Below are 72,089 nucleotides of genomic sequence, written 5' to 3'. Positions count from 1 at the left end.
CGGAGCGACACGATCGGGGACTTAGAATTTTTTCGCTCGAACTCCGGAGCGACACGATCGCTCCGATATTCTACGTTCTCTCGGTCCACGGGCATCGGAGAGCAAAACAGCCTAATAGTTTTAGAGTGCCTCAACGACCAGGAATAAGGATCTAACGTTCTCGTTTCGAACCGACGGCTTTCGGTTCCGGAGCGACACGAACGCTCCATGATTCTCGATTTTCTCGACACAGGTAAGAGACAGAGGACAACAAGTGTATGGTTTTAGAGAGCCGCGAGCACCAGGAATAAGGATCTACCGTTGTCTCTTCGTTCCGTCGACATTCGGTTCCGGAGCGACACGAACGGGGACTTAGAATTTTTTCGCTCGGGCTCCGGAGCGACACGAACGGGGACTTAGAATTGTTTCGCTCGAACTCCGGAGCGACACGATCGCTCCGATATTCTACGTTCTGTCGGTCCACGGGCATCAGAGAGCAAAACAGCCTAATAGTTTTAGAGTGCCTCAACGATCAGGAATAAGGATCTAACGTTCTCGTTTCGAACCGACGACTTTCGGTTCCGGAGCGACACGAACGCTCCATGATTCTCGATTATCTCGACACAGGTAAGAGACAGAGGACAACAAGTGTATGGTTTTAGAGAGCCACGAGCACCAGGAATAAGGATCTACCGTTGTCTCTTCGTTCCGTCGACATTCGGTTCCGGAGCGACACGACCGGGGACTTAGAATTTTCTCGCTCGAACTCCGGAGCGACACGATCGTTCCGACATTCTACGTTCTCTCGGTCCACGGGCATCAGAGAGCAAAACAGCCTAATAGTTTTAGAGTGCCTCAACGATCAGGAATAAGGATCTAACGTTCTCGTTTCGAACCGACGACTTTCGGTTCCGGAGCGACACGAACGCTCCATGATTCTCGATTATCTCGACACAGGTAAGAGACAGAGGACAACAAGTGTTTGGTTTTAGAGAGCCACGAGCACCAGGAATAAGGATCTACCGTTGTCTCTTCGTTCCGTCGACATTCGGTTCCGGAGCGACACGAAGGGGGACTTAGAATTTTTTCGCTCGAACTCCGGAGCGACACGATCGCTCCGTTATTCTACGTTCTCTCGGTCCACGGGCATCAGAGAGTAAAACAGCCTAATAGTTTTAGAGTGCCTCAACGATCAGGAATAAGGATCTAACGTTCTCGTTTCGAACCGACGACTTTCGGTTCCGGAGCGACACGAACGCTCCATGATTCTCGATTATCTCGACACAGGTAAGAGACAGAGGACAAGAAGTGTATGGATTTAGAGAGCCACGAGCACCAGGAATAAGGATCTACCGTTGTCCCTTCGTTCCGTCGACATTCGGTTCCGGAGCGACACGAACGGGGACTTAGAATTTTTTCGCTCGGGCTCCGGAGCGACACGATCGGGGACTTAGAATTTTTTCGCTCGGGCTCCGGAGCGACACGAACGGGGACTTAGAATATTTTCGCTCGGACTCCGGAGCGACACGATCGCTCCGATATGCAACGTTCTCACGGTCCACGGGCATCAGAGAGCAAAACAGCCTAATTGTTTTAGAGTGCCTCGACGATCAGGAATATGGATCTAACGTTCTCGTTTCGAACCGACGACTTTCGGTTCCGGAGCGACACGAACGCTCCATGATTCTCGATTATCTCGACACAGGTAAGAGACAGAGGACAACAAGTGTATGGTTTTCGAGAGCCACGAGCACCAGGAATAAGGATCTACCGTTGTCCCTTCGTTCCGTCGACATTCGGTTCCGGAGCGACACGAACGGGGACTTAGAATTTTTTCGCTCGGGCTCCGGAGCGACACGAACGGGGACTTAGAATTTTTTCGCTCGAACTCCGGAGCGACACGATCGCTCCGTTATTCAACGTTCTCTCGGTCCACGGGCATCAGAGAGCAAAACAGCCTAATAGTTTTAGAGTGCCTCAACGATCAGGAATAAGGATCTAACGTTCTCGTTTCGAACCGACGACTTTCGGTTCCGGAGCGACACGAACGGGGACTTAGAATTTTTTCGCTCGAACTCCGAAGCGACACGATCGCTCCGTTATTCTACGTTCTCTCGGTCCACGGGCATCAGAGAGCAAAACAGCCTTATAGTTTTAGAGTGCCTCAACGATCAGGAATAAGGATCTAACGTTCTCGTTTCGAACCGACGACTTTCGGTACCGGAGCGACACGAACGCTCCATGATTCTCGATTATCTCGACACAGGTAAGAGACAGAGGACAACAAGTGTATGGTTTTCGAGAGCCACGAGCACCAGGAATAAGGATCTACCGTTGTCCCTTCGTTCCGTCGACATTCGGTTCCGGAGCGACACTAACGGGGACTTGGAATTTTTTCGCTCGAACTCCGGAGCGACACGATCGCTCCGATATTCTACGTTCTCTCTGGTCCACGGGCATCAGAGAGCAAAACAGCCTAATAGTTTTAGAGTGCCTCAACGATCAGGAATAAGGATCTGACGTTCTCGTTTCGAACCGACGACTTTCGTTTCCGGAGCAACACGAACGCTCCATGATTCTCGATTATCTCGACACAGGTAAGAGACAGAGGACAACAAGTGTATGGTTTCAGAGAGCCACGAGCACCAGGAATAAGGATCTACCGTTGTCCCTTCGTTCCGTCGACATTCGGTTCCGGAGCGACACGAACGGGGACTTAGAATTTTTTCGCTCGAACTCCGGAGCGACACGATCGCTCCGTTATTCTACGTTCTCTCGGTCCACGGGCATCAGAGAGTAAAACAGCCTAATAGTTTTAGAGTGCCTCAACGATCAGGAATAAGGATCTAACGTTCTCGTTTCGAACCGACGACTTTCGGTTCCGGAGCGACACGAACGCTCCATGATTCTCGATTATCTCGACACAGGTAAGAGACAGAGGACAACAAGTGTATGGTTTTAGAGAGCCACGAGCACCAGGAATAAGGATCTACCGTTGTCCCTTCGTTCCATCGACATTCGGTTCCGGAGCGACACGAACGGGGACTTAGAATTTTTTCGCTCGGTCTCCGGAGCGACACGAACGGGGACTTAGAATGTTTTCGCTCGAACTCCGGAGCGACACGAACGGGGACTTAGAATTGTTTCGCTCGAACTCCGGAGCGACACGATCGCTCCGATATTCTACGTTCTCTCGGCCCACGGGCATCAGAGAGCAAAACAGCCTAATAGTTTTAGAGTGCCTCAACGATCAGGAATAAGGATCTAACGTTCTCGTTTCGAACCGACGACTTTCGGTTGTCCCTTCGTTCCGTCGACATTCGGTTCCGGAGCGACACGAACGGGGACTTAGAATGTTTTCGCTCGAACTCCGGAGCGACACTATCGCTCCGATATTCTACGTTCTCTCGGCCCACGGGCATCAGAGAGCAAAACAGCCTAATAGTTTTAGAGTGCCTCAACGATCAGGAATAAGTATCCAACGTTCTCGTTTCGAACCGATGACTTTCGGTTCCAGAGCGACACGAACGCTCCATGATTCTCGATTATCTCGACACAGGTAAGAGACAGAGGGCAACAAGTGTATGGTTTTATAGAGCCACGAGCACCAGGAATAAGGATCTACCGTTGTCTCTTCGTTCCGTCGACTTTCGGTTCCGGAGCGACACGAACGGGGACTTAGAATTTTTTCGCTCGAACTCCGGAGCGACACGATCGCTCCGTTATTCTACGTTCTCTCGGTCCACGGGCATCAGAGAGTAAAACAGCCTAATAGTTTTAGAGTGCCTCAACGATCAGGAATAAGGATCTAACGTTCTCGTTTCGAACCGACGACTTTCGGTTCCGGAGCGACACGAACGCTCCATGATTCTCGATTATCTCGACACAGGTAAGAGACAGAGGACAAGAAGTGTATGGATTTAGAGAGCCACGAGCACCAGGAATAAGGATCTACCGTTGTCCCTTCGTTCCGTCGACATTCGGTTCCGGAGCGACACGAACGGGGACGTAGAATTTTTTCGCTCGGTCTCCGGAGCGACACGAACGGGGACTTAGAATGTTTTCGCTCGAACTCCGGAGCGACACGAACGGGGACTTAGAATTGTTTCGCTCGAACTCCGGAGCGACACGATCGCTCCGATATTCTACGTTCTCTCGGCCCACGGGCATCAGAGAGCAAAACAGCCTAATAGTTTTAGAGTGCCTCAACGATCAGGAATAAGGATCTAACGTTCTCGTTTCGAACCGACGACTGTCGGTTGTCCCTTCGTTCCGTCGGCATTCGGTTCCGGAGCGACACGAACGGGGACTTAGAATGTTTTCGCTCGAACTCCGGAGCGACACTATCGCTCCGATATTCTACGTTCTCTCGGCCCACGGGCATCAGAGAGCAAAACAGCCTAATAGTTTTAGAGTGCCTCAACGATCAGGAATAAGTATCCAACGTTCTCGTTTCGAACAGATGACTTTCGGTTCCGGAGCGACACGAACGCTCCATGATTCTCGATTATCTCGACACAGGTAAGAGACAGAGGGCAACAAGTGTATGGTTTTATAGAGCCACGAGCACCAGGAATAAGGATCTACCGTTGTCTCTTCGTTCCGTCGACTTTCGGTTCCGGAGCGACACGAACGGGGACTTAGAATTTTTTCGCTCGAACTCCGGAGCGACACGATCGCTCCGTTATTCTACGTTCTCTCGGTCCACGGGCATCAGAGAGTAAAACAGCCTAATAGTTTTAGAGTGCCTCAACGATCAGGAATAAGGATCTAACGTTCTCGTTTCGAACCGACGACTTTCGGTTCCGGAGCGACACGAACGCTCCATGATTCTCGATTATCTCGACACAGGTAAGAGACAGAGGACAAGAAGTGTATGGATTTAGAGAGCCACGAGCACCAGGAATAAGGATCTACCGTTGTCCCTTCGTTCCGTCGACATTCGGTTCCGGAGCGACACGAACGGGGACGTAGAATTTTTTCGCTCGGGCTCCGGAGCGACACGATCGGGGACTTAGAATTTTTTCGCTCGAACTCCGGAGCGACACGATCGCTCCGATATTCTACGTTCTCTCGGTCCACGGGCATCGGAGAGCAAAACAGCCTAATAGTTTTAGAGTGCCTCAACGACCAGGAATAAGGATCTAACGTTCTCGTTTCGAACCGACGGCTTTCGGTTCCGGAGCGACACGAACGCTCCATGATTCTCGATTTTCTCGACACAGGTAAGAGACAGAGGACAACAAGTGTATGGTTTTAGAGAGCCGCGAGCACCAGGAATAAGGATCTACCGTTGTCTCTTCGTTCCGTCGACATTCGGTTCCGGAGCGACACGAACGGGGACTTAGAATTTTTTCGCTCGGGCTCCGGAGCGACACGAACGGGGACTTAGAATTGTTTCGCTCGAACTCCGGAGCGACACGATCGCTCCGATATTCTACGTTCTGTCGGTCCACGGGCATCAGAGAGCAAAACAGCCTAATAGTTTTAGAGTGCCTCAACGATCAGGAATAAGGATCTAACGTTCTCGTTTCGAACCGACGACTTTCGGTTCCGGAGCGACACGAACGCTCCATGATTCTCGATTATCTCGACACAGGTAAGAGACAGAGGACAACAAGTGTATGGTTTTAGAGAGCCACGAGCACCAGGAATAAGGATCTACCGTTGTCTCTTCGTTCCGTCGACATTCGGTTCCGGAGCGACACGACCGGGGACTTAGAATTTTCTCGCTCGAACTCCGGAGCGACACGATCGTTCCGACATTCTACGTTCTCTCGGTCCACGGGCATCAGAGAGCAAAACAGCCTAATAGTTTTAGAGTGCCTCAACGATCAGGAATAAGGATCTAACGTTCTCGTTTCGAACCGACGACTTTCGGTTCCGGAGCGACACGAACGCTCCATGATTCTCGATTATCTCGACACAGGTAAGAGACAGAGGACAACAAGTGTTTGGTTTTAGAGAGCCACGAGCACCAGGAATAAGGATCTACCGTTGTCTCTTCGTTCCGTCGACATTCGGTTCCGGAGCGACACGAAGGGGGACTTAGAATTTTTTCGCTCGAACTCCGGAGCGACACGATCGCTCCGTTATTCTACGTTCTCTCGGTCCACGGGCATCAGAGAGTAAAACAGCCTAATAGTTTTAGAGTGCCTCAACGATCAGGAATAAGGATCTAACGTTCTCGTTTCGAACCGACGACTTTCGGTTCCGGAGCGACACGAACGCTCCATGATTCTCGATTATCTCGACACAGGTAAGAGACAGAGGACAAGAAGTGTATGGATTTAGAGAGCCACGAGCACCAGGAATAAGGATCTACCGTTGTCCCTTCGTTCCGTCGACATTCGGTTCCGGAGCGACACGAACGGGGACTTAGAATTTTTTCGCTCGGGCTCCGGAGCGACACGATCGGGGACTTAGAATTTTTTCGCTCGGGCTCCGGAGCGACACGAACGGGGACTTAGAATATTTTCGCTCGGACTCCGGAGCGACACGATCGCTCCGATATGCAACGTTCTCACGGTCCACGGGCATCAGAGAGCAAAACAGCCTAATTGTTTTAGAGTGCCTCGACGATCAGGAATATGGATCTAACGTTCTCGTTTCGAACCGACGACTTTCGGTTCCGGAGCGACACGAACGCTCCATGATTCTCGATTATCTCGACACAGGTAAGAGACAGAGGACAACAAGTGTATGGTTTTCGAGAGCCACGAGCACCAGGAATAAGGATCTACCGTTGTCCCTTCGTTCCGTCGACATTCGGTTCCGGAGCGACACGAACGGGGACTTAGAATTTTTTCGCTCGGGCTCCGGAGCGACACGAACGGGGACTTAGAATTTTTTCGCTCGAACTCCGGAGCGACACGATCGCTCCGTTATTCAACGTTCTCTCGGTCCACGGGCATCAGAGAGCAAAACAGCCTAATAGTTTTAGAGTGCCTCAACGATCAGGAATAAGGATCTAACGTTCTCGTTTCGAACCGACGACTTTCGGTTCCGGAGCGACACGAACGGGGACTTAGAATTTTTTCGCTCGAACTCCGAAGCGACACGATCGCTCCGTTATTCTACGTTCTCTCGGTCCACGGGCATCAGAGAGCAAAACAGCCTAATAGTTTTAGAGTGCCTCAACGATCAGGAATAAGGATCTAACGTTCTCGTTTCGAACCGACGACTTTCGGTTCCGGAGCGACACGAACGCTCCATGATTCTCGATTATCTCGACACAGGTAAGAGACAGAGGACAACAAGTGTATGGTTTTAGAGAGCCACGAGCACCAGGAATAAGGATCTACCGTTGTCTCTTCGTTCCGTCGACATTCGGTTCCGGAGCGACACGACCGGGGACTTAGAATTTTCTCGCTCGAACTCCGGAGCGACACGATCGTTCCGACATTCTACGTTCTCTCGGTCCACGGGCATCAGAGAGCAAAACAGCCTAATAGTTTTAGAGTGCCTCAACGATCAGGAATAAGGATCTAACGTTCTCGTTTCGAACCGACGACTTTCGGTTCCGGAGCGACACGAACGCTCCATGATTCTCGATTATCTCGACACAGGTAAGAGACAGAGGACAACAAGTGTTTGGTTTTAGAGAGCCACGAGCACCAGGAATAAGGATCTACCGTTGTCTCTTCGTTCCGTCGACATTCGGTTCCGGAGCGACACGAAGGGGGACTTAGAATTTTTTCGCTCGAACTCCGGAGCGACACGATCGCTCCGTTATTCTACGTTCTCTCGGTCCACGGGCATCAGAGAGTAAAACAGCCTAATAGTTTTAGAGTGCCTCAACGATCAGGAATAAGGATCTAACGTTCTCGTTTCGAACCGACGACTTTCGGTTCCGGAGCGACACGAACGCTCCATGATTCTCGATTATCTCGACACAGGTAAGAGACAGAGGACAAGAAGTGTATGGATTTAGAGAGCCACGAGCACCAGGAATAAGGATCTACCGTTGTCCCTTCGTTCCGTCGACATTCGGTTCCGGAGCGACACGAACGGGGACTTAGAATTTTTTCGCTCGGGCTCCGGAGCGACACGATCGGGGACTTAGAATTTTTTCGCTCGGGCTCCGGAGCGACACGAACGGGGACTTAGAATATTTTCGCTCGGACTCCGGAGCGACACGATCGCTCCGATATGCAACGTTCTCACGGTCCACGGGCATCAGAGAGCAAAACAGCCTAATTGTTTTAGAGTGCCTCGACGATCAGGAATATGGATCTAACGTTCTCGTTTCGAACCGACGACTTTCGGTTCCGGAGCGACACGAACGCTCCATGATTCTCGATTATCTCGACACAGGTAAGAGACAGAGGACAACAAGTGTATGGTTTTCGAGAGCCACGAGCACCAGGAATAAGGATCTACCGTTGTCCCTTCGTTCCGTCGACATTCGGTTCCGGAGCGACACGAACGGGGACTTAGAATTTTTTCGCTCGGGCTCCGGAGCGACACGAACGGGGACTTAGAATTTTTTCGCTCGAACTCCGGAGCGACACGATCGCTCCGTTATTCAACGTTCTCTCGGTCCACGGGCATCAGAGAGCAAAACAGCCTAATAGTTTTAGAGTGCCTCAACGATCAGGAATAAGGATCTAACGTTCTCGTTTCGAACCGACGACTTTCGGTTCCGGAGCGACACGAACGGGGACTTAGAATTTTTTCGCTCGAACTCCGAAGCGACACGATCGCTCCGTTATTCTACGTTCTCTCGGTCCACGGGCATCAGAGAGCAAAACAGCCTAATAGTTTTAGAGTGCCTCAACGATCAGGAATAAGGATCTAACGTTCTCGTTTCGAACCGACGACTTTCGGTTCCGGAGCGACACGAACGCTCCATGATTCTCGATTATCTCGACACAGGTAAGAGACAGAGGACAACAAGTGTATGGTTTTAGAGAGCCACGAGCACCAGGAATAAGGATCTACCGTTGTCTCTTCGTTCCGTCGACATTCGGTTCCGGAGCGACACGAACGGGGACTTAGAATTTTTTCGCTCGGGCTCCGGAGCGACACGATCGCTCCGATATTCTACGCCCTCTCGGTCCACGGGCATCAGAGAGCAAAACAGCCTAATAGTTTTAGAGTGCCTCAACGATCAGGAATAAGGATCTAACGTTCTCGTTTCGAGCCGACGTCTTTCGGTTCCGGAGCGACACGAACGCTCCATGATTCACGATTATCTCGACACAGCTAAGAGACAGCGGACAACAAGTGTATGGATTTAGAGAGCCACGAGCACCAGGAATAAGGATCTACCGTTGTCCCTTCGTTCCGTCCACATTCGGTTCCGGAGCGACACGAACGGGGACTTAGAATTTTTTCGCTCGGGCTCCGGAGCGACACGAACGGGGACTTAGAATTTTTTCGCTCGAACTCCGGAGCGACACGATCGCTCCGTTATTCTACGTTCTCTCGGTCCACGGGCATCAGAGAGCAAAACAGCCTAATAGTTTTAGAGTGCCTCAACGATCAGGAATAAGGATCTAACGTTCTCGTTTCGAACCGACGACTTTCGGTTCCGGAGCGACACGAACGGGGACTTGGAATTTTTTCGCTCGAACTCCGGAGCGACACGATCGCTCCGTTATTCTACGTTCTCTCGGTCCACGGGCATCAGAGAGCAAAACAGCCTAATAGTTTTAGAGTGCCTCAACGATCAGGAATAAGGATCTAACGTTCTCGTTTCGAACCGACGACTTTCGGTTCCGGAGCGACACGAACGCTCCATGATTCTCGATTATCTCGACACAGGTAAGAGACAGAGGACAACAAGTGTACGGTTTTAGAGAGCCACGAGCACCAGGAATAAGGATCTACCGTTGTCCCTTCGTTCCGTCGACATTCGGTTCCGGAGCGACACGAACGGGGACTTAGAATTTTTTCGCTCGAACTCCGGAGCGACACGATCGCTCCGATATTCTACGCCCTCTCGGTCCACGGGCATCAGAGAGCAAAACAGCCTAATAGTTTTAGAGTGCCTCAACGATCAGGAATAAGGATCTAACGTTCTCGTTTCGAACCGACGACTTTCGGTTCCGGAGCGACACGAACGCTCCATGATTCTCGATTATCTCGACACAGGTAAGAGACAGAGGACAAGAAGTGTATGGATTTAGAGAGCCACGAGCACCAGGAATTAGGATCTACCGTTGTCCCTTCGTTCCGTCGACACTCGGTTCCGGAGCGACACGAACGGGGACTTAGAATTTTTTCGCTCGGGCTCCGGAGCGACACGAACGGAGACTTAGAATTTTTTCGCTCGAACTCCGGAGCGACACGATCGCTCCGATATTCTACGTTCTCTCGGTCCACGGCATCAGAGAGCAAAACAGCCTAATAGTTTTAGAGTGCCTCAACGATCAGGAATAAGGATCTAACGTCCTCGTTTCGAACCGACGACTTTCGTTTCCGGAGCGACACGAACGCTCCATGATTCTCGATTTTCTCGACACAGGTAAGAGACAGAGGACAACAAGTGTATGGTTTTAGAGAGCCGCGAGCACCAGGAATAAGGATCTACCGTTATCCCTTCGTTCCGTCGACATTCGGTTCCGGAGCGACACGAACGGGGACTTAGAATTTTTTCGCTCGGGCTCCGGAGCGACACGAACGGGGACTTAGAATTGTTTCGCTCGAACTCCGGAGCGACACGATCGCTCCGATATGCAACGTTCTCACGGTCCACGGGCATCAGAGAGCAAAACAGCCTAATTGTTTTAGAGTGCCTCGACGATCAGGAATATGGATCTAACGTTCTCGTTTCGAACCGACGACTTTCGGTTCCGGAGCGACACGAACGCTCCATGATTCTCGATTATCTCGACACAGGTAAGAGACAGAGGACAACAAGTGTATGGTTTTCGAGAGCCACGAGCACCAGGAATAAGGATCTACCGTTGTCCCTTCGTTCCGTCGACATTCGGTTCCGGAGCGACACGAACGGGGACTTAGAATTTTTTCGCTCGGGCTCCGGAGCGACACGATCGCTCCGTTATTATACGTTCTCTCGGTCCACGGGCATCAGAGAGCAAAACAGCCTAATAGTTTTAGAGTGCCTCAACGATCAGGAATAAGGATCTAACGTTCTCGTTTCGAACCGACGACTTTCGGTTCCGGAGCGACACGAACGCTCCATGATTCTCGATTATCTCGACACAGGTAAGAGACAGAGGACAACAAGTGTTTGGTTTTAGAGAGCCACGAGCACCAGGAATAAGGATCTACCGTTGTCTCTTCGTTCCGTCGACATTCGGTTCCGGAGCGACACGAACGGGGACTTAGAATTTTTTCGCTCGAACTCCGGAGCGACACGATCGCTCCGTTATTCTACGTTCTCTCGGTCCACGGGCATCAGAGAGTAAAACAGCCTAATAGTTTTAGAGTGCCTCAACGATCAGGAATAAGGATCTAACGCTCTCGTTTCGAACCGACGACTTTCGTTTCCGGAGCGACACGTACGGGGACTTAGAATTTTTTCGCTCGAACTCCGAAGCGACACGATCGCTCCGTTATTCTACGTTCTCTCGGTCCACGGGCATCAGAGAGCAAAACAGCCTTATAGTTTTAGAGTGCCTCAACGATCAGGAATAAGGATCTAACGTTCTCGTTTCGAACCGACGACTTTCGGTTCCGGAGCGACACGAACGCTCCATGATTCTCGATTATCTCGACACAGGTAAGAGACAGAGGACAACAAGTGTTTGGTTTTAGAGAGCCACGAGCACCAGGAATAAGGATCTACCGTTGTCTCTTCGTTCCGTCGACATTCGGTTCCGGAGCGACACGAACGGGGACTTAGAATTTTTTCGCTCGAACTCCGGAGCGACACGATCGCTCCGTTATTCTACGTTCTCTCGGTCCACGGGCATCAGAGAGTAAAACAGCCTAATAGTTTTAGAGTGCCTCAACGATCAGGAATAAGGATCTAACGTTCTCGTTTCGAACCGACGACTTTCGGTTCCGGAGCGACACGAACGCTCCATGATTCTCGATTATCTCGACACAGGTAAGAGACAGAGGACAAGAAGTGTATGGATTTAGAGAGCCACGAGCACCAGGAATAAGGATCTACCGTTGTCCCTTCGTTCCGTCGACACTCGGTTCCGGAGCGACACGAACGGGGACTTAGAATTTTTTCGCTCGGGCTCCGGAGCGACACGATCGGGGACTTAGAATATTTTCGCTCGGACTCCGGAGCGACACGATCGCTCCGATATGCACCGTTCTCACGGTCCACGGGCATCAGAGAGCAAAACAGCCTAATTGTTTTAGAGTGCCTCGACGATCAGGAATATGGATCTAACGTTCTCGTTTCGAACCGACGACTTTCGGTTCCGGAGCGACACGAACGCTCCATGATTCTCGATTATCTCGACACAGGTAAGAGACAGAGGACAACAAGTGTTTGGTTTTAGAGAGCCACGAGCACCAGGAATAAGGATCTACCGTTGTCTCTTCGTTCCGTCGACATTCGGTTCCGGAGCGACACGAACGGGGACTTAGAATTTTTTCGCTCGAACTCCGGAGCGACACGATCGCTCCGTTATTCTACGTTCTCTCGGTCCACGGGCATCAGAGAGTAAAACAGCCTAATAGTTTTAGAGTGCCTCAACGATCAGGAATAAGGATCTAACGTTCTCGTTTCGAACCGACGACTTTCGGTTCCGGAGCGACACGAACGCTCCATGATTCTCGATTATCTCGACACAGGTAAGAGACAGAGGACAAGAAGTGTATGGATTTAGAGAGCCACGAGCACCAGGAATAAGGATCTACCGTTGTCCCTTCGTTCCGTCGACACTCGGTTCCGGAGCGACACGAACGGGGACTTAGAATTTTTTCGCTCGGGCTCCGGAGCGACACGATCGGGGACTTAGAATATTTTCGCTCGGACTCCGGAGCGACACGATCGCTCCGATATGCACCGTTCTCACGGTCCACGGGCATCAGAGAGCAAAACAGCCTAATTGTTTTAGAGTGCCTCGACGATCAGGAATATGGATCTAACGTTCTCGTTTCGAACCGACGACTTTCGGTTCCGGAGCGACACGAACGCTCCATGATTCTCGATTATCTCGACACAGGTAAGAGACAGAGGACAACAAGTGTATGGTTTTCGATAGCCACGAGCACCAGGAATAAGGATCTACCGTTGTCCCTTCGTTCCGTCGACATTCGGTTCCGGAGCGACACGAGCGGGGACTTAGAATTTTTTCGCTCGGGCTCCGGAGCGACACGAACGGGGACTTAGAATTTTCTCGCTCGAACTCCGGAGCGACACGATCGCTCAGATATTCTACGTTCTCTCGGTCCACGGGCATCAGAGAGCAAAACAGCCTAATAGCTTTAGAGTGCCTCAACGATCAGGAATAAGGATCTAACGTTCTCGTTTCGAACCGACGACTTTCGATTCCGGAGCGACACGAACGCTCCGTGATTCTCGATTATCTCGGCACAGGTAAGAGACAGAGGACAACAAGTGTATGGTTTTAGAGAGCCACGAGCACCAGGAATAAGGATCTACCGTTGTCCCTTCGTTCCGTCGACATTCGGTTCCGGAGCGACACGAACGGGGACTTAGAATTTTTTCGCTCGAACTCCGGAGAGGCACGATCGCTCCGATATTCTACGTCCTCTCGGTCCACGGGCATCAGAGAGCAAAACAGCCTAATAGTTTTAGAGTGCCTCAACGATCAGGAATAAGGATCTAACGTTCTCGTTTCGAGCCGACGTCTTTCGGTTCCGGAGCGACACGAACGCTCCATGATTCTCGATTATCTCGACACAGCTAAGAGAAAGAGGACAATAAGTGTATGGATTTAGAGAGCCACGAGCACCAGGAATAAGGATCTACCGTTATCCCTTCGTTCCGTCGACATTCGGTTCCGGAGCGACATGAACGGGGACTTAGAATGTTTTCGCTCGAACTCCGGAGCGACACGATCGCTCCGATATTCTACGTTTTCTCGGTCCACGGGCATCAGAGAGCAAAACAGCCTAATAGTTTTAGAGTGCCTCAACGATCAGGAATAAGGATCTAACGTTCTCGTTTCGAACCGACGACTTTCGGTTCCGGAGCGACACGAACGCTCCATGATTCTCGATTATCTCGACACAGGTAAGAGACAGAGGACAACAAGTGTATGGATTTAGAGAGCCACGAGCACCAGGAATTAGGATCTACCGTTGTCCCTTCGTTCCGTCGACACTCGGTTCCGGAGCGACACGAACGGGGACTTAGAATTTTTTCGCTCGGGCTCCGGAGCGACACGAACGGAGACTTAGAATTTTTTCGCTCGAACTCCGGAGCGACACGATCGCTCCGATATTCTACGTTCTCTCGGTCCACGGCATCAGAGAGCAAAACAGCCTAATAGTTTTAGAGTGCCTCAACGATCAGGAATAAGGATCTAACGTCCTCGTTTCGAACCGACGACTTTCGTTTCCGGAGCGACACGAACGCTCCATGATTCTCGATTTTCTCGACACAGGTAAGAGACAGAGGACAACAAGTGTATGGTTTTAGAGAGCCGCGAGCACCAGGAATAAGGATCTACCGTTATCCCTTCGTTCCGTCGACATTCGGTTCCGGAGCGACACGAACGGGGACTTAGAATTTTTTCGCTCGGGCTCCGGAGCGACACGAACGGGGACTTAGAATTGTTTCGCTCGAACTCCGGAGCGACACGATCGCTCCGATATTCTACGTTCTGTCGGTCCACGGGCATCAGAGAGCAAAACAGCCTAATAGTTTTAGAGTGCCTCAACGATCAGGAATAAGGATCTAACGTTCTCGTTTCGAACCGACGACTTTCGGTTCCGGAGCGACACGAACGCTCCATGATTCTCGATTATCTCGACACAGGTAAGAGACAGAGGACAACAAGTGTATGGTTTTAGAGAGCCACGAGCACCAGGAATAAGGATCTACCGTTGTCTCTTCGTTCCGTCGACATTCGGTTCCTGAGCGACACGAACGGGGACTTAGAATTTTTTCGCTCGGGCTCCGGAGCGACACGATCGCTCCGTTATTATACGTTCTCTCGGTCCACGGGCATCAGAGAGCAAAACAGCCTAATAGTTTTAGAGTGCCTCAACGATCAGGAATAAGGATCTAACGTTCTCGTTTCGAACCGACGACTTTCGGTTCCGGAGCGACACGAACGCTCCATGATTCTCGATTATCTCGACACAGGTAAGAGACAGAGGACAACAAGTGTATGGTTTTAGAGAGCCACGAGCACCAGGAATAAGGATCTACCGTTGTCCCTTCCTTCCGTCGACATTCGGTTCCGGAGCGACACGAACGGGGACTTAGAATTTTTTCGCTCGAACTCCGGAGCGACACGATCGCTCCGTTATTCTACGTTCTCTCGGTCCACGGGCATCAGAGAGCTAAACAGCCTAATAGTTTTAGAGTGCCTCAACGATCAGGAATAAGGATCTAACGTTCTCGTTTCGAACCGACGACTTTCGGTTCCGGAGCGACACGAACGCTCCATGATTCTCGATTATCTCGACACAGGTAAGAGACAGAGGACAACAAGTGTATGGTTTTAGAGAGCCACGAGCACCAGGAATAAGGATCTACCGTTGTCCCTTCGTTCCGTCGACATTCGGTTCCGGAGCGACACGAGCGGGGACTTAGAATTTTTTCGCTCGGGCTCCGGAGCAACACGAACGGGGACTTAGAATTTTCTCGCTCGAACTCCGGAGCGACACGATCGCTCAGATATTCTACGTTCTCTCGGTCCACGGGCATCAGAGAGCAAAACAGCCTAATAGCTTTAGAGTGCCTCAACGATCAGGAATAAGGATCTAACGTTCTCGTTTCGAACCGACGACTTTCGATTCCGGAGCGACACGAACGCTCCGTGATTCTCGATTATCTCGGCACAGGTAAGAGACAGAGGACAACAAGTGTATGGTTTTAGAGAGCCACGAGCACCAGGAATAAGGATCTACCGTTGTCCCTTCGTTCCGTCGACATTCGGTTCCGGAGCGACACGAACGGGGACTTAGAATTTTTTCGCTCGAACTCCGGAGAGACACGATCGCTCCGATATTCTACGTCCTCTCGGTCCACGGGCATCAGAGAGCAAAACAGCCTAATAGTTTTAGAGTGCCTCAACGATCAGGAATAAGGATCTAACGTTCTCGTTTCGAGCCGACGTCTTTCGGTTCCGGAGCGACACGAACGCTCCATGATTCTCGATTATCTCGACACAGCTAAGAGAAAGAGGACAATAAGTGTATGCTTTTAGAGAGCCACGAGCACCGGGAATAAGGATCTACCCTTGTCCCTTCGTTCCGTCGACATTCGGTTCCGGAGCGACACGAACGGGGACTTAGAATTTTTTCGCTCGAACTCCGGAGCGACACGATCGCTCCGATATTCTACGCCCTCTCGGTCCACGGGCATCAGAGAGCAAAACAGCCTAATAGTTTTAGAGTGCCTCAACGATCAGGAATAAGGATCTAACGTTCTCGTTTCGAGCCGACGTCTTTCGGTTCCGGAGCGACACGAACGCTCCATGATTCACGATTATCTCGACACAGCTAAGAGACAGAGGACAACAAGTGTTTGGTTTTAGAGAGCCACGAGCACCAGGAATAAGGATCTACCGTTGTCTCTTCGTTCCGTCGACATTCGGTTCCGGAGCGACACGAACGGGGACTTAGAATTTTTTCGCTCGAACTCCGGAGCGACACGATCGCTCCGTTATTCTACGTTCTCTCGGTCCACGGGCATCAGAGAGTAAAACAGCCTAATAGTTTTAGAGTGCCTCAACGATCAGGAATAAGGATCTAACGTTCTCGTTTCGAACCGACGACTTTCGGTTCCGGAGCGACACGAACGCTCCATGATTCTCGATTATCTCGACACAGGTAAGAGACAGAGGACAAGAAGTGTATGGATTTAGAGAGCCACGAGCACCAGGAATAAGGATCTACCGTTGTCCCTTCGTTCCGTCGACACTCGGTTCCGGAGCGACACGAACGGGGACTTAGAATTTTTTCGCTCGGGCTCCGGAGCGACACGAACGGAGACTTAGAATTTTTTCGCTCGAACTCCGGAGCGACACGATCGCTCCGATATTCTACGTTCTCTCGGTCCACGGCATCAGAGAGCAAAACAGCCTAATAGTTTTAGAGTGCCTCAACGATCAGGAATAAGGATCTAACGTCCTCGTTTCGAACCGACGACTTTCGTTTCCGGAGCGACACGAACGCTCCATGATTCTCGATTTTCTCGACACAGGTAAGAGACAGAGGACAACAAGTGTATGGTTTTAGAGAGCCGCGAGCACCAGGAATAAGGATCTACCGTTATCCCTTCGTTCCGTCGACATTCGGTTCCGGAGCGACACGAACGGGGACTTAGAATTTTTTCGCTCGGGCTCCGGAGCGACACGAACGGGGACTTAGAATTGTTTCGCTCGAACTCCGGAGCGACACGATCGCTCCGATATTCTACGTTCTGTCGGTCCACGGGCATCAGAGAGCAAAACAGCCTAATAGTTTTAGAGTGCCTCAACGATCAGGAATAAGGATCTAACGTTCTCGATTCGAACCGACGACTTTCGGTTCCGGAGCGACACGAACGCTCCATGATTCTCGATTATCTCGACACAGGTAAGAGACAGAGGACAACAAGTGTATGGTTTTAGAGAGCCACGAGTACCAGGAATAAGGATCTACCGTTGTCTGTTCGTTCCGTCGACATTCGGTTCCGGAGCGACACGAACGGGGACTTAGAATTTTTTCGCTCGGGCTCCGGAGCGACACGATCGCTCCGTTATTATACGTTCTCTCGGTCCACGGGCATCAGAGAGCAAAACAGCCTAATAGTTTTAGAGTGCCTCAACGATCAGGAATAAGGATCTAACGTTCTCGTTTCGAACCGACGACTTTCGGTTCCGGAGCGACACGAACGCTCCATGATTCTCGATTATCTCGACACAGGTAAGAGACAGAGGACAACAAGTGTATGGTTTTAGAGAGCCACGAGCACCAGGAATAAGGATCTACCGTTGTCCCTTCCTTCCGTCGACATTCGGTTCCGGAGCGACACGAACGGGGACTTAGAATTTTTTCGCTCGAACTCCGGAGCGACACGATCGCTCCGTTATTCTACGTTCTCTCGGTCCACGGGCATCAGAGAGCTAAACAGCCTAATAGTTTTAGAGTGCCTCAACGATCAGGAATAAGGATCTAACGTTCTCGTTTCGAACCGACGACTTTCGGTTCCGGAGCGACACGAACGCTCCATGATTCTCGATTATCTCGACACAGGTAAGAGACAGAGGACAACAAGTGTACGGTTTTAGAGAGCCACGAGCACCAGGAATAAGGATCTACCGTTGTCCCTTCGTTCCGTCGACATTCGGTTCCGGAGCGACACGAACGGGGACTTAGAATTTTTTCGCTCGAACTCCGGAGCGACACGATCGCTCCGATATTCTACGCCCTCTCGGTCCACGGGCATCAGAGAGCAAAACAGCCTAATAGTTTTAGAGTGCCTCAACGATCAGGAATAAGGATCTAACGTTCTCGTTTCGAGCCGACGTCTTTCGGTTCCGGAGCGACACGAACGCTCCATGATTCTCGATTATCTCGACACAGCTAAGAGACAGAGGACAACAAGTGTTTGGTTTTAGAGAGCCACGAGCACCAGGAATAAGGATCTACCGTTGTCTCTTCGTTCCGTCGACATTCGGTTCCGGAGCGACACGAACGGGGACTTAGAATTTTTTCGCTCGAACTCCGGAGCGACACGATCGCTCCGATATTCTACGCCCTCTCGGTCCACGGGCATCAGAGAGCAAAACAGCCTAATAGTTTTAGAGTGCCTCAACGATCAGGAATAAGGATCTAACGTTCTCGTTTCGAGCCGACGTCTTTCGGTTCCGGAGCGACACGAACGCTCCATGATTCTCGATTATCTCGACACAGCTAAGAGACAGAGGACAACAAGTGTTTGGTTTTAGAGAGCCACGAGCACCAGGAATAAGGATCTACCGTTGTCTCTTCGTTCCGTCGACATTCGGTTCCGGAGCGACACGAACGGGGACTTAGAATTTTTTCGCTCGAACTCCGGAGCGACACGATCGCTCCGTTATTCTACGTTCTCTCGGTCCACGGGCATCAGAGAGTAAAACAGCCTAATAGTTTTAGAGTGCCTCAACGATCAGGAATAAGGATCTAACGTTCTCGTTTCGAACCGACGACTTTCGGTTCCGGAGCGACACGAACGCTCCATGATTCTCGATTATCTCGACACAGGTAAGAGACAGAGGACAAGAAGTGTATGGATTTAGAGAGCCACGAGCACCAGGAATAAGGATCTACCGTTGTCCCTTCGTTCCGTCGACATTCGGTTCCGGAGCGACACGAACGGGGACTTAGAATTTTTTCGCTCGGGCTCCGGAGCGACACGATCGGGGACTTAGAATTTTTTCGCTCGGGCTCCGGAGCGACACGAACGGGGACTTAGAATATTTTCGCTCGGACTCCGGAGCGACACGATCGCTCCGATATGCAACGTTCTCACGGTCCACGGGCATCAGAGAGCAAAACAGCCTAATTGTTTTAGAGTGCCTCGACGATCAGGAATATGGATCTAACGTTCTCGTTTCGAACCGACGACTTTCGGTTCCGGAGCGACACGAACGCTCCATGATTCTCGATTATCTCGACACAGGTAAGAGACAGAGGACAACAAGTGTATGGTTTTCGAGAGCCACGAGCACCAGGAATAAGGATCTACCGTTGTCCCTTCGTTCCGTCGACATTCGGTTCCGGAGCGACACGAACGGGGACTTAGAATTTTTTCGCTCGGGCTCCGGCGCGACACGAACGGGGACTTAGAATTTTTTCGCTCGAACTCCGGAGCGACACGATCGCTCCGTTATTCTACGTTCTCTCGGTCCACGGGCATCAGAGAGTAAAACAGCCTAATAGTTTTAGAGTGCCTCAACGATCAGGAATAAGGATCTAACGTTCTCGTTTCGAACCGACGACTTTCGGTTCCGGAGCGACACGAACGCTCCATGATTCTCGATTATCTCGACACAGGTAAGAGACAGAGGACAAGAAGTGTATGGATTTAGAGAGCCACGAGCACCAGGAATAAGGATCTACCGTTGTCCCTTCGTTCCGTCGACACTCGGTTCCGGAGCGACACGAACGGGGACTTAGAATTTTTTCGCTCGGGCTCCGGAGCGACACGAACGGAGACTTAGAATTTTTTCGCTCGAACTCCGGAGCGACACGATCGCTCCGATATTCTACGTTCTCTCGGTCCACGGCATCAGAGAGCAAAACAGCCTAATAGTTTTAGAGTGCCTCAACGATCAGGAATAAGGATCTAACGTCCTCGTTTCGAACCGACGACTTTCGTTTCCGGAGCGACACGAACGCTCCATGATTCTCGATTTTCTCGACACAGGTAAGAGACAGAGGACAACAAGTGTATGGTTTTAGAGAGCCGCGAGCACCAGGAATAAGGATCTACCGTTATCCCTTCGTTCCGTCGACATTCGGTTCCGGAGCGACACGAACGGGGACTTAGAATTTTTTCGCTCGGGCTCCGGAGCGACACGAACGGGGACTTAGAATTGTTTCGCTCGAACTCCGGAGCGACACGATCGCTCCGATATTCTACGTTCTGTCGGTCCACGGGCATCAGAGAGCAAAACAGCCTAATAGTTTTAGAGTGCCTCAACGATCAGGAATAAGGATCTAACGTTCTCGTTTCGAACCGACGACTTTCGGTTCCGGAGCGACACGAACGCTCCATGATTCTCGATTATCTCGACACAGGTAAGAGACAGAGGACAACAAGTGTATGGTTTTAGAGAGCCACGAGCACCAGGAATAAGGATCTACCGTTGTCTCTTCGTTCCGTCGACATTCGGTTCCGGAGCGACACGAACGGGGACTTAGAATTTTTTCGCTCGGGCTCCGGAGCGACACGATCGCTCCGTTATTATACGTTCTCTCGGTCCACGGGCATCAGAGAGCAAAACAGCCTAATAGTTTTAGAGTGCCTCAACGATCAGGAATAAGGATCTAACGTTCTCGTTTCGAACCGACGACTTTCGGTTCCGGAGCGACACGAACGCTCCATGATTCTCGATTATCTCGACACAGGTAAGAGACAGAGGACAACAAGTGTACGGTTTTAGAGAGCCACGAGCACCAGGAATAAGGATCTACCGTTGTCCCTTCGTTCCGTCGACATTCGGTTCCGGAGCGACACGAACGGGGACTTAGAATTTTTTCGCTCGAACTCCGGAGCGACACGATCGCTCCGATATTCTACGCCCTCTCGGTCCACGGGCATCAGAGAGCAAAACAGCCTAATAGTTTTAGAGTGCCTCAACGATCAGGAATAAGGATCTAACGTTCTCGTTTCGAGCCGACGTCTTTCGGTTCCGGAGCGACACGAACGCTCCATGATTCTCGATTATCTCGACACAGCTAAGAGACAGAGGACAACAAGTGTTTGGTTTTAGAGAGCCACGAGCACCAGGAATAAGGATCTACCGTTGTCTCTTCGTTCCGTCGACATTCGGTTCCGGAGCGACACGAACGGGGACTTAGAATTTTTTCGCTCGAACTCCGGAGCGACACGATCGCTCCGTTATTCTACGTTCTCTCGGTCCACGGGCATCAGAGAGTAAAACAGCCTAATAGTTTTAGAGTGCCTCAACGATCAGGAATAAGGATCTAACGTTCTCGTTTCGAACCGACGACTTTCGGTTCCGGAGCGACACGAACGCTCCATGATTCTCGATTATCTCGACACAGGTAAGAGACAGAGGACAAGAAGTGTATGGATTTAGAGAGCCACGAGCACCAGGAATAAGGATCTACCGTTGTCCCTTCGTTCCGTCGACATTCGGTTCCGGAGCGACACGAACGGGGACTTAGAATTTTTTCGCTCGGGCTCCGGAGCGACACGATCGGGGACTTAGAATTTTTTCGCTCGGGCTCCGGAGCGACACGAACGGGGACTTAGAATATTTTCGCTCGGACTCCGGAGCGACACGATCGCTCCGATATGCAACGTTCTCACGGTCCACGGGCATCAGAGAGCAAAACAGCCTAATTGTTTTAGAGTGCCTCGACGATCAGGAATATGGATCTAACGTTCTCGTTTCGAACCGACGACTTTCGGTTCCGGAGCGACACGAACGCTCCATGATTCTCGATTATCTCGACACAGGTAAGAGACAGAGGACAACAAGTGTATGGTTTTCGAGAGCCACGAGCACCAGGAATAAGGATCTACCGTTGTCCCTTCGTTCCGTCGACATTCGGTTCCGGAGCGACACGAACGGGGACTTAGAATTTTTTCGCTCGAACTCCGGAGCGACACGATCGCTCCGATATTCTACGCCCTCTCGGTCCACGGGCATCAGAGAGCAAAACAGCCTAATAGTTTTAGAGTGCCTCAACGATCAGGAATAAGGATCTAACGTTCTCGTTTCGAGCCGACGTCTTTCGGTTCCGGAGCGACACGAACGCTCCATGATTCTCGATTATCTCGACACAGCTAAGAGACAGAGGACAACAAGTGTTTGGTTTTAGAGAGCCACGAGCACCAGGAATAAGGATCTACCGTTGTCTCTTCGTTCCGTCGACATTCGGTTCCGGAGCGACACGAACGGGGACTTAGAATTTTTTCGCTCGAACTCCGGAGCGACACGATCGCTCCGTTATTCTACGTTCTCTCGGTCCACGGGCATCAGAGAGTAAAACAGCCTAATAGTTTTAGAGTGCCTCAACGATCAGGAATAAGGATCTAACGTTCTCGTTTCGAACCGACGACTTTCGGTTCCGGAGCGACACGAACGCTCCATGATTCTCGATTATCTCGACACAGGTAAGAGACAGAGGACAAGAAGTGTATGGATTTAGAGAGCCACGAGCACCAGGAATAAGGATCTACCGTTGTCCCTTCGTTCCGTCGACATTCGGTTCCGGAGCGACACGAACGGGGACTTAGAATTTTTTCGCTCGGGCTCCGGAGCGACACGATCGGGGACTTAGAATTTTTTCGCTCGGGCTCCGGAGCGACACGAACGGGGACTTAGAATATTTTCGCTCGGACTCCGGAGCGACACGATCGCTCCGATATGCAACGTTCTCACGGTCCACGGGCATCAGAGAGCAAAACAGCCTAATAGTTTTAGAGTGCCTCAACGATCAGGAATAAGGATCTAACGTTCTCGTTTCGAACCGACGACTTTCGGTTCCGGAGCGACACGAACGCTCCATGATTCTCGATTATCTCGACACAGGTAAGAGACAGAGGACAACAAGTGTATGGTTTTAGAGAGCCACGAGCACCAGGAATAAGGATCTACCGTTGTCTCTTCGTTCCGTCGACATTCGGTTCCGGAGCGACACGAACGGGGACTTAGAATTTTTTCGCTCGGGCTCCGGAGCGACACGATCGCTCCGTTATTATACGTTCTCTCGGTCCACGGGCATCAGAGAGCAAAACAGCCTAATAGTTTTAGAGTGCCTCAACGATCAGGAATAAGGATCTAACGTTCTCGTTTCGAACCGACGACTTTCGGTTCCGGAGCGACACGAACGCTCCATGATTCTCGATTATCTCGACACAGGTAAGAGACAGAGGACAACAAGTGTACGGTTTTAGAGAGCCACGAGCACCAGGAATAAGGATCTACCGTTGTCCCTTCGTTCCGTCGACATTCGGTTCCGGAGCGACACGAACGGGGACTTAGAATTTTTTCGCTCGAACTCCGGAGCGACACGATCGCTCCGATATTCTACGCCCTCTCGGTCCACGGGCATCAGAGAGCAAAACAGCCTAATAGTTTTAGAGTGCCTCAACGATCAGGAATAAGGATCTAACGTTCTCGTTTCGAGCCGACGTCTTTCGGTTCCGGAGCGACACGAACGCTCCATGATTCTCGATTATCTCGACACAGCTAAGAGACAGAGGACAACAAGTGTATGGTTTTACAGAACCACGAGAACCAGGAATAAGGATCTACCGTTGTCCCTTCGTTCCGTCGACATTCGGTTCCGGAGCGACACGAACGGGGACTTAGAATTTTTTCGCTCGTACTCCGGAGCGACACGATCGCTCCGATATTCTACGTTCTCTCGGTCCACGGGCTTCAGAGAGCAAAACAGCCTAATAGTTTTAGAGTGCCTCAGCGATCAGGAATAAGGATCTGACGTTCTCGTTTCGAACCGACGACTTTCGGTTCCGGAGCGACACGAACGCTCTATGATTCTCGATTATCTCGACACAGGTAAGAGACAGAGGACATCAAGTGTATGGTTTTAGAGAGCCACGAGCACCAGGAATAAGGATCTACCGTTGTCCCTTCCTTCCGTCGACATTCGGTTCCGGAGCGACACGAACGGGGACTTAGAATTTTTTCGCTCGAACTCCGGAGCGACACGATCGCTCCGATATTCTACGTTCTCTCGGTCCACGGCATCAGAGAGCAAAAAGCCTAATAGTTTTAGAGTGCCTCAACGATCAGGAATAAGGATCTAACGTCCTCGTTTCGAACCGACGACTTTCGTTTCCGGAGCGACACGAACGCTCCATGATTCTCGATTATCTCGACACAGGTAAGAGACAGAGGACAACAAGTGTATGGATTTAGAGAGCCACGAGCACCAGGAATAAGGATCTACCGTTGTCCCTTCGTTCCGTCGACACTCGGTTCCGGAGCGACACGAACGGGGACTTAGAATTTTTTCGCTCGGGCTCCGGAGCGACACGAACGGAGACTTAGAATTTTTTCGCTCGAACTCCGGAGCGACACGATCGCTCCGATATTCTACGTTCTCTCGGTCCACGGCATCAGAGAGCAAAACAGCCTAATAGTTTTAGAGTGCCTCAACGATCAGGAATAAGGATCTAACGTCCTCGTTTCGAACCGACGACTTTCGTTTCCGGAGCGACACGAACGCTCCATGATTCTCGATTTTCTCGACACAGGTAAGAGACAGAGGACAACAAGTGTATGGTTTTAGAGAGCCGCGAGCACCAGGAATAAGGATCTACCGTTATCCCTTCGTTCCGTCGACATTCGGTTCCGGAGCGACACGAACGGGGACTTAGAATTTTTTCGCTCGGGCTCCGGAGCGACACGAACGGGGACTTAGAATTGTTTCGCTCGAACTCCGGAGCGACACGATCGCTCCGATATTCTACGTTCTGTCGGTCCACGGGCATCAGAGAGCAAAACAGCCTAATAGTTTTAGAGTGCCTCAACGATCAGGAATAAGGATCTAACGTTCTCGATTCGAACCGACGACTTTCGGTTCCGGAGCGACACGAACGCTCCATGATTCTCGATTATCTCGACACAGGTAAGAGACAGAGGACAACAAGTGTATGGTTTTAGAGAGCCACGAGTACCAGGAATAAGGATCTACCGTTGTCTGTTCGTTCCGTCGACATTCGGTTCCGGAGCGACACGAACGGGGACTTAGAATTTTTTCGCTCGGGCTCCGGAGCGACACGATCGCTCCGTTATTATACGTTCTCTCGGTCCACGGGCATCAGAGAGCAAAACAGCCTAATAGTTTTAGAGTGCCTCAACGATCAGGAATAAGGATCTAACGTTCTCGTTTCGAACCGACGACTTTCGGTTCCGGAGCGACACGAACGCTCCATGATTCTCGATTATCTCGACACAGGTAAGAGACAGAGGACAACAAGTGTATGGTTTTAGAGAGCCACGAGCACCAGGAATAAGGATCTACCGTTGTCCCTTCCTTCCGTCGACATTCGGTTCCGGAGCGACACGAACGGGGACTTAGAATTTTTTCGCTCGAACTCCGGAGCGACACGATCGCTCCGTTATTCTACGTTCTCTCGGTCCACGGGCATCAGAGAGCTAAACAGCCTAATAGTTTTAGAGTGCCTCAACGATCAGGAATAAGGATCTAACGTTCTCGTTTCGAACCGACGACTTTCGGTTCCGGAGCGACACGAACGCTCCATGATTCTCGATTATCTCGACACAGGTAAGAGACAGAGGACAACAAGTGTACGGTTTTAGAGAGCCACGAGCACCAGGAATAAGGATCTACCGTTGTCCCTTCGTTCCGTCGACATTCGGTTCCGGAGCGACACGAACGGGGACTTAGAATTTTTTCGCTCGAACTCCGGAGCGACACGATCGCTCCGATATTCTACGCCCTCTCGGTCCACGGGCATCAGAGAGCAAAACAGCCTAATAGTTTTAGAGTGCCTCAACGATCAGGAATAAGGATCTAACGTTCTCGTTTCGAGCCGACGTCTTTCGGTTCCGGAGCGACACGAACGCTCCATGATTCTCGATTATCTCGACACAGCTAAGAGACAGAGGACAACAAGTGTTTGGTTTTAGAGAGCCACGAGCACCAGGAATAAGGATCTACCGTTGTCTCTTCGTTCCGTCGACATTCGGTTCCGGAGCGACACGAACGGGGACTTAGAATTTTTTCGCTCGAACTCCGGAGCGACACGATCGCTCCGATATTCTACGCCCTCTCGGTCCACGGGCATCAGAGAGCAAAACAGCCTAATAGTTTTAGAGTGCCTCAACGATCAGGAATAAGGATCTAACGTTCTCGTTTCGAGCCGACGTCTTTCGGTTCCGGAGCGACACGAACGCTCCATGATTCTCGATTATCTCGACACAGCTAAGAGACAGAGGACAACAAGTGTTTGGTTTTAGAGAGCCACGAGCACCAGGAATAAGGATCTACCGTTGTCTCTTCGTTCCGTCGACATTCGGTTCCGGAGCGACACGAACGGGGACTTAGAATTTTTTCGCTCGAACTCCGGAGCGACACGATCGCTCCGTTATTCTACGTTCTCTCGGTCCACGGGCATCAGAGAGTAAAACAGCCTAATAGTTTTAGAGTGCCTCAACGATCAGGAATAAGGATCTAACGTTCTCGTTTCGAACCGACGACTTTCGGTTCCGGAGCGACACGAACGCTCCATGATTCTCGATTATCTCGACACAGGTAAGAGACAGAGGACAAGAAGTGTATGGATTTAGAGAGCCACGAGCACCAGGAATAAGGATCTACCGTTGTCCCTTCGTTCCGTCGACATTCGGTTCCGGAGCGACACGAACGGGGACTTAGAATTTTTTCGCTCGGGCTCCGGAGCGACACGATCGGGGACTTAGAATTTTTTCGCTCGGGCTCCGGAGCGACACGAACGGGGACTTAGAATATTTTCGCTCGGACTCCGGAGCGACACGATCGCTCCGATATGCAACGTTCTCACGGTCCACGGGCATCAGAGAGCAAAACAGCCTAATTGTTTTAGAGTGCCTCGACGATCAGGAATATGGATCTAACGTTCTCGTTTCGAACCGACGACTTTCGGTTCCGGAGCGACACGAACGCTCCATGATTCTCGATTATCTCGACACAGGTAAGAGACAGAGGACAACAAGTGTATGGTTTTCGAGAGCCACGAGCACCAGGAATAAGGATCTACCGTTGTCCCTTCGTTCCGTCGACATTCGGTTCCGGAGCGACACGAACGGGGACTTAGAATTTTTTCGCTCGGGCTCCGGCGCGACACGAACGGGGACTTAGAATTTTTTCGCTCGAACTCCGGAGCGACACGATCGCTCCGTTATTCTACGTTCTCTCGGTCCACGGGCATCAGAGAGTAAAACAGCCTAATAGTTTTAGAGTGCCTCAACGATCAGGAATAAGGATCTAACGTTCTCGTTTCGAACCGACGACTTTCGGTTCCGGAGCGACACGAACGCTCCATGATTCTCGATTATCTCGACACAGGTAAGAGACAGAGGACAAGAAGTGTATGGATTTAGAGAGCCACGAGCACCAGGAATAAGGATCTACCGTTGTCCCTTCGTTCCGTCGACACTCGGTTCCGGAGCGACACGAACGGGGACTTAGAATTTTTTCGCTCGGGCTCCGGAGCGACACGAACGGAGACTTAGAATTTTTTCGCTCGAACTCCGGAGCGACACGATCGCTCCGATATTCTACGTTCTCTCGGTCCACGGCATCAGAGAGCAAAACAGCCTAATAGTTTTAGAGTGCCTCAACGATCAGGAATAAGGATCTAACGTCCTCGTTTCGAACCGACGACTTTCGTTTCCGGAGCGACACGAACGCTCCATGATTCTCGATTTTCTCGACACAGGTAAGAGACAGAGGACAACAAGTGTATGGTTTTAGAGAGCCGCGAGCACCAGGAATAAGGATCTACCGTTATCCCTTCGTTCCGTCGACATTCGGTTCCGGAGCGACACGAACGGGGACTTAGAATTTTTTCGCTCGGGCTCCGGAGCGACACGAACGGGGACTTAGAATTGTTTCGCTCGAACTCCGGAGCGACACGATCGCTCCGATATTCTACGTTCTGTCGGTCCACGGGCATCAGAGAGCAAAACAGCCTAATAGTTTTAGAGTGCCTCAACGATCAGGAATAAGGATCTAACGTTCTCGTTTCGAACCGACGACTTTCGGTTCCGGAGCGACACGAACGCTCCATGATTCTCGATTATCTCGACACAGGTAAGAGACAGAGGACAACAAGTGTATGGTTTTAGAGAGCCACGAGCACCAGGAATAAGGATCTACCGTTGTCTCTTCGTTCCGTCGACATTCGGTTCCGGAGCGACACGAACGGGGACTTAGAATTTTTTCGCTCGGGCTCCGGAGCGACACGATCGCTCCGTTATTATACGTTCTCTCGGTCCACGGGCATCAGAGAGCAAAACAGCCTAATAGTTTTAGAGTGCCTCAACGATCAGGAATAAGGATCTAACGTTCTCGTTTCGAACCGACGACTTTCGGTTCCGGAGCGACACGAACGCTCCATGATTCTCGATTATCTCGACACAGGTAAGAGACAGAGGACAACAAGTGTACGGTTTTAGAGAGCCACGAGCACCAGGAATAAGGATCTACCGTTGTCCCTTCGTTCCGTCGACATTCGGTTCCGGAGCGACACGAACGGGGACTTAGAATTTTTTCGCTCGAACTCCGGAGCGACACGATCGCTCCGATATTCTACGCCCTCTCGGTCCACGGGCATCAGAGAGCAAAACAGCCTAATAGTTTTAGAGTGCCTCAACGATCAGGAATAAGGATCTAACGTTCTCGTTTCGAGCCGACGTCTTTCGGTTCCGGAGCGACACGAACGCTCCATGATTCTCGATTATCTCGACACAGCTAAGAGACAGAGGACAACAAGTGTTTGGTTTTAGAGAGCCACGAGCACCAGGAATAAGGATCTACCGTTGTCTCTTCGTTCCGTCGACATTCGGTTCCGGAGCGACACGAACGGGGACTTAGAATTTTTTCGCTCGAACTCCGGAGCGACACGATCGCTCCGTTATTCTACGTTCTCTCGGTCCACGGGCATCAGAGAGTAAAACAGCCTAATAGTTTTAGAGTGCCTCAACGATCAGGAATAAGGATCTAACGTTCTCGTTTCGAACCGACGACTTTCGGTTCCGGAGCGACACGAACGCTCCATGATTCTCGATTATCTCGACACAGGTAAGAGACAGAGGACAAGAAGTGTATGGATTTAGAGAGCCACGAGCACCAGGAATAAGGATCTACCGTTGTCCCTTCGTTCCGTCGACATTCGGTTCCGGAGCGACACGAACGGGGACTTAGAATTTTTTCGCTCGGGCTCCGGAGCGACACGATCGGGGACTTAGAATTTTTTCGCTCGGGCTCCGGAGCGACACGAACGGGGACTTAGAATATTTTCGCTCGGACTCCGGAGCGACACGATCGCTCCGATATGCAACGTTCTCACGGTCCACGGGCATCAGAGAGCAAAACAGCCTAATTGTTTTAGAGTGCCTCGACGATCAGGAATATGGATCTAACGTTCTCGTTTCGAACCGACGACTTTCGGTTCCGGAGCGACACGAACGCTCCATGATTCTCGATTATCTCGACACAGGTAAGAGACAGAGGACAACAAGTGTATGGTTTTCGAGAGCCACGAGCACCAGGAATAAGGATCTACCGTTGTCCCTTCGTTCCGTCGACATTCGGTTCCGGAGCGACACGAACGGGGACTTAGAATTTTTTCGCTCGAACTCCGGAGCGACACGATCGCTCCGATATTCTACGCCCTCTCGGTCCACGGGCATCAGAGAGCAAAACAGCCTAATAGTTTTAGAGTGCCTCAACGATCAGGAATAAGGATCTAACGTTCTCGTTTCGAGCCGACGTCTTTCGGTTCCGGAGCGACACGAACGCTCCATGATTCTCGATTATCTCGACACAGCTAAGAGACAGAGGACAACAAGTGTTTGGTTTTAGAGAGCCACGAGCACCAGGAATAAGGATCTACCGTTGTCTCTTCGTTCCGTCGACATTCGGTTCCGGAGCGACACGAACGGGGACTTAGAATTTTTTCGCTCGAACTCCGGAGCGACACGATCGCTCCGTTATTCTACGTTCTCTCGGTCCACGGGCATCAGAGAGTAAAACAGCCTAATAGTTTTAGAGTGCCTCAACGATCAGGAATAAGGATCTAACGTTCTCGTTTCGAACCGACGACTTTCGGTTCCGGAGCGACACGAACGCTCCATGATTCTCGATTATCTCGACACAGGTAAGAGACAGAGGACAAGAAGTGTATGGATTTAGAGAGCCACGAGCACCAGGAATAAGGATCTACCGTTGTCCCTTCGTTCCGTCGACATTCGGTTCCGGAGCGACACGAACGGGGACTTAGAATTTTTTCGCTCGGGCTCCGGAGCGACACGATCGGGGACTTAGAATTTTTTCGCTCGGGCTCCGGAGCGACACGAACGGGGACTTAGAATATTTTCGCTCGGACTCCGGAGCGACACGATCGCTCCGATATGCAACGTTCTCACGGTCCACGGGCATCAGAGAGCAAAACAGCCTAATAGTTTTAGAGTGCCTCAACGATCAGGAATAAGGATCTAACGTTCTCGTTTCGAACCGACGACTTTCGGTTCCGGAGCGACACGAACGCTCCATGATTCTCGATTATCTCGACACAGGTAAGAGACAGAGGACAACAAGTGTATGGTTTTAGAGAGCCACGAGCACCAGGAATAAGGATCTACCGTTGTCTCTTCGTTCCGTCGACATTCGGTTCCGGAGCGACACGAACGGGGACTTAGAATTTTTTCGCTCGGGCTCCGGAGCGACACGATCGCTCCGTTATTATACGTTCTCTCGGTCCACGGGCATCAGAGAGCAAAACAGCCTAATAGTTTTAGAGTGCCTCAACGATCAGGAATAAGGATCTAACGTTCTCGTTTCGAACCGACGACTTTCGGTTCCGGAGCGACACGAACGCTCCATGATTCTCGATTATCTCGACACAGGTAAGAGACAGAGGACAACAAGTGTACGGTTTTAGAGAGCCACGAGCACCAGGAATAAGGATCTACCGTTGTCCCTTCGTTCCGTCGACATTCGGTTCCGGAGCGACACGAACGGGGACTTAGAATTTTTTCGCTCGAACTCCGGAGCGACACGATCGCTCCGATATTCTACGCCCTCTCGGTCCACGGGCATCAGAGAGCAAAACAGCCTAATAGTTTTAGAGTGCCTCAACGATCAGGAATAAGGATCTAACGTTCTCGTTTCGAGCCGACGTCTTTCGGTTCCGGAGCGACACGAACGCTCCATGATTCTCGATTATCTCGACACAGCTAAGAGACAGAGGACAACAAGTGTATGGTTTTACAGAACCACGAGAACCAGGAATAAGGATCTACCGTTGTCCCTTCGTTCCGTCGACATTCGGTTCCGGAGCGACACGAACGGGGACTTAGAATTTTTTCGCTCGTACTCCGGAGCGACACGATCGCTCCGATATTCTACGTTCTCTCGGTCCACGGGCTTCAGAGAGCAAAACAGCCTAATAGTTTTAGAGTGCCTCAGCGATCAGGAATAAGGATCTGACGTTCTCGTTTCGAACCGACGACTTTCGGTTCCGGAGCGACACGAACGCTCTATGATTCTCGATTATCTCGACACAGGTAAGAGACAGAGGACATCAAGTGTATGGTTTTAGAGAGCCACGAGCACCAGGAATAAGGATCTACCGTTGTCCCTTCCTTCCGTCGACATTCGGTTCCGGAGCGACACGAACGGGGACTTAGAATTTTTTCGCTCGAACTCCGGAGCGACACGATCGCTCCGATATTCTACGTTCTCTCGGTCCACGGCATCAGAGAGCAAAAAGCCTAATAGTTTTAGAGTGCCTCAACGATCAGGAATAAGGATCTAACGTCCTCGTTTCGAACCGACGACTTTCGTTTCCGGAGCGACACGAACGCTCCATGATTCTCGATTATCTCGACACAGGTAAGAGACAGAGGACAACAAGTGTATGGTTTTAGAGAGCCACGAGCACCAGGAATAAGGATCTACCGTTGTCCCTTCGTTCCGTCGACACTCGGTTCCGGAGCGACACGAACGGGGACTTAGAATTTTTTCGCTCGGGCTCCGGAGCGACACGAACGGGGACTTAGAATTTTTTCGCTCGGGCTCCAGAGCGACACGAACGGAGACTTAGAATTTTTTCGCTCGAACTCCGGAGCGACAGGATCGCTCCGATATTCTACGTTCTCTCTGTCCACGGCATCAGAGAGCAAAACAGCCTAATAGTTTTAGAGTGCCTCAACGATCAGGAATAAGGATCTAACGTCCCCGTTTCGAACCGACGACTTTCGTTTCCGGAGCGACACGAACGCTCCATGATTCTCGATTATCTCGACACAGGTAAGAGACAGAGGACAACAAGTGTATGGTTTTAGAGAGCCACGAGCACCAGGAATAAGGATGTACCGTTGTCCCTTCGTTCCGTCGACACTCGGTTCCGGAGCGACACGAACGGGGACTTAGAATTTTTTCGCTCGGGCTCCGGAGCCACACGAACGGAGACTTAGAATTTTTTCGCTAGAACTCCGGAGCGACACGATCGCTCCGATATTCTACGTTCTCTCGGTCCACGGCATCAGAGAGCAAAACAGCCTAAAAGTTTTAGAGTGCCTCAACGATCAGGAATAAGGATCTAACGTTCTCGTTTCGAACCGGCGACTTTCGGTTCCGGAGCGACACGAACGCTCCATGATTCTCGATTATCTCGACACAGGTAAGAGACAGAGGACAACAAGTGTATGGTTTTAGAGAGCCACGAGCACCAGGAATAAGGATCTACCGTTGTCCCTTCGTTCCGTCGACATTCGGTTCCGGAGCGACACGAACGGGGACTTTGAATTTTTTCGCTCGGGCTCCGGAGCGACACGAACGGGGACATAGAATTTTTTCGCTCGAACTCCGGACCGACACGATCGCTCCGATATTCTACGTTCTCTCGGTCCACGGGCATCAGAGAGCAAAACAGCCTAATAGTTTTAGAGTGCCTCTACGATCAGGAATAAGGATCTAACGTTCTCGTTTCGAACCGACGACTTTCGGTTCCGGAGCGACACGAACGCTCCATGATTCTCGATTATCTCGACACAGCTAAGAGACAGAGGACAACAAGTGTATGGTTTTAGAGAGCCACGAGCACCAGGAATAAGGATCTACCGTTGTCCCTTCGTTCCGTCGACATTCGGTTCCGGAGCGACACGAACGCTCCATGATTCTCGATTATCTCGACACAGGTAAGAGACAGAGGACAACAAGTGTATGGTTTTAGAGAGCCACGAGCACCAGGAATAAGGATCTACCGTTGTCCCTTCGTTCCGTCTACATTCGGTTCCGGAGCGACACGAACGGGGACTTAGAATGTTTTCGCTCGAACTCCGGAGCGACACGATCGCTCCGATATTCTACGTTCTCTCGGTCCACGGGCATCAGAGAGCAAAACAGCCTAATAGTTTTAGAGTGCCTCAACGATCAGGAATAAGGATCTAACGTCCTCGTTTCGAACCGACGACTTTCGTTTCCGGAGCGACACGAACGCTCCATGATTCTCGATTATCTCGACACAGGTAAGAGACAGAGGACAACAAGTGTATGGTTTTAGAGAGCCACGAGCACCAGGAATAAGGATCTACCGTTGTCCCTTCGTTCCGTTGACACTCGGTTCCGGAGCGACACGAACGGGGACTTAGAATTTTTTCGCTCGGGCTCCGGAGCGACACGAACGGGGACTTAGAATTTTTCCGCCCGAACTCCGGAGCGACACGATCGCTCCGATATTCTACGTTCTCTCGGTCCACGGGCATCAGACAGCAATACAGCCTAATAGTTTTAGAGTGCCTCAACGATCAGGAATAAGGATCTAACGTTCTCGTTTCGAACCGACGACTTTCGGTTCCGGAGCGACACGAACGCTCAATGATTCTCGATTATCTCGACACAGCTAAGAGACAGAGGACAACAAGTGTATGGTTTTAGAGAGCCACGAGCACCAGGAATAAGGATCTACCGTTGTCCCTTCGTTCCGTCGACATTCGGTTCCGGAGCGACACGAACGGGGACTTGGAATTTTTTCGCTCGAACTCCGGAGCGACACGATCGCTCCGATATTCTACGTTCTCTCGGTGCACGGGCATCAGAGAGCAAAACAGCCTAATAGTTTTAGAGTGCCTCAACGATCAGGAATAAGGATCTAACGTTCTCGTTTCGAACCGACGACTTTCGGTTCCGGAGCGACACGAACGCTCCATGATTCTCGATTATCTCGACACAGGTAAGAGACAGAGGACAACAAGTGTATGGTTTTAGAGAGCCACGAGCACCAGGAATAAGGATCTACCGTTGTCCCTTCGTTCCGTCTACATTCGGTTCCGGAGCGACACGAACGGGGACTTAGAATGTTTTCGCTCGAACTCCGGAGCGACACGATCGCTCCGATATTCTACGTTCTATCGGTCCACGGCATCAGAGAGCAAAACAGCCTAATAGTTTTAGAGTGCCTCAACGATCAGGAATAAGGATCTAACGTTCTCGTTTCGAACCGACGACTTTCGGTTCCGGAGCGACACGAACGCTCAATGATTCTCGATTATCTCGACACAGCTAAGAGACAGAGGACAACAAGTGTATGGTTTTAGAGAGCCACGAGCACCAGGAATAAGGATCTACCGTTGTCCCTTCGTTCCGTCGACATTCGGTTCCGGAGCGACACGAACGGGGACTTGGAATTTTTTCGCTCGAACTCCGGAGCGACACGATCGCTCCGATATTCTACGTTCTCTCGGTCCACGGGCATCAGAGAGCAAAACAGCCTAAAAGTTTTAGAGTGCCTCAACGATCAGGAATAAGGATCTAACGTTCTCGTTTCGAACCGACAAGTTTCGGTTCCGGAGCGACACGAACGCTCCATGATTCTCGATTATCTCGACACAGGTAAGAGACAGAGGACAACAAGTGTATGGTTTTACAGAGCCACGAGAACCAGGAATAAGGATCTACCGTTGTCCCTTCGTTCCGTCGACATTCGGTTCCGGAGCGACACGAACGGGGACTTAGAATTTTTTCGCTCGTACTCCGGAGCGACACGATCGCTCCGATATTCTACGTTCTCTCGGTCCACGGGCTTCAGAGAGCAAAACAGCCTAATAGTTTTAGAGTGCCTCAGCGATCACGAATAAGGATCTGACGTCCTCGTTTCGAACCGACGACTTTCGTTTCCGGAGCGACACGAACGCTCCATGATTCTCGATTATCTCGACACAGGTAAGAGACAGAGGACAACAAGTGTATGGTTTTAGAGAGCCGCGAGCACCAGGAATAAGGATCTACCGTTGTCCCTTCGTTCCGTCGACATTCGGTTCCGGAGCGACACGAACGGGGACTTAGAATTTTTTCGCTCAGGCTCCGGAGCGACACGAACGGGTACTTAGAATTTTTTCGCTCGGGCTCCGGAGCGACACGAACGGGGACTTAGAATTTTTCCGCCCGAACTCCGGAGCGACACGATCGCTCCGATATTCTACGTTCTCTCGGTCCACGGGCATCAGACAGCAATACAGCCTAATAGTTTTAGAGTGCCTCAACGATCAGGAATAAGGATCTAACGTTCTCGTTTCGAACCGACGACTTTCGGTTCCGGAGCGACACGAACGCTCAATGATTCTCGATTATTTCGACACAGCTAAGAGACAGAGGACAACAAGTGTATGGTTTTAGAGAGCCACGAGCACCAGGAATAAGGATCTACCGTTGTCCCTTCGTTCCGTCGACATTCGTTTCCGGAGCGACACGAACGGGGACTTGGAATTTTTTCGCTCGAACTCCGGAGCGACACGATCGCTCCGATATTCTACGTTCTCTCGGTGCACGGGCATCAGAGAACAAAACAGCCTAATAGTTTTAGAGTGCCTCAACGATCAGGAATAAGGATCTAACGTTCTCGTTTCGAACCGACGACTTTCGGTTCCGGAGCGACACGAACGCTCCATGATTCTCGATTATCTCGACACAGGTAAGAGACAGAGGACAACAAGTGTATGGTTTTAGAGAGCCACGAGCACCAGGAATAAGGATCTACCGTTGTCCCTTCGTTCCGTCTACATTCGGTTCCGGAGCGACACGAACGGGGACTTAGAATGTTTTCGCTCGAACTCCGGAGCGACACGATCGCTCCGATATTCTACGTTCTCTCGGTCCACGGGCATCAGAGAGCAAAACAGCCTAATAGTTTTAGAGTGCCTCAACGATCAGGAATAAGGATCTAACGTCCTCGTTTCGAACCGGCGACTTTCGTTTCCGGAGCGACACGAACGCTCCATGATTCTCGATTATCTCGACACAGGTAAGAGACAGAGGACAACAAGTGTATGGTTTTAGAGAGCCACGAGCACCAGGAATAAGGATCTACCGTTGTCCCTTCGTTCCGTTGACACTCGGTTCCGGAGCGACACGAACGGGGACTTAGAATTTTTTCGCTCGGGCTCCGGAGCGACACGAACGGGGACTTAGAATTTTTCCGCCCGAACTCCGGAGCGACACGATCGCTCCGATATTCTACGTTCTCTCGGTCCACGGGCATCAGACAGCAATACAGCCTAATAGTTTTAGAGTGCCTCAACGATCAGGAATAAGGATCTAACGTTCTCGTTTCGAACCGACGACTTTCGGTTCCGGAGCGACACGAACGCTCAATGATTCTCGATTATCTCGACACAGCTAAGAGACAGAGGACAACAAGTGTATGGTTTTAGAGAGCCACGAGCACCAGGAATAAGGATCTACCGTTGTCCCTTCGTTCCGTCGACATTCGGTTCCGGAGCGACACGAACGGGGACTTGGAATTTTTTCGCTCGAACTCCGGAGCGACACGATCGCTCCGATATTCTACGTTCTCTCGGTGCACGGGCATCAGAGAGCAAAACAGCCTAATAGTTTTAGAGTGCCTCAACGATCAGGAATAAGGATCTAACGTTCTCGTTTCGAACCGACGACTTTCGGTTCCGGAGCGACACGAACGCTCCATGATTCTCGATTATCTCGACACAGGTAAGAGACAGAGGACAACAAGTGTATGGTTTTAGAGAGCCACGAGCACCAGGAATAAGGATCTACCGTTGTCCCTTCGTTCCGTCTACATTCGGTTCCGGAGCGACACGAACGGGGACTTAGAATGTTTTCGCTCGAACTCCGGAGCGACACGATCGCTCCGATATTCTACGTTCTATCGGTCCACGGCATCAGAGAGCAAAACAGCCTAATAGTTTTAGAGTGCCTCAACGATCAGGAATAAGGATCTAACGTTCTCGTTTCGAACCGACGACTTTCGGTTCCGGAGCGACACGAACGCTCAATGATTCTCGATTATCTCGACACAGCTAAGAGACAGAGGACAACAAGTGTATGGTTTTAGAGAGCCACGAGCACCAGGAATAAGGATCTACCGTTGTCCCTTCGTTCCGTCGACATTCGGTTCCGGAGCGACACGAACGGGGACTTGGAATTTTTTCGCTCGAACTCCGGAGCGACACGATCGCTCCGATATTCTACGTTCTCTCGGTCCACGGGCATCAGAGAGCAAAACAGCCTAAAAGTTTTAGAGTGCCTCAACGATCAGGAATAAGGATCTAACGTTCTCGTTTCGAACCGACAACTTTCGGTTCCGGAGCGACACGAACGCTCCATGATTCTCGATTATCTCGACACAGGTAAGAGACAGAGGACAACAAGTGTATGGTTTTACAGAGCCACGAGGACCAGGAATAAGGATCTACCGTTGTCCCTTCGTTCCGTCGACATTCGGTTCCGGAGCGACACGAACGGGGACTTAGAATTTTTTCGCTCGTACTCCGGAGCGACACGATCGCTCCGATATTCTACGTTCTCTCGGTCCACGGGCTTCAGAGAGCAAAACAGCCTAATAGTTTTAGAGTGCCTCAGCGATCAGGAATAAGGATCTGACGTCCTCGTTTCGAACCGACGACTTTCGTTTCCGGAGCGACACGAACGCTCCATGATTCTCGATTATCTCGACACAGGTAAGAGACAGAGGACAACAAGTGTATGGTTTTAGAGAGCCGCGAGCACCAGGAATAAGGATCTACCGTTGTCCCTTCGTTCCGTCGACATTCGGTTCCGGAGCGACACGAACGGGGACTTAGAATTTTTTCGCTCAGGCTCCGGAGCGACACGAACGGGTACTTAGAATTTTTTCGCTCGGGCTCCGGAGCGACACGAACGGGGACTTAGAATTTTTCCGCCCGAACTCCGGAGCGACACGATCGCTCCGATATTCTACGTTCTCTCGGTCCACGGGCATCAGACAGCAATACAGCCTAATAGTTTTAGAGTGCCTCAACGATCAGGAATAAGGATCTAACGTTCTCGTTTCGAACCGACGACTTTCGGTTCCGGAGCGACACGAACGCTCCATGATTCTCGATTATCTCGAAACAGGTAAGAGACAGAGGACAACAAGTGTATGGTTTTAGAGAGCCACGAGCACCAGGAATAAGGATCTACCGTTGTCCCTTCGTTCCGTCTACATTCGGTTCCGGAGCGACACGAACGGGGACTTAGAATGTTTTCGCTCGAACTCCGGAGCGACACGATCGCTCCGATATTCTACGTTCTCTCGGTCCACGGGCATCAGAGAGCAAAACAGCCTAATAGTTTTAGAGTGCCTCAACGATCAGGAATAAGGATCTAACGTCCTCGTTTCGAACCGACGACTTTCGTTTCCGGAGCGACACGAACGCTCCATGATTCTCGATTATCTCGACACAGGTAAGAGACAGAGGACAACAAGTGTATGGTTTTAGAGAGCCACGGGCACCAGGAATAAGGATCTACCGTTGTCCCTTCGTTCCGTCGACACTCGGTTCCGGAGCGACACGAACGGGGACTTAGAATTTTTTCGCTCGGGCTCCGGAGCCACACGAACGGAGACATAGAATTTTTTCGCTCGAACTCCGGAGCGACACGATCGCTCCGATATTCTACGTTCTCTCGGTCCACGGCATCAGAGAGCAAAACAGCCTAAAAGTTTTAGAGTGCCTCAACGATCAGGAATAAGGATCTAACGTTCTCGTTTCGAACCGACGACTTTCGGTTCCGGAGCGACACGAACGCTCTATGATTCTCGATTATCTCGACACAGGTAAGAGACAGAGGACATCAAGTGTATGGTTTTAGAGAGCCACGAGCACCAGGAATAAGGATCTACCGTTGTCCCTTCGTTCCGTCGACATTCGGTTCCGGAGCGACACGAACGGGGACTTAGAATTTTTTCGCTCGGGCTCCGGGGCGACACGAACGGGGACTTAGATTTTTTTCGCTCGAACTCCGGAGCGACACGATCGCTCCGATATTCTACGTTCTCTCGGTCCACGGGCATCAGAGAGCAAAACAGCCTAATAGTTTTAGAGTGCCTCAACGATCAGGAATAAGGATCTAACGTTCTCGTTTCGAACCGACGACTTTCGGTTCCGGAGCGACACGAACGCTCCATGATTCTCGATTATCTCGACACAGGTAAGAGACAGAGGACAACAAGTGTATGGTTTTAGAGAGCCACGAGCACCAGGAATAAGGATCTACCGTTGTCCCTTCGTTCCGTCGACATTCGGTTCCGGAGCGACACGAACGGGGACTTAGAATGTTTTCGCTCGAACTCCGGAGCGACACGATCGCTCCGATATTCTACGTTCTCTCGGTCCACGGGCATCAGAGAGCAAAACAGCCTAATAGTTTTAGAGTGCCTCAACGATCAGGAATAAGGATCTAACGTCCTCGTTTCGAACCGACGACTTTCGTTTCCGGAGCGATACGAACGCTCCATGATTCTCGATTATCTCGACACAGGTAAGAGACAGAGGACAACAAGTGTATGGTTTTAGAGAGCCACGAGCACCAGGAATAAGGATCTACCGTTGTCCCTTCGTTCCGTCGACACTCGGTTCCGGAGCGACACGAACGGGGACTTAGAATTTTTTCGCTCGGGCACCGGAGCGACACGAACGGAGACTTAGAATTTTTTCGCTCGAACTCCGGAGCGACACGATCGCTCCGATATTCTACGTTCTCTCGGTCCACGGCATCAGAGAGCAAAACAGCCTAATAGTTTTAGAGTGCCTCAACGATCAGGAATAAGGATCTAACGTTCTCGTTTCGAACCGACGACTTTCGGTTCCGGAGCGACACGAACGCTCAATGATTCTCGATTATCTCGACACAGCTAAGAGACAGAGGACAACAAGTGTATGGTTTTAGAGAGCCACGAGCACCAGGAATAAGGATCTACCGTTGTCCCTTCGTTCCGTCGACATTCGGTTCCGGAGCGACACGAACGGGGACTTGGAATTTTTTCGCTCGAACTCCGGAGCGACACGATCGCTCCGATATTCTACGTTCTCTCGGTCCACGGCATCAGAGAGCAAAACAGCCTAATAGTTTTAGAGTGCCCCAACGATCAGGAATAAGGATCTAACGTTCTCGTTTCGAACCGACGACTTTCGGTTCCGGAGCGACACGAACGCTCAATGATTCTCGATTATCTCGACACAGCTAAGAGACAGAGGACAACAAGTGTATGGTTTTAGAGAGCCACGAGCACCAGGAATAAGGATCTACCGTTGTCCCTTCGTTCCGTCGACATTCGGTTCCGGAGCGACACGAACGGGGACTTAGAATCTTTTCGCTCGAACTCCGGAGCGACACGATCGCTCCGATATTCTACGTTCTCTCTGTCCACGGCATCAGAGAGCAAAACAGCCTAATAGTTTTAGAGTGCCTCAACGATCAGGAATAAGGATCTAACGTCCTCGTTTCGAACCGACGACTTTCGTTTCCGGAGCGACACGAACGCTCCATGATTCTCGATTATCTCGACACAGGTAAGAGACAGAGGACAACAAGTGTATGGTTTTAGAGAGCCACGAGCACCAGGAATTAGGATCTACCGTTGTCCCTTCGTTCCGTCGACACTCGGTTCCGGAGCGACACGAACGGGGACTTAGAATTTTTTCGCTCGGGCACCGGAGCGACACGAACGGAGACTTAGAATTTTTTCGCTCGAACTCCGGAGCGACACGATCGCTCCGATATTCTACGTTCTCTCGGTCCACGGCATCAGAGAGCAAAACAGCCTAATAGTTTTAGAGTGCCTCAACGATCAGGAATAAGGATCTAACGTTCTCGTTTCGAACCGACGACTTTCGGTTCCGGAGCGACACGAACGCTCAATGATTCTCGATTATCTCGACACAGCTAAGAGACAGAGGACAACAAGTGTATGGTTTTAGAGAGCCACGAGCACCAGGAATAAGGATCTACCGTTGTCCCTTCGTTCCGTCGACATTCGGTTCCGGAGCGACACGAACGGGGACTTGGAATTTTTTCGCTCGAACTCCGGAGCGACACGATCGCTCCGATATTCTACGTTCTCTCGGTCCACGGCATCAGAGAGCAAAACAGCCTAATAGTTTTAGAGTGCCCCAACGATCAGGAATAAGGATCTAACGTTCTCGTTTCGAACCGACGACTTTCGGTTCCGGAGCGACACGAACGCTCAATGATTCTCGATTATCTCGACACAGCTAAGAGACAGAGGACAACAAGTGTATGGTTTTAGAGAGCCACGAGCACCAGGAATAAGGATCTACCGTTGTCCCTTCGTTCCGTCGACATTCGGTTCCGGAGCGACACGAACGGGGACTTAGAATCTTTTCGCTCGAACTCCGGAGCGACACGATCGCTCCGATATTCTACGTTCTCTCTGTCCACGGCATCAGAGAGCAAAACAGCCTAATAGTTTTAGAGTGCCTCAACGATCAGGAATAAGGATCTAACGTCCTCGTTTCGAACCGACGACTTTCGTTTCCGGAGCGACACGAACGCTCCATGATTCTCGATTATCTCGACACAGGTAAGAGACAGAGGACAACAAGTGTATGGTTTTAGAGAGCCGCGAGCACCAGGAATAAGGATCTACCGTTGTCCCTTCGTTCCGTCGACATTCGGTTCCGGAGCGACACGAACGGGGACTTAGAATTTTTTCGCTCAGCCTCCGGAGCGACACGAACGGGTACTTAGAATTTTTTCGCTCGGGCTCCGGAGCGACACGAACGGGGACTTAGAATTTTTCCGCCCGAACTCCGGAGCGACACGATCGCTCCGATATTCTACGTTCTCTCGGTCCACGGGCATCAGACAGCAATACAGCCTAATAGTTTTAGAGTGCCTCAACGTTCAGGAATAAGGATCTAACGTTCTCGTTTCGAACCGACGACTTTCGGTTCCGGAGCGACACGAACGCTCAATGATTCTCGATTATCTCGACACAGCTAAGAGACAGAGGACAACAAGTGTATGGTTTTAGAGAGCCACGAGCACCAGGAATAAGGATCTACCGTTGTCCCTTCGTTCCGTCGACATTCGGTTCCGGAGCGACACGAACGGGGACTTGGAATTTTTTCGCTCGAACTCCGGAGCGACACGATCGCTCCGATATTCTACGTTCTCTCGGTGCACGGGCATCAGAGAACAAAACAGCCTAATAGTTTTAGAGTGCCTCAACGATCAGGAATAAGGATCTAACGTTCTCGTTTCGAACCGACGACTTTCGGTTCCGGAGCGACACGAACGCTCCATGATTCTCGATTATCTCGACACAGGTAAGAGACAGAGGACAACAAGTGTATGGTTTTAGAGAGCCACGAGCACCAGGAATAAGGATCTACCGTTGTCCCTTCGTTCCGTCTACATTCGGTTCCGGAGCGACACGAACGGGGACTTAGAATGTTTTCGCTCGAACTCCGGAGCGACACGATCGCTCCGATATTCTACGTTCTCTCGGTCCACGGGCATCAGAGAGCAAAACAGCCTAATAGTTTTAGAGTGCCTCAACGATCAGGAATAAGGATCTAACGTCCTCGTTTCGAACCGACGACTTTCGTTTCCGGAGCGACACGAACGCTCCATGATTCTCGATTATCTCGACACAGGTAAGAGACAGAGGACAACAAGTGTATGGTTTTAGAGAGCCACGAGCACCAGGAATAAGGATCTACCGTTGTCCCTTCGTTCCGTCGACACTCGGTTCCGGAGCGACACGAACGGGGACTTAGAATTTTTTCGCTCGGGCTCCGGAGCGACACGAACGGAGACTTAGAATTTTTTCGCTCGAACTCCGGAGCGACACGATCGCTCCGATATTCTACGTTCTCTCTGTCCACGGCATCAGAGAGCAAAACAGCCTAATAGTTTTAGAGTGCCTCAACGATCAGGAATAAGGATCTAACGTCCCCGTTTCGAACCGACGACTTTCGTTTCCGGAGCGACACGAACGCTCCATGATTCTCGATTATCTCGACACAGGTAAGAGACAGAGGACAACAAGTGTATGGTTTTAGAGAGCCACGAGCACCAGGAATAAGGATCTACCGTTGTCCCTTCGTTCCGTCGACATTCGGTTCCGGAGCGACACGAACGCTCCATGATTCTCGATTATCTCGACACAGGTAAGAGACAGAGGACAACAAGTGTATGGTTTTAGAGAGCCACGAGCACCAGGAATAAGGATCTACCGTTGTCCCTTCGTTCCGTCGACATTCGGTTCCGGAGCGACACGAACGGGGACTTTGAATTTTTTCGCTCGGGCTCCGGAGCGACACGAACGGGGACATAGAATTTTTTCGCTCGAACTCCGGACCGACACGATCGCTCCGATATTCTACGTTCTCTCGGTCCACGGGCATCAGAGAGCAAAACAGCCTAATAGTTTTAGAGTGCCTCTACGATCAGGAATAAGGATCTAACGTTCTCGTTTCGAACCGACGACTTTCGGTTCCGGAGCGACACGAACGCTCCATGATTCTCGATTATCTCGACACAGCTAAGAGACAGAGGACAACAAGTGTATGGTTTTAGAGAGCCACGAGCACCAGGAATAAGGATCTACCGTTGTCCCTTCGTTCCGTCGACATTCGGTTCCGGAGCGACACGAACGCTCCATGATTCTCGATTATCTCGACACAGGTAAGAGACAGAGGACAACAAGTGTATGGTTTTAGAGAGCCACGAGCACCAGGAATAAGGATCTACCGTTGTCCCTTCGTTCCGTCTACATTCGGTTCCGGAGCGACACGAACGGGGACTTAGAATGTTTTCGCTCGAACTCCGGAGCGACACGATCGCTCCGATATTCTACGTTCTCTCGGTCCACGGGCATCAGAGAGCAAAACAGCCTAATAGTTTTAGAGTGCCTCAACGATCAGGAATAAGGATCTAACGTCCTCGTTTCGAACCGACGACTTTCGTTTCCGGAGCGACACGAACGCTCCATGATTCTCGATTATCTCGACACAGGTAAGAGACAGAGGACAACAAGTGTATGGTTTTAGAGAGCCACGAGCACCAGGAATTAGGATCTACCGTTGTCCCTTCGTTCCGTCGACACTCGGTTCCGGAGCGACACGAACGGGGACTTAGAATTTTTTCGCTCGGGCACCGGAGCGACACGAACGGAGACTTAGAATTTTTTCGCTCGAACTCCGGAGCGACACGATCGCTCCGATATTCTACGTTCTCTCGGTCCACGGCATCAGAGAGCAAAACAGCCTAATAGTTTTAGAGTGCCTCAACGATCAGGAATAAGGATCTAACGTTCTCGTTTCGAACCGACGACTTTCGGTTCCGGAGCGACACGAACGCTCAATGATTCTCGATTATCTCGACACAGCTAAGAGACAGAGGACAACAAGTGTATGGTTTTAGAGAGCCACGAGCACCAGGAATAAGGATCTACCGTTGTCCCTTCGTTCCGTCGACATTCGGTTCCGGAGCGACACGAACGGGGACTTGGAATTTTTTCGCTCGAACTCCGGAGCGACACGATCGCTCCGATATTCTACGTTCTCTCGGTCCACGGCATCAGAGAGCAAAACAGCCTAATAGTTTTAGAGTGCCCCAACGATCAGGAATAAGGATCTAACGTTCTCGTTTCGAACCGACGACTTTCGGTTCCGGAGCGACACGAACGCTCAATGATTCTCGATTATCTCGACACAGCTAAGAGACAGAGGACAACAAGTGTATGGTTTTAGAGAGCCACGAGCACCAGGAATAAGGATCTACCGTTGTCCCTTCGTTCCGTCGACATTCGGTTCCGGAGCGACACGAACGGGGACTTAGAATCTTTTCGCTCGAACTCCGGAGCGACACGATCGCTCCGATATTCTACGTTCTCTCTGTCCACGGCATCAGAGAGCAAAACAGCCTAATAGTTTTAGAGTGCCTCAACGATCAGGAATAAGGATCTAACGTCCTCGTTTCGAACCGACGACTTTCGTTTCCGGAGCGACACGAACGCTCCATGATTCTCGATTATCTCGACACAGGTAAGAGACAGAGGACAACAAGTGTATGGTTTTAGAGAGCCGCGAGCACCAGGAATAAGGATCTACCGTTGTCCCTTCGTTCCGTCGACATTCGGTTCCGGAGCGACACGAACGGGGACTTAGAATTTTTTCGCTCAGCCTCCGGAGCGACACGAACGGGTACTTAGAATTTTTTCGCTCGGGCTCCGGAGCGACACGAACGGGGACTTAGAATTTTTCCGCCCGAACTCCGGAGCGACACGATCGCTCCGATATTCTACGTTCTCTCGGTCCACGGGCATCAGACAGCAATACAGCCTAATAGTTTTAGAGTGCCTCAACGTTCAGGAATAAGGATCTAACGTTCTCGTTTCGAACCGACGACTTTCGGTTCCGGAGCGACACGAACGCTCAATGATTCTCGATTATCTCGACACAGCTAAGAGACAGAGGACAACAAGTGTATGGTTTTAGAGAGCCACGAGCACCAGGAATAAGGATCTACCGTTGTCCCTTCGTTCCGTCGACATTCGGTTCCGGAGCGACACGAACGGGGACTTGGAATTTTTTCGCTCGAACTCCGGAGCGACACGATCGCTCCGATATTCTACGTTCTCTCGGTGCACGGGCATCAGAGAACAAAACAGCCTAATAGTTTTAGAGTGCCTCAACGATCAGGAATAAGGATCTAACGTTCTCGTTTCGAACCGACGACTTTCGGTTCCGGAGCGACACGAACGCTCCATGATTCTCGATTATCTCGACACAGGTAAGAGACAGAGGACAACAAGTGTATGGTTTTAGAGAGCCACGAGCACCAGGAATAAGGATCTACCGTTGTCCCTTCGTTCCGTCTACATTCGGTTCCGGAGCGACACGAACGGGGACTTAGAATGTTTTCGCTCGAACTCCGGAGCGACACGATCGCTCCGATATTCTACGTTCTCTCGGTCCACGGGCATCAGAGAGCAAAACAGCCTAATAGTTTTAGAGTGCCTCAACGATCAGGAATAAGGATCTAACGTCCTCGTTTCGAACCGACGACTTTCGTTTCCGGAGCGACACGAACGCTCCATGATTCTCGATTATCTCGACACAGGTAAGAGACAGAGGACAACAAGTGTATGGTTTTAGAGAGCCACGAGCACCAGGAATAAGGATCTACCGTTGTCCCTTCGTTCCGTCGACACTCGGTTCCGGAGCGACACGAACGGGGACTTAGAATTTTTTCGCTCGGGCTCCGGAGCGACACGAACGGGGACTTAGAATTTTTTCGCTCGGGCTCCGGAGCGACACGAACGGAGACTTAGAATTTTTTCGCTCGAACTCCGGAGCGACACGATCGCTCCGATATTCTACGTTCTCTCTGTCCACGGCATCAGAGAGCAAAACAGCCTAATAGTTTTAGAGTGCCTCAACGATCAGGAATAAGGATCTAACGTCCCCGTTTCGAACCGACGACTTTCGTTTCCGGAGCGACACGAACGCTCCATGATTCTCGATTATCTCGACACAGGTAAGAGACAGAGGACAACAAGTGTATGGTTTTAGAGAGCCACGAGCACCAGGAATAAGGATCTACCGTTGTCCCTTCGTTCCGTCGACATTCGGTTCCGGAGCGACACGAACGGGGACTTTGAATTTTTTCGCTCGGGCTCCGGAGCGACACGAACGGGGACATAGAATTTTTTCGCTCGAACTCCGGACCGACACGATCGCTCCGATATTCTACGTTCTCTCGGTCCACGGGCATCAGAGAGCAAAACAGCCTAATAGTTTTAGAGTGCCTCTACGATCAGGAATAAGGATCTAACGTTCTCGTTTCGAACCGACGACTTTCGGTTCCGGAGCGACACGAACGCTCCATGATTCTCGATTATCTCGACACAGCTAAGAGACAGAGGACAACAAGTGTATGGTTTTAGAGAGCCACGAGCACCAGGAATAAGGATCTACCGTTGTCCCTTCGTTCCGTCGACATTCGGTTCCGGAGCGACACGAACGCTCCATGATTCTCGATTATCTCGACACAGGTAAGAGACAGAGGACAACAAGTGTATGGTTTTAGAGAGCCACGAGCACCAGGAATAAGGATCTACCGTTGTCCCTTCGTTCCGTCTACATTCGGTTCCGGAGCGACACGAACGGGGACTTAGAATGTTTTCGCTCGAACTCCGGAGCGACAGGATCGCTCCGATATTCTACGTTCTCTCGGTCCACGGGCATCAGAGAGCAAAACAGCCTAATAGTTTTAGAGTGCCTCAACGATCAGGAATAAGGATCTAACGTCCTCGTTTCGAACCGACGACTTTCGTTTCCGGAGCGACACGAACGCTCCATGATTCTCGATTATCTCGACACAGGTAAGAGACAGAGGACAACAAGTGTATGGTTTTAGAGAGCCACGAGCACCAGGAATAAGGATCTACCGTTGTCCCTTCGTTCCGTCGACACTCGGTTCCGGAGCGACACGAACGGGGACTTAGAATTTTTTCGCTCGGGCTCCGGAGCGACACGAACGGGGACTTAGAATTTTTCCGCCCGAACTCCGGAGCGACACGATCGCTCCGATATTCTACGTTCTCTCGGTCCACGGGCATCAGACAGCAATACAGCCTAATAGTTTTAGAGTGCCTCAACGATCAGGAATAAGGATCTAACGTTCTCGTTTCGAACCGACGACTTTCGGTTCCGGAGCGACACGAACGCTCAATGATTCTCGATTATCTCGACACAGCTAAGAGACAGAGGACAACAAGTGTATGGTTTTAGAGAGCCACGAGCACCAGGAATAAGGATCTACCGTTGTCCCTTCGTTCCGTCGACATTCGGTTCCGGAGCGACACGAACGGGGACTTGGAATTTTTTCGCTCGAACTCCGGAGCGACACGATCGCTCCGATATTCTACGTTCTCTCGGTGCACGGGCATCAGAGAGCAAAACAGCCTAATAGTTTTAGAGTGCCTCAACGATCAGGAATAAGGATCTAACGTTCTCGTTTCGAACCGACGACTTTCGGTTCCGGAGCGACACGAACGCTCCATGATTCTCGATTATCTCGACACAGGTAAGAGACAGAGGACAACAAGTGTATGGTTTTAGAGAGCCACGAGCACCAGGAATAAGGATCTACCGTTGTCCCTTCGTTCCGTCTACATTCGGTTCCGGAGCGACACGAACGGGGACTTAGAATGTTTTCGCTCGAACTCCGGAGCGACACGATCGCTCCGATATTCTACGTTCTATCGGTCCACGGCATCAGAGAGCAAAACAGCCTAATAGTTTTAGAGTGCCTCAACGATCAGGAATAAGGATCTAACGTTCTCGTTTCGAACCGACGACTTTCGGTTCCGGAGCGACACGAACGCTCAATGATTCTCGATTATCTCGACACAGCTAAGAGACAGAGGACAACAAGTGTATGGTTTTAGAGAGCCACGAGCACCAGGAATAAGGATCTACCGTTGTCCCTTCGTTCCGTCGACATTCGGTTCCGGAGCGACACGAACGGGGACTTGGAATTTTTTCGCTCGAACTCCGGAGCGACACGATCGCTCCGATATTCTACGTTCTCTCGGTCCACGGGCATCAGAGAGCAAAACAGCCTAAAAGTTTTAGAGTGCCTCAACGATCAGGAATAAGGATCTAACGTTCTCGTTTCGAACCGACAACTTTCGGTTCCGGAGCGACACGAACGCTCCATGATTCTCGATTATCTCGACACAGGTAAGAGACAGAGGACAACAAGTGTATGGTTTTACAGAGCCACGAGAACCAGGAATAAGGATCTACCGTTGTCCCTTCGTTCCGTCGACATTCGGTTCCGGAGCGACACGAACGGGGACTTAGAATTTTTTCGCTCGTACTCCGGAGCGACACGATCGCTCCGATATTCTACGTTCTCTCGGTCCACGGGCTTCAGAGAGCAAAACAGCCTAATAGTTTTAGAGTGCCTCAGCGATCAGGAATAAGGATCTGACGTCCTCGTTTCGAACCGACGACTTTCGTTTCCGGAGCGACACGAACGCTCCATGATTCTCGATTATCTCGACACAGGTAAGAGACAGAGGACATCAAGTGTATGGTTTTAGAGAGCCACGAGCACCAGGAATAAGGATCTACCGTTGTCCCTTCGTTCCGTCGACATTCGGTTCCGGAGCGACACGAACGGGGACTTAGAATTTTTTCGCTCGGGCTCCGGAGCGACACGAACGGGGACTTAGAATTTTTTCGCTCGAACTCCGGAGCGACACGATCGCTCAGATATTCTACGTTCTCTCGGTCCACGGGCTTCAGAGAGCAAAACAGCCTAATAGTTTTAGAGTGCCTCAGCGATCAGGAATAAGGATCTGACGTACTCGTTTCGAACCGACAACTTTCGGTTCCGGAGCGACACGAACGCTCTATGATTCTCGATTATCTCGACACAGGTAAGAGACAGAGGACATCAAGTGTATGGTTTTAGAGAGCCATGAGCACCAGGAATAAGGATCTACCGTTGTCCCTTCGTTCCGTCGACATTCGGTTCCGGAGCGACACGAACGGGGACTTAGAATTTTTTCGCTCGGGCTCCGGAGCGACACGAACGGGGACTTAGAATTTTTTCGCTCGGGCTCCGGAGCGACACGAACGGAGACTTAGAATTTTTTCGCTCGAACTCCGGAGCGACACGATCGCTCCGATATTCTACGTTCTCTCTGTCCACGGCATCAGAGAGCAAAACAGCCTAATAGTTTTAGAGTGCCTCAACGATCAGGAATAAGTATCTAACGTTCTCGTTTCGAAACGATGACTTTCGGTTCCGGAGCGACACGAACGCTCCATGATTCTCGAATATCTCGACACAGGTAAGAGACAGAGGACAACAAGTGTATGGTTTTAGAGAGCCACGAGCACCAGGAATAAGGATCTACCGTTGTCCCTTCGTTCCGTCGACATTCGGTTCCGGAGCGACACGAACGGGGACTTAGAATTTTTTCGCTCGGGCTCCGTAGCGACACGACCGGGGACTTGGAATTTTCTCGCTCGAACTCCGGAGCGACACGATCGCTCCGATATTCTACGTTCTCTCGGTCCACGGGCATCAGAGAGCAAAACAGCCTAATAGTTTTAGAGTGCCTCAACGATCAGGAATAAGGATCTAACGTTCTCGTTTCGAACCGACGACTTTCGGTTCCGGAGCGACACGAACGCTCCTTGATTCTCGAATATCTCGACACAGGTAAGAGACAGAGGACAACAAGTGTATTTTTTTTAGAGAGCCACGAGCACCAGGAATAAGGATCTACCGTTGTCCCTTCGTTCCGTCGACATTCGGTTCCGGAGCGACACAAACGGGGACTTAGAATGTTTTCGCTCGAACTCCGGAGCGACACGATCGCTCCGATATTCTACGTTCTCTCGGTCCACGGGCATCAGAGAGCAAAACAGCCTAATAGTTTTAGAGTGCCTCAACGATCAGGAATAAGGATCTAACGTCCTCGTTTCGAACCGACGACTTTCGTTTCCGGAGCGACACGAACGCTCCATGATTCTCGATTATCTCGACACAGGTAAGAGACAGAGGACAACAAGTGTATGGTTTTAGAGAGCCACGAGCACCAGGAATAAGGATCTACCGTTGTCCCTTCGTTCCGTCGACACTCGGTTCCGGAGCGACACGAACGGGGACTTAGAATTTTTTCGCTCGGGCTCCGGAGCGACACGAACGGAGACTTAGAATTTTTTCGCTCGAACTCCGGAGCGACACGATCGCTCCGATATTCTACGTTCTCTCGGTCCACGGGCATCAGAGAGCAAAACAGCCTAAAAGTTTTAGAGTGCCTCAACGATCAGGAATAAGGATCTAACGTTCTCGTTTCGAACCGACAACTTTCGGTTCCGGAGCGACACGAACGCTCCATGATTCTCGATTATCTCGACACAGGTAAGAGACAGAGGACAACAAGTGTATGGTTTTACAGAGCCACGAGAACCAGGAATAAGGATCTACCGTTGTCCCTTCGTTCCGTCGACATTCGGTTCCGGAGCGACACGAACGGGGACTTAGAATTTTTTCGCTCGTACTCCGGAGCGACACGATCGCTCCGATATTCTACGTTCTCTCGGTCCACGGGCTTCAGAGAGCAAAACAGCCTAATAGTTTTAGAGTGCCTCAGCGATCAGGAATAAGGATCTGACGTCCTCGTTTCGAACCGACGACTTTCGTTTCCGGAGCGACACGAACGCTCCATGATTCTCGATTATCTCGACACAGGTAAGAGACAGAGGACATCAAGTGTATGGTTTTAGAGAGCCACGAGCACCAGGAATAAGGATCTACCGTTGTCCCTTCGTTCCGTCGACATTCGGTTCCGGAGCGACACGAACGGGGACTTAGAATTTTTTCGCTCGGGCTCCGGAGCGACACGAACGGGGACTTAGAATTTTTTCGCTCGAACTCCGGAGCGACACGATCGCTCAGATATTCTACGTTCTCTCGGTCCACGGGCATCAGAGAGCAAAACAGCCTAAAAGTTTTAGAGTGCCTCAACGATCAGGAATAAGGATCTAACGTTCTCGTTTCGAACCGACGACTTTCGGTTCCGGAGCGACACGAACGCTCTATGATTCTCGATTATGTCGACACAGGTAAGAGACAGAGGACATCAAGTGTATGGTTTTAGAGAGCCACGAGCACCAGGAATAAGGATCTACCGTTGTCCCTTCGTTCCGTCGACATTCGGTTCCGGAGCGACACGGACGGGGACTTAGAATTTTTTCGCTCGGGCTCCGGAGCGACACGAACGGGGACTTAGAATTTTTTCGCTCGGGCTCCGGAGCGACACGAACGGAGACTTAGAATTTTTTCGCTCGAACTCCGGAGCGACACGATCGCTCCGATATTCTACGTTCTCTCGGTCCACGGCATCAGAGAGCAAAACAGCCCTAATAGTTTTAGAGTGCCTCAACGATCAGGAATAAGGATCTAACGTTCTCGTTTCGAACCGACGACTTTCGGTTCCGGAGCGACACGAACGCTCAATGATTCTCGATTATCTCGACACAGTTAAGAGACAGAGGACAACAAGTGTATGGTTTTAGAGAGCCACGAGCACCAGGAATAAGGATCTACCGTTGTCCCTTCGTTCCGTCGACATTCGGTTCCGGAGCGACACGAACGGGGACTTGGAATTTTTTCGCTCGAACTCCGGAGCGACACGATCGCTCCGATATTCTACGTTCTCTCGGTCCACGGGCATCAGAGAGCAAAACAGCCTAAAAGTTTTAGAGTGCCTCAACGATCAGGAATAAGGATCTAACGTTCTCGTTTCGAACCGACGACTTTCGGTTCCGGAGCGACACGAACGCTCTATGATTCTCGATTATCTCGACACAGGTAAGAGACAGAGGACATCAAGTGTATGGTTTTAGAGAGCCACGAGCACCAGGAATAAGGATCTACCGTTGTCCCTTCGTTCCGTCGACATTCGGTTCCGGAGCGACACGAACGGGGACTTAGAATTTTTTCGCTCGGGCTCCGGAGCGACACGAACGGGGACTTAGAATTTTTTCGCTCGGGCTCCGGAGCGACACGAACGGAGACTTAGAATTTTTTCGCTCGAACTCCGGAGCGACACGATCGCTCCAATATTCTACGTTCTCTCTGTCCACGGCATCAGAGAGCAAAACAGCCTAATAGTTTTAGAGTGCCTCAACGATCAGGAATAAGGATCTAACGTTCTCGTTTCGAACCGACGACTTTCGGTTCCGGAGCGACACGAACGCTCCATGATTCTCGATTATCTCGACACAGGTAAGAGACAGAGGACAACAAGTGTATGGTTTTAGAGAGCCGCGAGCACCAGGAATAAGGATCTACCGTTGTCCCTTCGTTTCGTCGACATTCGGTTCCGGAGCGACACGAACGGGGACTTAGAATTTTTTCGCTCGGGCTCCGGAGCGACACGATCGCTCCGATATTCTACGTTCTCTCGGTCCACGGGCATCAGAGAGCAAAACAGCCTAATAGTTTTAGAGTGCCTCAACGATCAGGAATAAGTATCTAACGTTCTCGTTTCGAAACGATGACTTTCGGTTCCGGAGCGACACGAACGCTCCATGATTCTCGAATATCTCGACACAGGTAAGAGACAGAGGACAACAAGTGTATGGTTTTAGAGAGCCACGAGCACCAGGAATAAGGATCTACCGTTGTCCCTTCGTTCCGTCGACATTCGGTTCCGGAGCGACACGAACGGGGACTTAGAATTTTTTCGCTCGGGCTCCGTAGCGACACGAACGGGGACTTAGAATTTTTTCGCTCGTACTCCGGAGCGACACGATCGCTCCGATATTCTACGTTCTCTCGGTCCACGGGCATCAGAGAGCAAAACAGCCTAATAGTTTTAGAGTGCCTCAACGATCAGGAATAAGTATCTAACGTTCTCGTTTCGAAACGATGACTTTCGGTTCCGGAGCGACACGAACGCTCCATGATTCTCGAATATCTCGACACAGGTAAGAGACAGAGGACAACAAGTGTATGGTTTTAGAGAGCCACGAGCACCAGGAATAAGGATCTACCGTTGTCCCTTCGTTCCGTCGACATTCGGTTCCGGAGCGACACGAACGGGGACTTAGAATTTTTTCGCTCGGGCTCCGTAGCGACACGACCGGGGACTTGGAATTTTCTCGCTCGAACTCCGGAGCGACACGATCGCTCCGATATTCTACGTTCTCTCGGTCCACGGGCATCAGAGAGCAAAACAGCCTAATAGTTTTAGAGTGCCTCAACGATCAGGAATAAGGATCTAACGTTCTCGTTTCGAACCGACGACTTTCGGTTCCGGAGCGACACGAACGCTCCATGATTCTCGAATATCTCGACACAGGTAAGAGACAGAGGACAACAAGTGTATGGTTTTAGAGAGCCACGAGCACCAGGAATAAGGATCTACCGTTGTCCCTTCGTTCCGTCGACATTCGGTTCCGGAGCGACACGAACGGGGACTTAGAATTTTTTCGCTCGGGCTCCGTAGCGACACGAACGGGGACTTAGAATTTTTTCGCTCGTACTCCGGAGCGACACGATCGCTCCGATATTCTACGTTCTCTCGGTCCACGGGCTTCAGAGAGCAAAACAGCCTAATAGTTTTAGAGTGCCTCAGCGATCAGGAATAAGGATCTGACGTTCTCGTTTCGAACCGACGACTTTCGGTTCCGGAGCGACACGAACGCTCTATGATTCTCGATTATCTCGACACAGGTAAGAGACAGAGGACATCAAGTGTATGGTTTTAGAGAGCCACGAGCACCAGGAATAAGGATCTACCGTTGTCCCTTCGTTCCGTCGACATTCGGTTCCGGAGCGACACGAACGGGGACTTAGAATTTTTTCGCTCGGGCTCCGGAGCGACACGAACGGGGACTTAGAATTTTTTCGCTCGGGCTCCGTAGCGACACGACCGGGGACTTAGAATTTTCTCGCTCGAACTCCGGAGCGACACGATCGCTCCGACATTCTACGTTCTCTCGGTCCACGGGCATCAGAGAGCAAAACAGCCTAATAGTTTTAGAGTGCCTCAACGATCAGGAATAAGGATCTAACGATCTCGCTTGGAACCGACGACTTTCGGTTCCGGAGCGACACGAACGCTCCAATGATTCTCGATTATCTCGACACAGGTAAGAGACAGAGGACATCAAGTGTATGGTTTTAGAGAGCCACGAGCACCAGGAATAAGGATCTACCGTTGTCCCTTCGTTCCATCGACATTCGGTTCCGGAGCGACACGAACGGGGACTTAGAATTTTTTCGCTCGGGCTCCGGAGCGACACGAACGGGGACTTAGAATTTTTTCGCTCGAACTCCGGAGCGACACGATCGCTCCTTTATTCTACGTTCTCTCGGTCCACGGGCATCAGAGAGCAAAACAGCCTAATAGTTTTAGAGTGCCACAACGATCAGGAATAAGGATCTAACGTTCTCGTTTCGAACCGACGACTTTCGGTTCCGGAGCGACACGAACGCTCTATGATTCTCGATTATCTCGACACAGGTAAGAGACAGAGGACATCAAGTGTATGGTTTTAGAGAGCCACGAGCACCAGGAATAAGGATCTACCGTTGTCCCTTCGTTCCGTCGACATTCGGTTCCGGAGCGACACGAACGGGGACTTAGAATTTTTTCGCTCGGGCTCCGGAGCGACACGAACGGGGACTTAGAATTTTTTCCCTCGGGCTCCGGAGCGACACGAACGGAGACTTAGAATTTTTTCGCTCGAACTCCGGAGCGACTCGATCGCTCCGATATTCTACGTTCTCTCGGTCCACGGGCATCAGACAGCAATACAGCCTAATAGTTTTAGAGTGCCTCAACGATCAGGAATAAGGATCTAACGTTCTCGTTTCGAACCGACGACTTTCGGTTCCGGAGCGACACGAACGCTCAATGATTCTCGATTATCTCGACACAGCTAAGAGACAGAGGACAACAAGTGTATGGTTTTAGAGAGCCACGAGCACCAGGAATAATGATCTACCGTTGTCCCTTCGTTCCGTCGACATTCGGTTCCGGAGCGACACGAACGGGGACTTGGAATTTTTTCGCTCGAACTCCGGAGCGACACGATCGCTCCGATATTCCACGTTCTCTCGGTCCACGGGCATCAGAGAGCAAAACAGCCTAATAGTTTTAGAGTGCCTCAACGATCTGGAATAAGGATCTAACGTTCTCGTTTCGAACCGACGACTTTCGGTTCCGGAGCGACACGAACGCTCCATAATTCTCGATTATCTCGACACAGGTAAGAGACAGAGGACAACAAGTGTATGGTTTTAGAGAGCCACGAGCACCAGGAATAAGGATCTACCGTTGTCCCTTCGTTCCGTCGACATTCGGTTCCGGAGCGACACGAACGGGGACTTGGAATTTTTTCGCTCGAACTCCGGAGCGACACGATCGCTCCGATATTCTACGTTCTCTCGGTCCACGGGCATCAGACACCAAAACAGCCTAATAGTTTTAGAGTGCCTCAACGATCAGGAATAAGAATCTAACGTTCTCGTTTCGAACCGACGACTTTCGGTTCCGGAGCGACACGAACGCTCCATGATTCTCGATTATCTCGACACAGGTAAGAGACAGAGGACAACAAGTGTATGGTTTTAGAGAGCCACGAGCACCAGGAATAAGGATCTACCGTTGTCCCTTCGTTCCGACGACATTCGGTTCCGTAGCGACACGAACGGGGACTTAGAATTTTTTCGCTCGGCCTTCGGAGCGACACGAACGGGGACTTAGAATTTTTTCGCTAAGAACTCCGGAGCGACATGATCGCTCCGATATTCTACGTTCTCTCGGTCCACGGGCATCAGAGAGCAAAACAGCCTAATAGTTTTAGAGTGCCTCAACGATCAGGAATAAGGATCTAACGTTCTCGTTTCGAACCGACGACTTTCGGTTCCGGAGCGACACGAACTCTACATGATTCTCGATTATCTCGACACAGGTAAGAGACAGAGGACAACAAGTGTATGGTTTTAGAGAGCCACGAGCACCAGGAATAAGGATCTACCGTTGTCCCTTCGTTCCGTCGACATTCGGTTCCGGAGCGACACGAACGGGGACTTGGAATTTTTTCGCTCGAACTCCGGAGCGACACGATCGCTCCGATATTCTACGTTCTCTCGGTCCACGGGCATCAGACACCAAAACAGCCTAATAGTTTTAGAGTGCCTCAACGATCAGGAATAAGAATCTAACGTTCTCGTTTCGAACCGACGACTTTCGGTTCCGGAGCGACACGAACGCTCCATGATTCTCGATTATCTCGACACAGGTAAGAGACAGAGGACAACAAGTGTATGGTTTTAGAGAGCCACGAGCACCAGGAATAAGGATCTACCGTTGTCCCTTCGTTCCGACGACATTCGGTTCCGTAGCGACACGAACGGGGACTTAGAATTTTTTCGCTCGGCCTTCGGAGCGACACGAACGGGGACTTAGAATTTTTTCGCTAAGAACTCCGGAGCGACATGATCGCTCCGATATTCTACGTTCTCTCGGTCCACGGGCATCAGAGAGCAAAACAGCCTAATAGTTTTAGAGTGCCTCAACGATCAGGAATAAGGATCTAACGTTCTCGTTTCGAACCGACGACTTTCGGTTCCGGAGCGACACGAACTCTACATGATTCTCGATTATCTCGACACAGGTAAGAGACAGAGGACAACAAGTGTATGGTTTTAGAGAGCCACGAGCACCAGGAATAAGGATCTACCGTTGTCCCTTCGTTCCGTCGACATTCGGTTCCGGAGCGACACGAACGGGGACTTTGAATTTTTTCGCTCGGGCTCCGGAGCGACACGAACGGGGACATAGAATTTTTTCGCTCGAACTCCGGACCGACACGATCGCTCCGATATTCTACGTTCCCTCGGTCCACGGGCATCAGAGAGCAAAACAGCCTAATAGTTTTAGAGTGCCTCTACGATCAGGAATAAGGATCTAACGTTCTCGTTTCGAACCGACGACTTTCGGTTCCGGAGCGACACGAACGCTCCATGATTCTCGATTATCTCGACACAGCTAAGAGACAGAGGACAACAAGTGTATGGTTTTAGAGAGCCACGAGCACCAGGAATAAGGATCTACCGTTGTCCCTTCGTTCCGTCGACATTCGGTTCCTGAGCGACACGAACGGGGACTTAGAATTTTTTCGCTCGGGCTCCGGAGCGACACGATCGCTCCGTTATTCTACGTTCTCTCGGTCCACGGGCATCAGAGAGCAAAACAGCCTAATAGTTTTAGAGTGCCTCAGCGATCAGGAATAAGGATCTAACGTTCTCGTTTCGAACCGACGACTTTCGGTTCCGAAGCGACACGAACGCTCCATGATTCTCGATTATCTCGACACAGGTAAGAGACAGAGGACAACAAGTGTATGGTTTTAGAGAGCCACGAGCACCAGGAATAAGGATCTACCGTTGTCCGTTCGTTCCGTCGACATTCGGTTCCGGAGCGACACGAACGGGGACTTTGAATTTTTTCGCTCGGGCTCCGGAGCGACACGAACGGGGACATAGAATTTTTTCGCTCGAACTCCGGACCGACACTATCGCTCCGATATTCTACGTTCTCTCGGTCCACGGGCATCAGAGAGCAAAACAGCCTAATAGTTTTAGAGTGCCTCAACGATCAGGAATAAGGATCTAACATTCTCGTTTCGAACCGACGACTTTCGGTTCCGGAGCGACACGAACGCTCCATGATTCACGATTTTCTCGACACAGGTAAGAGACAGCGGACAACAAGTGTATGGTTTTAGAGAGCCGCGAGCACCAGGAAGAAGGATCTACCGTTGTCCCTTCGTTCCGTCGACATTCGGTTCCGGAGCGACACGAACGTGGACTTAGAATTTTTTCGCTCGGGCTCCGGAGCGACACGAACGGGGACTTAGAATTTTTTCGCTCGGGCTCCGGAGCGACACGATCGCTCCGTTATTCTACGTTCTCTCGGTCCACGGGCATCAGAGAGCAAAACAGCCTAATAGTTTTAGAGTGCCTCAACGATCAGGAATATGGATCTAACGTTCTCGTTTCGAACCGACGACTTTCGGTTCCGGAGCGACACGAACGCTCCATGATTCTCGAATATCTCGACTCAGGTAAGAGACAGAGGACAACAAGTGTATGGTTTTAGAGAGCCACGAGCACCAGGAATAAGGATCTACCGTTGTCCCTTCGTTCCGTCGACATTCGGTTCCGGAGCGACACGAACGGGGACTTTGAATTTTTTCGCTCGGGCTCCGGAGCGACACGAACGGGGACATAGAATTTTTTCGCTCGAACTCCGGACCGACACGATCGCTCCGATATTCTACGTTCTCTCGGTAAACGGGCATCAGAGAGCAAAACAGCCTAATAGTTTTAGAGTGCCTCTACGATCAGGAATAAGGATCTAACGTTCTCGTTTCGAACCGACGACTTTCGGTTCCGGAGCGACACGAACGCTCCATGATTCTCGATTATCTCGACACAGCTAAGAGACAGATGACAACATGTGTATGGTTTTAGAGAGCCACGAGCACCAGGAATAAGGATCTACCGTTGTCCCTTCGTTCCGTCGACATTCGGTTCCGGAGCGACACGAACGGGGAATTAGAATTTTTTCGCTCGGGCTCCGGAGCGACACGACCGGGGACTTAGAATTTTATCGCTCGAACTCCGGAGCGACACGATCGCTCCGACATTCTACGTTCTCTCGGTCCACGGGCATCAGAGAGCAAAACAGCCTAATAGTTTTAGAGTGCCTCAGCGATCAGGAATAAGGATCTAACGTTCTCGTTTCGAACCGACGACTTTCGGTTCCGGAGCGACACGAACGCTCCATGATTCTCGATTATCTCGACACAGCTAAGAGACAGAGGACAACAAGTGTATGGTTTTAGAGAGCCACGAGCACCAGGAATAAGGATCTACCGTTGTCCCTTCGTTCCGTCGACATTCGGTTCCGGAGCGACACGTACGGGGACTTAGAATTTTTTCGCTCGGGCTCCGGAGCGACACGACCGGGGACTTAGAATTTTCTCGCTCGAACTCCGGAGCGACACGATCGCTCCGACATTCTACGTTCTCTCGGTCCACGGGCATCAGAGAGCAAAACAGCCTAATAGTTTTAGAGTGCCTCAGCGATCAGGAATAAGGATCTAACGTTCTCGTTTCGAACCGACGACTTTCGGTTCCGAAGCGACACGAACGCTCCATGATTCTCGATTATCTCGACACAGGTAAGAGACAGAGGACAACAAGTGTATGGTTTTAGAGAGCCACGAGCACCAGGAATAAGGATCTACCGTTGTCCGTTCGTTCCGTCGACATTCGGTTCCGGAGCGACACGAACGGGGACTTTGAATTTTTTCGCTCGGGCTCCGGAGCGACACGAACGGGGACATAGAATTTTTTCGCTCGAACTCCGGACCGACACGATCGCTCCGATATTCTATGTTCTCTCGGTCCACGGGCATCAGAGAGCAAAACAGCCTAATAGTTTTAGAGTGCCTCAACGATCAGGAATAAGGATCTAACGTTCTCGTTTCGAACCGACGACTTTCGGTTCCGGAGCGACACGAACGCTCCATGATTCTCGATTTTCTCGACACAGGTAAGAGACAGAGGACAACAAGTGTATGGTTTTAGAGAGCCGCGAGCACCAGGAATAAGGATCTACCGTTGTCCCTTCGTTCCGTCGACATTTGGTTCCGGAGCGACACGAACGGGCACTTAGAATTTTTTCGCTCGGGCTCCGGAGCGACACGAACGGGGACTTAGAATTTTTTCGCTCGAACTCCGGAGCGACACGATCGCTCCGATATTCTACGTTCTCTCGGTCCACGGGCATCAGAGAGCAAAACAGCCTAATAGTTTTAGAGTGCCTCAGCCATCAGGAATAAGGATCTAACGTTCTCGTTTCGAACCGACGACTTTCGGTTCCGGAGCGACACGAACGGGGACTTACAATTTTTTCGCTCGGGCTCCGGAGCGACACGAACGGGGACTTAGAACTTTTTCGCTCGATCTCCGGAGCGACACGATCGCTCCGATATTCTACGTTCTCTCGGTCCACGGGCATCAGAGAGCAAAACAGACTAATAGTTTTAGAGTGCCTCAGCCATCAGGAATAAGGATCTAACGTTCTCGTTTCGAACCGATGACTTTCGGATCCGGAACGACACGAACGCTCCATGATTCTCGATTATCTCGACACAGGTAAGAGACAGAGGACAACAAGTGTATGGTTTTAGAGAGCCACGAGCACCAGGAATAATGATCTACCGTTGTCCCTTCGTTCCGTCGACATTCGGCTCCGGAGCGACACGAACGGGGACTTGGAATTTTATCGCTCGAACTCCGGAGCGACACGATCGCTCCGATATTCTACGTTCTCTCGGTCCACGGGCATCAGAGAGCAAAACAGCCTAATAGTTTTAGAGTGCCTCAACGATCAGGAATAAGGATCTAACGTTCTCGTTTCGAACCGACGACTTTCGGTTCCGGAGCGACACGAACGCTCCATGATTCTCGATTATCTCGACACAGGTAAGAGACAGAGGACAACAAGTGTATGGTTTTAGAGAGCCACGAGCACCAGGAATAAGGATCTACCGTTGTCCCTTCGTTCCGTCGACACTCGGTTCCGGAGCGACACGAACGGGGACTTAGAATTTTTTCGCTCGGCCTTCGGAGCGACACGAACGGGGACTTAGAACTTTTTCGCTCGAACTCCGGAGCGACACGATCGCTCCGATATTCTACGTTCTCTCGGTCCACGGGCATCAGAGAGCAAAACAGCCTAATAGTTTTAGAGTGCCTCAACGATCAGGAATAAGGATCTAACGTTCTCGTTTCGAACCGATGACTTTCGGATCCGGAGCGACACGAACGCTCCATGATTCTCGATTATCTCGACACAGATAAGAGACAGAGGACAACAAGTGTATGGTTTTAGAGAGCCACGAGCACCAGGAATAAGGATCTACCGTTGTCCCTTCGTTCCGTCGACATTCGGTTCCGGAGCGACACGAACGGGGACTTGGAATGTTTTAGCTCGAACTCCGGAGCGACACGATCGCTCCGATATTCGACGTTCTCTCGGTCCACGGGCATCAGAGAGCAAAACAGCCTAATAGTTTTAGAGTGCCTCAGCGATCAGGAATAAGGATCTAACGTTCTCGTTTCGAACCGACGACTTTCGGTTCCGAAGCGACACGAACGCTCCATGATTCTCGATTATCTCGACACAGGTAAGAGACAGAGGACAACAAGTGTATGGTTTTAGAGAGCCACGAGCACCAGGAATAAGGATCTACCGTTGTCCGTTCGTTCCGTCGACATTCGGTTCCGGAGCGACACGAACGGGGACTTTGAATTTTTTCGCTCGGGCTCCGGAGCGACACGAACGGGGACATAGAATTTTTTCGCTCGAACTCCGGACCGACACGATCGCTCCGATATTCTATGTTCTCTCGGTCCACGGGCATCAGAGAGCAAAACAGCCTAATAGTTTTAGAGTGCCTCAACGATCAGGAATAAGGATCTAACGTTCTCGTTTCGAACCGACGACTTTCGGTTCCGGAGCGACACGAACGCTCCATGATTCTCGATTTTCTCGACACAGGTAAGAGACAGCGGACAACAAGTGTATGGTTTTAGAGAGCCGCGAGCACCAGGAAGAAGGATCTACCGTTGTCCCTTCGTTCCGTCGACATTCGGTTCCGGAGCGACACGAACGTGGACTTAGAATTTTTTCGCTCGGCCTTCGGAGCGACACGAACGGGGACTTAGAATTTTTTCGCTAAGAACTCCGGAGCGACATGATCGCTCCGATATTCTACGTTCTCTCGGTCCACGGGCATCAGAGAGCAAAACAGCCTAATAGTTTTAGAGTGCCTCAGCGATCAGGAATAAGGATCTAACGTTCTCGTTTCGAACCGACGACTTTCGGTTCCGGAGCGACACGAACGCTCCATAATTCTCGATTATCTCGACATAGGTAAGAGACAGAGGACAACAAGTGTATGGTTTTAGAGAGCCACGAGCACCAGGAATAAGGATCTACCGTTGTCCCTTCGTTCCGTCGACATTCGGTTCCGGAGCGACACGAACGGGGACTTACAATTTTTTCGCTCGGGCTCCGGAGCGACACGAACGGGGACTTAGAACTTTTTCGCTCGAACTCCGGAGCGACACGATCGCTCCGATATTCTACGTTCTCTCGGTCCACGGGCATCAGAGAGCAAAACAGCCTAATAGTTTTAGAGTGCCTCAACGATCAGGAATAAGGATCTAACGTTCTCGTTTCGAACCGACGACTTTCGGTTCCGGAGCGACACGAACGCTCCATGATTCTCGATTTTCTCGACACAGGTAAGAGACAGAGGACAACAAGTGTATGGTTTTAGAGAGCCGCGAGCACCAGGAATAAGGATCTACCGTTGTCCCTTCGTTCCGTCGACATTTGGTTCCGGAGCGACACGAACGGGCACTTAGAATTTTTTCGCTCGGGCTCCGGAGCGACACGAACGGGGACTTAGAATTTTTTCGCTCGAACTCCGGAGCGACACGATCGCTCCGATATTCTACGTTCTCTCGGTCCACGGGCATCAGAGAGCAAAACAGCCTAATAGTTTTAGAGTGCCTCAGCCATCAGGAATAAGGATCTAACGTTCTCGTTTCGAACCGACGACTTTCGGTTCCGGAGCGACACGAACGGGGACTTACAATTTTTTCGCTCGGGCTCCGGAGCGACACGAACGGGGACTTAGAACTTTTTCGCTCGATCTCCGGAGCGACACGATCGCTCCGATATTCTACGTTCTCTCGGTCCACGGGCATCAGAGAGCAAAACAGACTAATAGTTTTAGAGTGCCTCAGCCATCAGGAATAAGGATCTAACGTTCTCGTTTCGAACCGATGACTTTCGGATCCGGAGCGACACGAACGCTCCATGATTCTCGATTATCTCGACACAGGTAAGAGACAGAGGACAACAAGTGTATGGTTTTAGAGAGCCACGAGCACCAGGAATAATGATCTACCGTTGTCCCTTCGTTCCGTCGACATTCGGCTCCGGAGCGACACGAACGGGGACTTGGAATTTTATCGCTCGAACTCCGGAGCGACACGATCGCTCCGATATTCTACGTTCTCTCGGTCCACGGGCATCAGAGAGCAAAACAGCCTAATAGTTTTAGAGTGCCTCAACGATCAGGAATAAGGATCTAACGTTCTCGTTTCGAACCGACGACTTTCGGTTCCGGAGCGACACGAACGCTCCATGATTCTCGATTATCTCGACACAGGTAAGAGACAGAGGACAACAAGTGTATGGTTTTAGAGAGCCACGAGCACCAGGAATAAGGATCTACCGTTGTCCCTTCGTTCCGTCGACACTCGGTTCCGGAGCGACACGAACGGGGACTTAGAATTTTTTCGCTCGGCCTTCGGAGCGACACGAACGGGGACTTAGAACTTTTTCGCTCGAACTCCGGAGCGACACGATCGCTCCGATATTCTACGTTCTCTCGGTCCACGGGCATCAGAGAGCAAAACAGCCTAATAGTTTTAGAGTGCCTCAACGATCAGGAATAAGGATCTAACGTTCTCGTTTCGAACCGATGACTTTCGGATCCGGAGCGACACGAACGCTCCATGATTCTCGATTATCTCGACACAGATAAGAGACAGAGGACAACAAGTGTATGGTTTTAGAGAGCCACGAGCACCAGGAATAAGGATCTACCGTTGTCCCTTCGTTCCGTCGACATTCGGTTCCGGAGCGACACGAACGGGGACTTGGAATGTTTTAGCTCGAACTCCGGAGCGACACGATCGCTCCGATATTCTACGTTCTCTCGGTCCACGGGCATCAGAGAGCAAAACAGCCTAATAGTTTTAGAGTGCCTCAACGATCAGGAATAAGGATCTAACGTTCTCGTTTCGAACCGACGACTTTCGGTTCCGGAGCGACACGAACGCTCCATGATTCTCGATTATCTCGACACAGGTAAGAGACAGAGGACAACAAGTGTATGGTTTTAGAGAGCCACGAGCACCAGGAATAAGGATCTACCGTTGTCCCTTCGTTCCGTCGACACTCGGTTCCGGAGCGACACGAACGGGGACTTAGAATTTTTTCGCTAAGAACTCCGGAGCGACATGATCGCTCCGATATTCTACGTTCTCTCGGTCCACGGGCATCAGAGAGCAAAACAGCCTAATAGTTTTAGAGTGCCTCAGCCATCAGGAATAAGGATCTAACGTTCTCGTTTCGAACCGACGACTTTCGGTTCCGGAGCGACACGAACGCTCCATAATTCTCGATTATCTCGACACAGGTAAGAGACAGAGGACAACAAGTGTATGGCTTTAGAGAGCCACGAGCACCAGGAATAAGGATCTACCGTTGTCCCTTCGTTCCGTCTACATTCGGTTCCGGAGCGACACGAACGGGGACTTAGAATGTTTTCGCTCGAACTCCGGAGCGACACGATCGCTCCGATATTCTACGTTCTCTCGGTCCACGGGCATCAGAGAGCAAAACAGCCTAATAGTTTTAGAGTGCCTCAACGATCAGGAATAAGGATCTAACGTCCTCGTTTCGAACCGACGACTTTCGTTTCCGGAGCGACACGAACGCTCCATGATTCTCGATTACCTCGACACAGGTAAGAGACAGAGGACAACAAGTGTATGGTTTTAGAGAGCCACGAGCACCAGGAATAAGGATCTACCGTTGTCCCTTCGTTCCGTCGACACTCGGTTCCGGAGCGACACGAACGGGGACTTAGAATTTTTTCGCTCGGGCTCCGGAGCCACACGAACGGAGACATAGAATTTTTTCGCTCGAACTCCGGAGCGACACGAACGCTCCATAATTCTCGATTATCTCGACACAGGTAAGAGACAGAGGACAACAAGTGTATGGTTTTAGAGAGCCACGAGCACCAGGAATAAGGATCTACCGTTGTCCCTTCGTTCCGTCGACATTCGGTTCCGGAGCGACACGAACGGGGACTTACAATTTTTTCGCTCGGGCTCCGGAGCCACACGAACGGAGACATAGAATTTTTTCGCTCGAACTCCGGAGCGACACGATCGCTCCGATATTCTACGTTCTCTCGGTCCACGGCATCAGAGAGCAAAACAGCCTAAAAGTTTTAGAGTGCCTCAACGATCAGGAATAAGGATCTAACGTTCTCGTTTCGAACCGACGACTTTCCGTTCCGGAGCGACACGAACGCTCCATGATTCTCGATTATCTCGACACAGGTAAGAGACAGAGGACAACAAGTGTATGGTTTTAGAGAGCCACGAGCACCAGGAATAAGGATCTACCGTTGTCCCTTCGTTCCGTCGACATTTGGTTCCGGAGCGACACGAACGGGGACTTAGAATGTTTTCGCTCGAACTCCGGAGCGACACGATCGCTCCGATATTCTACGTTCTCTCGGTCCACGGGCATCAGAGAGCAAAACAGCCTAATAGTTTTAGAGTGCCTCAACGATCAGGAATAAGGATCTAACGTCCTCGTTTCGAACCGACGACTTTCGTTTCCGGAGCGACACGAACGCTCCATGATTCTCGATTATCTCGACACAGGTAAGAGACAGAGGACAACAAGTGTATGGTTTTAGAGAGCCACGAGCACCAGGAATAAGGATCTACCGTTGTCCCTTCGTTCCGTCGACACTCGGTTCCGGAGCGACACGAACGGGGACTTAGAATTTTTTCGCTCGGGCTCCGGAGCGACACGAACGGAGACTTAGAATTTTTTCGCTCGAACTCCGGAGCGACACGATCGCTCCGATATTCTACGTTCTCTCGGTCCACGGCATCAGAGAGCAAAACAGCCTAATAGTTTTAGAGTGCCTCAACGATCAGGAATAAGGATCTAACGTTCTCGTTTCGAACCGACGACTTTCGGTTCCGGAGCGACACGAACGCTCAATGATTCTCGATTATCTCGACACAGCTAAGAGACAGAGGACAACAAGTGTATGGTTTTAGAGAGCCACGAGCACCAGGAATAAGGATCTACCGTTGTCCCTTCGTTCCGTCGACATTCGGTTCCGGAGCGACACGAACGGGGACTTGGAATTTTTTCGCTCGAACTCCGGAGCGACACGATCGCTCCGATATTCTACGTTCTCTCGGTCCACGGGCATCAGAGAGCAAAACAGCCTAAAAGTTTTAGAGTGCCTCAACGATCAGGAATAAGGATCTAACGTTCTCGTTTCGAACCGACGACTTTCGGTTCCGGAGCGACACGAACGCTCCATGATTCTCGATTATCTCGACACAGGTAAGAGACAGAGGACAACAAGTGTATGGTTTTACAGAGCCACGAGAACCAGGAATAAGGATCTACCGTTGTCCCTTCGTTCCGTCGACATTCGGTTCCGGAGCGACACGAACGGGGACTTAGAATTTTTTCGCTCGTACTCCGGAGCGACACGATCGCTCCGATATTCTACGTTCTCTCGGTCCACGGGCTTCAGAGAGCAAAACAGCCTAATAGTTTTAGAGTGCCTCAACGATCAGGAATAAGGATCTAACGTCCTCGTTTCGAACCGACGACTTTCGTTTCCGGAGCGACACGAACGCTCCATGATTCTCGATTATCTCGACACAGGTAAGAGACAGAGGACAACAAGTGTATGGTTTTAGAGAGCCACGAGCACCAGGAATAAGGATCTACCGTTGTCCCTTCGTTCCGTCGACATTCGGTTCCGGAGCGACACGAACGGTGACTTAGAATTTTTTCGCTCGTACTCCGGAGCGACACGATCGCTCCGATATTCTACGTTCTCTCGGTCCACGGGCTTCAGAGAGCAAAACAGCCTAATAGTTTTAGAGTGCCTCAGCGATCAGGAATAAGGATCTGACGTTCTCGTTTCGAACCGACGACTTTCGGTTCCGGAGCGACACGAACGCTCTATGATTCTCGATTATCTCGACACAGGTAAGAGACAGAGGACATCAAGTGTATGGTTTTAGAGAGCCACGAGCACCAGGAATAAGGATCTACCGTTGTCCCTTCGTTCCGTCGACATTCGGTTCCGGAGCGACACGAACGGGGACTTAGAATTTTTTCGCTCGGGCTCCGGAGCGACACGAACGGGGACTTAGAATTTTTTCGCTCGGGCTCCGGAGCGACACGAACGGAGACTTAGAATTTTTTCGCTCGAACTCCGGAGCGACACGATCGCTCCGATATTCTACGTTCTCTCTGTCCACGGCATCAGAGAGCAAAACAGCCTAATAGTTTTAGAGTGCCTCAACGATCAGGAATAAGGATCTAACGTCCTCGTTTCGAACCGACGACTTTCGTTTCCGGAGCGACACGAACGCTCCATGATTCTCGATTATCTCGACACAGGTAAGAGACAGAGGACAACAAGTGTATGGTTTTAGAGAGCCGCGAGCACCAGGAATAAGGATCTACCGTTGTCCCTTCGTTCCGTCGACATTCGGTTCCGGAGCGACACGAACGGGGACTTAGAATTTTTTCGCTCGGGCTCCGGAGCGACACGATCGCTCCGATATTCTACGTTCTCTCGGTCCACGGGCATCAGAGAGCAAAACAGCCTAATAGTTTTAGAGTGCCTCAACGATCAGGAATAAGGATCTAACGTTCTCGTTTCGAACCGACGACTTTCGGTTCCGGAGCGACACGAACGCTCCATGATTCTCGATTATCTCGACACAGGTAAGAGACAGAGGACAACAAGTGTATGGTTTTAGAGAGCCACGAGCACCAGGAATAAGGATCTACCGTTGTCCCTTCGTTCCGTCGACACTCGGTTCCGGAGCGACACGAACGGGGACTTAGAATTTTTTCGCTCGGCACCGGAGCGACACGAACGGAGACTTAGAATTTTTTCGCTCGAACTCCGGAGCGACACGATCGCTCCGATATTCTACGTTCTCTCGGTCCACGGCATCAGAGAGCAAAACAGCCTAATAGTTTTAGAGTGCCTCAACGATCAGGAATAAGGATCTAACGTTCTCGTTTCGAACCGACGACTTTCGGTTCCGGAGCGACACGAACGCTCAATGATTCTCGATTATCTCGACACAGCTAAGAGACAGAGGACAACAAGTGTATGGTTTTAGAGAGCCACGAGCACCAGGAATAAGGATCTACCGTTGTCCCTTCGTTCCGTCGACATTCGGTTCCGGAGCGACACGAACGGGGACTTAGAATTTTTTCGCTCGGACTCCGGAGCGACACGAACGGGGACTTAGAATTTTTTCGCTCGGGCTCCGGAGCGACACGAACAGAGACTTAGAATTTTTTCGCTCGAACTCCGGAGCGACACGATCGCTCCGATATTCTACGTTCTCTCTGTCCACGGCATCAGAGAGCAAAACAGCCTAATAGTTTTAGAGTGCCTCAACGATCAGGAATAAGGATCTAACGTCCTCGTTTCGAACCGACGACTTTCGTTTCCGGAGCGACACGAACGCTCCATGATTCTCGATTATCTCGACACAGGTAAGAGACAGAGGACAACAAGTGTATGGTTTTAGAGAGCCACGAGCACCAGGAATAAGGATCTACCGTTGTCCCTTCGTTCCGTCGACACTCGGTTCCGGAGCGACACGAACGGTGACTTAGAATTTTTTCGCTCGGGCTCCGGAGCGACACGAACGGAGACTTAGAATTTTTTCGCTCGAACTCCGGAGCGACACGATCGCTCCGATATTCTACGTTCTCTCGGTCCACGGCATCAGAGAGCAAAACAGCCTAATAGTTTTAGAGTGCCTCAACGATCAGGAATAAGGATCTAACGTTCTCGTTTCGAACCGACGACTTTCGGTTCCGGAGCGACACGAACGCTCAATGATTCTCGATTATCTCGACACAGCTAAGAGACAGAGGACAACAAGTGTATGGTTTTAGAGAGCCACGAGCACCAGGAATAAGGATCTACCGTTGTCCCTTCGTTCCGTCGACATTCGGTTCCGGAGCGACACGAACGGGGACTTGGAATTTTTTCGCTCGAACTCCGGAGCGACACGATCGCTCCGATATTCTACGTTCTCTCGGTCCACGGGCTTCAGAGAGCAAAACAGCCTAATAGTTTTAGAGTGCCTCAGCGATCAGGAATAAGGATCTGACGTTCTCGTTTCGAACCGACGACTTTCGGTTCCGGAGCGACACGAACGCTCTATGATTCTCGATTATCTCGACACAGGTAAGAGACAGAGGACATCAAGTGTATGGTTTTAGAGAGCCACGAGCACCAGGAATAAGGATCTACCGTTGTCCCTTCGTTCCGTCGACATTCGGTTCCGGAGCGACACGAACGGGGACTTAGAATTTTTTCGCTCGGGCTCCGGAGCGACACGAACGGGGACTTAGAATTTTTTCGCTCGAACTCCGGAGCGACACGATCGCTCAGATATTCTACGTTCTCTCGGTCCACGGGCTTCAGAGAGCAAAACAGCCTAATAGTTTTAGAGTGCCTCAGCGATCAGGAATAAGGATCTGACGTACTCGTTTCGAACCGACAACTTTCGGTTCCGGAGCGACACGAACGCTCTATGATTCTCGATTATCTCGACACAGGTAAGAGACAGAGGACACCAAGTGTATTTTTTTTAGAGAGCCACGAGCACCAGGAATAAGGATCTACCGTTGTCCCTTCGTTCCGTCGACATTCGGTTCCGGAGCGACACAAACGGGGACTTAGAATGTTTTCGCTCGGGCTCCGGAGCGACACGATCGCTCCGATATTCTACGTTCTCTCGGTCCACGGGCATCAGAGAGCAAAACAGCCTAATAGTTTTAGAGTGCCTCAACGATCAGGAATAAGGATCTAACGTCCTCGTTTCGAACCGACGACTTTCGTTTCCGGAGCGACACGAACGCTCCATGATTCTCGATTATCTCGACACAGGTAAGAGACAGAGGACAACTAGTGTATGGTTTTAGAGAGCCACGAGCACCAGGAATAAGGATCTACCGTTGTCCCTTCGTTCCGTCGACACTCGGTTCCGGAGCGACACGAACGGGGACTTAGAATTTTTTCGCTCGGGCTCCGGAGCGACACGAACGGAGACTTAGAATTTTTTCGCTCGAACTCCGGAGCGACACGATCGCTCCGATATTCTACGTTCTCTCGGTCCACGGGCATCAGAGAGCAAAACAGCCTAAAAGTTTTAGAGTGCCTCAACGATCAGGAATAAGGATCTAACGTTCTCGTTTCGAACCGACGACTTTCGGTTCCGGAGCGACACGAACGCTCCATGATTCTCGATCATCTCGACACAGGTAAGAGACAGAGGACAACAAGTGTATGGTTTTACAGAGCCACGAGAACCAGGAATAAGGATCTACCGTTGTCCCTTCGTTCCGTCGACATTCGGTTCCGGAGCGACACGAACGGGGACTTAGAATTTTTTCGCTCGGGCTCCGGAGCGACACGAACGGAGACTTAGAATTTTTTCGCTCGAACTCCGGAGCGACACGATCGCTCCGATATTCTACGTTCTCTCTGTCCACGGCATCAGAGAGCAAAACAGCCTAATAGTTTTAGAGTGCCTCAACGATCAGGAATAAGGATCTAACGTCCTCGTTTCGAACCGACGACTTTCGTTTCCGGAGCGACACGAACGCTCCATGATTCTCGATTATCTCGACACAGGTAAGAGACAGAGGACAACAGGTGTATGGTTTTAGAGAGCCGCGAGCACCAGGAATAAGGATCTACCGTTGTCCCTTCGTTCCGTCGACA

Source organism: Calliopsis andreniformis, unplaced genomic scaffold, assembly GCF_051401765.1.
Source record: "Calliopsis andreniformis isolate RMS-2024a unplaced genomic scaffold, iyCalAndr_principal scaffold0157, whole genome shotgun sequence".
In the NCBI taxonomy this organism is placed as follows: Eukaryota; Metazoa; Arthropoda; class Insecta; order Hymenoptera; family Andrenidae; genus Calliopsis; species Calliopsis andreniformis.
This window is presented reverse-complemented; position numbering follows the sequence as displayed.